Source organism: Crotalus tigris, unplaced genomic scaffold (assembly GCF_016545835.1).
Source record: "Crotalus tigris isolate CLP2741 ecotype Arizona unplaced genomic scaffold, ASM1654583v1 scf7180000018486.1709376, whole genome shotgun sequence".
NCBI lineage: Eukaryota > Metazoa > Chordata > Lepidosauria > Squamata > Viperidae > Crotalus > Crotalus tigris.
The window spans coordinates 1207107-1271629 of record NW_024097034.1 but is presented as its reverse complement, the minus strand read 5'-3'; the positions used below and the strand labels follow the sequence as shown (position 1 = coordinate 1271629).

The window sequence follows — 64523 nt, the reverse complement described above, 5'->3', positions numbered from 1 at the left end:
CTTTTTTTAGATGAGCTTTTCACCATATGGCTCATCTTTGAAATAATTATTTTACTTAAACCTGTTGCAAGTGTGCCTGCTTCTTCTCTCTTCTTTCTGAACAACTCACTCCTACCTCATTTATCAACCAGTTGACTCAAATCCAGAAAGTCCCCACTGGCACCTGCATAATATCTGCTCAACAACTTTAACATCAATTCCCAATGAAAAACTAAATGAGTGGCTGAATGTCCGGACACAGGAAGGCACATAAATGACACCATGAAAAATGTCAGGCTTTCAACTACCAGGCCAGCAATGGACAATCCTGAATAGGATTCGTACTTCACATGGTGTCTGCCGGGACTCATTGTATAAATGGGGCATGGAATCCTTCCCTCAGTGTGACTGCAGGGTCCCACATCAAACTGTAGATCACATTGTGACTGGTTGTAAGCTGAAGGCATATAAACGATGCTATACTTCAATGGTTAGATGGCCTAGACCAGGGGTAGGCAACCTTGGCTCTTTTATGACTCGTGCCCATATACAGGTCAAGCCTCCCAGAATTCTGGAAGTTGAAGTCCACAAGTTGTCTACCCTTGGCCTAGACATTGGTATTTGATCATAGATTTTTTTTAAGATTTATATTTTATTGTGTTTTATTAATCTAGATGAAAATCTAGATGAAATACATACTGCTGGTCCATGTATGATATGACATATGCTAAATAAATAAATCTGTACAGGCTTTAATTTTTCTCAATATTTGAATCCCACCTTCATCCTAGGTTCAAGTCTGCTTCTACAAAATAGAGATCTGTGGATATATGTTCACCACTGTATCTTCCCATCCAAGCTTCAGGTCTCCAGCATAACTGATGTCCAATCTATGGATTCCTGAAAATCTTACATACTGTTAGTGGAAATTTTAACACTTTATTAGTTCCTTTTTGAAAAGCTTCACTCCCTCAGCCAAGAAAAGGAAGGTCTTTGTAAATGAAAGATTAATAATAAAACAATTCTTGCCACCAGGCTTATCATCTAAAAGATCACCTACTGCATCATCCAATATTATACCATTCTGATTATAGTGAAATATAGAGGGGAAGCCAAGTTTCAACTGAACAGATATGATAATCTTTATTGTCATTTTTTTACTGTGGGCACAATGGCACACATCAAAAATGAAATTGAGTTGCCCGCTCTCAAAGTGAAACACATACATGACACACACCTAAACATGCTATGTACAACAAATGTATAGACCCACACTCCTACATATATATAACAAATAAATATTAAATACTGTCCATCTTGAATATATAACGGAAGGAGGAAGCTTGAGAGTTCACAAGGTTAATGCTGTATGGAATGAAACTATGGCTGAATCTGGATGTTCTGCTACAGATACCATGAAGCCTCCTCCCAGAAGGTAACAAGGAAAACAGGTTGCAAAGAGGATGGGTAGTGTCCCAGATAATCTTGCGGACCCTGCTCAAGCAGTGCTTCTGTGCTGTGTCCTGGATGGGAGGGAAGGAACTGCCAATGATCTTTTCGGCCATTCTTACCACTCTCTGCACCGCCTTCCTGTCTCAAGCAGTGATGCCTCCAAACCAGACTGTGATGCTGTATGACAGGATGCTCTCGATTGTCCCCCTGTAGAAAGTGGTCAGGACAGGGGAAGGAAGATGCGCTTTTCTCATGTGACGCAGAAAATGCAAGCGCTGCTGTGCTCACTTCACCAATGTCTCACTGTTGAATGACCAAGCCAGCCTACAGTTTTGTATAATAATCTCCCACAAATTCATTTAAAATATTTGTAATGTGAGCTCCTCTATTGTTCATGTTTTGCTTTTTACCATTCAGAAAAAGCTGGTGTGCTTTGCAATTTGTGAAGGTTCATTTTAGGAATTACTACTAGTTTCCTCTTTTATAAATCATTGAAAAAGGAAAGGGAGTCCGAGGGCTACTGTGGTGGCGTGCTTGTGCTAGCCTGCTTTCATATCTGTAGTAAGATGCCAAGTGGCCACTTTTCATTGCCAAAGCAACTAACCTTGGAGAAATTTTCCAAGGACGCTAAAAAGAAACATCTGTAAGACATTGTAATATGCATGCAAGATAATTCCTATTATAAAGATTAAAGTCTGCATGATTAGTACTTTAAGAACATTTTATAAACCACATTAGCTGAAAATGCTTCCAAATCTGTTCGCATTTTGCCAATTGTTAAAAAAAGTAGTCCCTACTAATCCAAAGGTGCTTTTTCAAAAGACAACTGCCCTGCCTTTGTTTTTCCCTGAAGATGTTTCATTTCTCATCCAAGAAGCTTCTTCAGATGAGACGGAAATATCTTCAAGGAAAAACAAAGAAAGCCTTTTGAATAACCACCTTTGTGACAACTATGACCTGCATGACTGAAAATCTCCATAGACAATCCCTACTAAAATGATAAGGGAATGAAAAGAATGTGGAGGACAGATAAAAAAAGGCACAAGTAGCAATCTAGAGGTTATTGTTCTTTTGACCCATATGAATTGCAATGGATAAGGGTGAATCAATGGGGGACTTGACACTGCACTCCTATGGCACCTGCTATATAATAATGAAGGACAAAAAAAGAGTCAAAAATACTAGCTGAACAATAGCCTAAAAACTAAAGCGAGTTGGTTTGCTTAACAGCTGATTGCTATTAAACCAGTAGTGAAGAATTTAATACAGATCTGTAATTATAACAGTTCTGTACTATATAAATATTTGGTCTATCTGAACATGGATGAGAGAATAGCTCCTGTAGGCAAATAAACAAATAAACAAACAAATAAAGTCCAGTTGTCATGATTCAACCTTTTGACATCTTTGCCTGGATGACTGAGAATCTTCATCCACATATTGCAACACATTTTGGAGAGGAAACCCCTGAGGTTAATGTGGCAATAATTGGTACATTCCAACAACTCCCTGCCTCACTGATTTGCCCTGACCGATGAAGCTGTTTGGATGAGCAGAACAAACATCTACAGCAGGGGTAGGCAACCTTGGCCCTTTTATGACTCATGGACTTCAACTCCCAGAATTCCTCAGCCAGGGGGTTAGGCTTAGGGTTAGGGGGTTAGGGTTAGGGTTGCTGGCTCAGGAATTCTGGGAGTTGAAGTCCATGAGTCATAAAAGAGCCAAGGTTGCCTACCCTGGTCTAGAGCTAACAAAAAATAGTCCAGTTGCCATGATTTAACCTTCTGACTACTATAGGGAAGTACAAATATCCAGACACGATACCATGAACATAATTCTATCTTGAGCAGAGAGCTAATTGATATTTAAACATAATTGTGGGGTTATTTATTCCTCCCTAAACACTGATTCGCAATGCTACCTGGTACCCTAATAATATTGGGTGAGACGAAGCTCCTTGGTAAGACCCAGCTGAAACAAGAAACTTCAAGATAATTGTCCTTAATGAACAATTGTAGCCGGCACTATTTACAGTTTTCTCCGCCAATGTGTTTCTCTGCATGAATTTGGCCTTCAAAGAATACAAACTGCCAAACAAGGGAGGTTACTAACATTTAAATGGCTACATAGACAGGAAGGACAGAGATTATTATTATATAGTTCCTTCCAGATCACAATCCTAGTAAATTAGCTCAGTAGCCAGAGTTTTCTCTACAATATTTCAAGATCATAATCCAACTGCATTTTCCTGGAAAAAGAGCATGCTAAGCACCCAGCCATTTCCTACTTACTTTGGAATAAGCACCTTCCCATGTACTCAATAGGGCTTCCTTCTGAACAGGTATCTGTTATGAATAGTTCTGCTGTTGCAGAACTGACACATCTGAGATTGCAATATCACACTGGATTGATAATGGAATCTTACTTTAGACTAGGACTGATATAACATTTTAAATTTAGATTGACTTAAGAGCTACAGAATCAGTTGTGCATTGTCCATGTATCCTGTTGGGTATTAATACCCAACATAAATAATCTAAAATGGGTACTCCACCCAAAGATTGTTACTGTCCTTACGATATACATTTATTTGGTTGCAGTCCTGTGCTCATTTTAAGACCCCATTGAGCCCAGAATGGGAAAAAACTGACTGTACATGATTGCAGAAAATAAATATACAGTACCTTGTTTGTTGTATTAGTGTAAAGGAAATACAATTTTTTTTACTATAGCTCACAATATGCACTGATTCATTCGATGCATTGTAAAAGTACAAGACTTTTTTTGTACAGTATTATGACCAGTTCTAGTCCAAGGAGTGGGGGACCATTGGCTTTAAAAAAAGGTTGCTAAAAGTCAATTTCAAGAATTTCAGCCAGCATGGTCAGTGGTGAAAATGCTGGGTACTGCAGTTCATCAGCATCTGGAGCACGGAGACCCCAAACTTTGAGAGCTAGTGGACACAGATAGGAATATATTCAAAATGCAGGTCAAGGATCCTGGCAAATGTCAGTGGGGAAACGGTACCTGTAAGTACCTGCTGGATATTCCAGATGCGGATCTAAACACTTTTCCATTTGCTACAACTTTTGCAGATATTTGGGGAGAATGTAATAAGAATTACAGAACTAATAATCATCGTTCAAAGAGTGCCTAGTGGCTGATAACAAACAAAACCCGGCATTGGGTCAAGGCTTAAAACATAGCTTGTTCCCACGGCTATCCCAAGCACACCCCGCCGTCTCATTCATCGCAGCCTGCCCTTCCCCGGTTCCATTTGATAAGAGCGCGCGCGGCTAAGAGCGCGCAACAAGTTGCAACAGCGTTGCCACCGCCCCTTCCGCCTTGCTGCGTCTCTGCTTCTGCCGACGACCCTTCCTTTCCCGAGGGCGCCCGGGAGTTTGCTGCTTGGCACCGGCGCCATCCGTGACAGGGCAACCCCCAGGACCACAGCCAGACACGCACCTGCACGACTTCACTCTTTGACCCGCACCCAGAGCCTGGCCTCGACGTCACGTGCTCTCGGCCGTCCAATCCAGGCCAGCCACTAGTTGTTCGGGAGCTGCTCTGGGCGGCAGAAAAGTTTGCTGAGAAGACCCGGGAGAAGCGCTCGATCGGCCGTGGCGGCGGAGGCGGTGGCGTTACCTTTAGCCGCTGAGGCCGTCTCGGATCGCCCGCGGTCTCCGTTTCCCCGCGAGCGCTTTACCTGTTTACCTGTTGCTTCTCCCATCGCCCGTCTCCTCGTTCCTTGCGTGGCTCCCTTCCCTCACCTGGGCCCCCTGGGACTGCATCCCTTTGCGATCGCCGCTTCTCTTGGGGTTTCCTCCTGCTTCTTCCCCGCTTCCCTCATTTCATTTTCCCATTCTATCTCCGCCTTAATTCTGCTTGCTTCTTTTCTTGTTCTCTCGGGCCCTCGGATTTTTTTTCCCTAGCTCTCTAAATCACTCCACACAAACTTTCTTTGCCTCGATCCCATTTATCCCGAACACACTTTTCACTTCCTGCTTTGCCACGGGTCCTTTCCCTGAACCCTTCTATGCATCTGGGTTGTGTTTTCTTTCTCTGACTCCTTCACTCTTTCCCTCATTGTCACCTTATGTTTATCCTGCCTCTCATCGCTTTCATAACTCAGTTTCTTGTCTTTGACCTTTCTGCACTCCAAATGTCTGATCCAAATACTGTGATTTCTACTCCTCACTCAACTCATGCGCCAATCCCCGGTGTCTCTTTTCTTTTTGCTTTGTTTCACTCCTTTCCTAGCACTTTTTATGCCTGCCTAAAATAGGGAAGAGGTGGCTTCAACAACGACTTCATTAATTGTTCTCAAATGCCAAGGCAGAAGCTGATGTGGTTAGTACCTGTATCTTGACCATGGCTTTGGTGAGCTCTGAGGGAACAGCTGAAGGGAGCTTGGGGACCAGTAGCAACTCTTGCCCACTGTGGACTGTGTTGTATGACTATGAAGCCACTGGAGAAGATGAGCTGAGTTTGCGTCGAGGGGAAATGGTGGAAGTTTTGTCTAAAGATGCAGCCGTGTCCGGAGATGATGGGTGGTGGGCAGGTAAAATCCATCATCGTCTTGGCATCTTCCCTGCAAACTATGTGACCTACCAACTAGGGTGTTACCAACACCCCCAGTTAGGATTGTTGGAGAAGACTGGGCATCAAACCCAAAACCTGGCCGTGGGTGATGGGCACCCTGCAGATAATGAAGACCATATGGGTTCTCTAGCAGAGATTGACTTCCAGCATCTGGAACTGCAAGAGATTATTGGAGTTGGAGGTTTTGGTAAAGTTTATAAAGCTATATGGAATGGCCAAGAAGTTGCAGTGAAAGCGGCCCGGCAGGATCCAGATGAGGACATCATGGCCACAGCAGAGAATGTGAGGCAGGAGGCAAAATTGTTTTCCATGTTGAAACATCCAAATATCATCGAACTTCATGGTGTAAGTTTGCAGGAGCCCAACCTCTGCCTAGTTATGGAATTTGCCAGGGGAGGACCCCTCAATAGAGCTTTGTCAGGTACTTTCCCCACCGCTAGTGGGAACCACTGGGGCCGTCGCATTCCTCCTCATATATTAGTCAACTGGGCAGTACAAATTGCTCGAGGGATGCTTTATTTACACGAAGAAGCCATCGTCCCCATCCTTCACAGAGATCTCAAGTCAAGTAACAGTAAGTACTTTGAATGTTTTTTAAAAGGACAATTTATGCATACTTTTCCATATTTCTATATTATAATAATGAACAGTACTGTGATAAGTTTTATTTATAAACTTTGCATTGCAAAAGTGCTATTTAAGATGCTTATCATTTTATACATTAGAATTGATTTTTCGGTTATCAAATATATGCAAGTTCATTCCACCAAATTGAATCAAGTCTTTTCTCTCCTTTGGTAACAACAATAGTTATACTCAAGCATTTCAATAGTTGTGTTTGGTTTCTTGGAAAAATGGAAGTCTTCTCATGACTCATACGCAACAGGAAGAAGTCTCTTCTATGAAATCTTAGCTTTTCATATAAGTTATTAAACCTGAAACCTTAAGGAGTCAGTCCCAAGAGCATGAAATTTTGAGTAGTCATAAATAGAACCAGACTGAAATGCTACCGTTATGTAATTTTTAACATGTTGCTTGAGTTGTAATTATTAGCTGGATAAAATAGTGATGCTGTCTGACTCAGTGAATTGATATTTTCATTTCTTTTTATAAGAAAGCAATAATGCTTTACTGTGCAATGTTTTCATTCTTTTTACCAATATTAACTTAAGGTATTTAACCCAATTTTTAACCATAGAAAATTTAAAACAAAGTAGATAATTAGAATTACTGATTTGATGCAATATGTTAGCAGCACCTAGGATGTTCTTTATGAAGAATGTCCCATTTCTTGGCATCAGAAAATAATACATAAATGGAAGCTTATTTTAGTATATTCTCCAACATATATTGTTTGGAATAATTTTTGTTTCAGTAATGAAACAATTTGACAATCTGCCTCCAAGGCAATGAAGGAGAGTAGCCTAGAGTACTTCATAGTTTGTGTTGCTATAGAAAACAACTTTTTTTAACATTGATTGTGTTTTAGTTTCTGTAATAGAACTCCTTGAACTTTACATGAATTATTTTCATTTTAAAGCCACCCCCTTGTCCACAAATCATAGATATAATAATTTTTATATCCATGATCACAAAATACCCCTAAAATTATATACAGTACTACCATTTTTAGCTTATGTATTATATGCATTTCTAGGTTTTGACAAAAGCTATTGTATATGTACCAATTCCATAGGTGAAGTTCAACGCATTAGATTTGACTCATGAGAGTCTTTTTTTCCTCAAGAGACAGAAGAAACCTTTATGGGAAGCTGTAGTGTAGCACCTACCTCATAGCTGGTTTCTTACATAAATGAATGCAAAGTGCAAAAATGAAGGCAGTAACAAAATATAGGAAAGAAACAAAACAAAGATGCACTTCTGCAATAAGTAATTGAAACTATGTTGTCTCTGCTGTTTTATTCCTAATCTGTAATTTGGATTAAAAAAAAATAAAAGATGCTCTTCAGTCAAGCTCAATTTCTAATGAATGTGTTCTTGTAGTTATTCTTGTTGGCATTTTGGAAGTCATGTGCCATTGGCTCCTTTGTTTTTCCAACTACCCTCCCTAGCCAGGAGCCATGGAATTCCTGGGTGACTATAAGCCCGAACCTGTTTAGTTTCTGTCATTAGAAAAGGTCATCCAAGTTCTACTACCTGCCCAGCCATAAAATGGACAAGGATCTTGCAATTGTCAGCATTAAAACAGTCCTAACTATGAGTGGATGGCATAGTCCATTTATTTATCAAATTTAGGAACAACCCATCTTACTAAGTGATTCTGGGCAGTTGATGGTTCATTAGTTCATCTCATGCCTGTTAAATCTTCTCTAGAAGCGACTGATTTTGACAGATATGAAGCAAAGAGAAAAGGACAATTTATTGATTAACAAAATCTATATTGCCGATCAGCCAATATGAAAAAATGGGATTCAAGAATTTTCTGCTTATACTGTACTGAGTTGAATTAAAATATAAAAGTCTTATATAAACTATAGTTGGTTGGCCTTATACTGTATAACATAGTAAATAAAAATTGGACAAACTACATTTTATCTTAGATCCAGATCACTGGATCCAATTCATAGCTATCAATACAGCTCTTGCAGCTATTATTGCATGTATAGTCCCAATTTTAGAAAAGTAGGAAGACACGGTAGCCTGGTCCTGTAGAAACTATAAAGCAGTTAAAATCTAAATTGTAGGGCATTTGTTGATTAGTAAGAATTAGTATTTAGCTCTGTTCGCATATTTACATAGACCTGCATGATGGTTCATATGTCATTCATTCATACACATTAGCAATATGCAGCTATTTAAAAGCCAAGTGGAGAATGTGCTTTAGAAGGGATGGGAATGCATTCAGTGCAACATACGGCACCCCCTTAAAGATGCCACACCTTTCCTAGGTTCACAGTGTTGCTCCACAATTCCAGGGAAATGACATTTGCATCAGGGATGCCATCTTATTGCAGCATCCCTAATTCCCTAATGTGCATTTTCCTATGAATGCACAGCTACTGGGTTTGCTCAGGAAAAACCCCCACAGATTTTTGAAGAAGACATGAACAGATTCACCCATATCTGCTCCAAAATACCTTTTCCTTCCTGTATGTATTTAACTTTTATACAGTGGCTAAACGTATTTCATTTAATTTGATTAGGTGCAAAATAGATGATCCTCCCAGAAATAGAAAGTTAGGAAATGCCTTTAAAGTAGGCTTTAGAAGAGAACCAGTGTGGCATAGTGGTTAAGGGCTTGGACTGAAGGTCACTCTTAGCCATGGAAGCTCACCTATGACTTAGGTCCCTCCAGCCCATAGGAACAGGAGAGGGGTGGCAGTTGACAAAACATGTGCAACTCTGTCACCCTGGGTATGACATGACTTACATACCTTTGTCAGACCTCTGAGTGTAACTTGAAACCTGGCATCTGACACAAATACGTAAGCTGCAGCATTTGCGTGATGATGTCATTTGTCAATTGGGCATAATTGTGGTTTACTAAGAATATTGCTCAATAAGGAGGAAATAGAGTGTATACCACCTCGAACTCCTGGAGTAAAGGCAAGATATAAATCAACATGCCTATCCTCCCCCCACCCCACCCCGCCATAGCCCATGAATGAAATAGATTTAAAAGTAATAGAATTATGGGAAACCTAAAAGAAAGCATCAGGAGAGCTGGAGCATAGTCAGTGAAACATGTTATAGTCCTCACAATCTGCTAAAAGATTAGTCAAAACCTACAGTATATTGTTTGTCTGATCAACCAAGTTGCATTGCTCCTGGACGCTGAAACTTTAATCTGAAAAGCTTTATAATGAAAGCAGTCTTGTAGCTTCAGTGGTGCTTAATTTCCTGAAAAGCATTACAAGAGTTGGTCTGTGGAATAATGGCACATGCTTGTCCATTGAACACTTCACCAATGCAAGGTTGTTGTCAAAGCTTTAAGGTTGTCCAGATCAGGAAATTGACCTTACAAGAAGACCAAAACTAGATCTTACTGATTTAGGCTACATTAACACAATCTTGTAATTTGGTTTGCAAAATACAGTTTACTGAGACAGTGAAGAGACAGCCAGGTCTCTTCCCAATATTGTCTCCTGTCCCAGGGCTGAAGGAGTGTGTTTGTGTTGTTTTTTAAAGGCTTCCTCAAGGCCAGACCTGGCCACTTTATGGCCTACAGGCCACATCTGGCTCTTTGGCTGTCCCTGTCCGGCCCATGGCAATGGCCGTGGGGAATGGGAAGTGGGAAGTAACAGTGGTGGAAGCAGGCAGCAGATCCCTCTCCTTGATTCTCCACAGTTGTTTGCAAGCTACCGGTATATATATTACCCTTCAACATTGCAGCAGCCTTGCATTAAAAAAAATCATTTATTTCAGTGGCATTCTTCCAAATAAGTCTCTGTATTTTACATTTTAGCTTTTTACGGATATTAAGATATGATTTTGCCCCATCCCCCCACTTCTATCACAGTATTTTTTCTCATTTTTTTCAACAGTGTTAAATATGACTAGCTACTTAGTGATTGGATGGTAGACTAGGGCAGTCTTGCTTGATCATTTAGTAATATGGATAAAAATATTGATGTAAACAAAATGTTTTAGTTACCCTTAAAGTAGAAAAACAAAAAGCTCAAAAGATAAAAATTATGCTAAATGAAAATGGTAAGACATTATTTTGGGAGGATTAAAAGTGGATTCTATATTCTTTCAAAACCGTAATCTAATTAGTATTTAGACACTTTCTCCTTTCGAGACTTCAGGTATTCATACTAACATTGACCCCACTTCCCCAACTATTCTCCATAGTTCTAGAAGTTCCTTGTGGTCTCCTTTCCAAATTCAAAATGACTACTTAAGAAGCTGGAAAAAAGGATTGTGGGTTTGTGGGTTGTATCCTCAGTTGCTCATAAATAGGGCAGAAATAGGACCTTAAAGCATTTTTGTTCCTACTATGCCTCCATGATGCTGCCCTTTGTTCTGACATTATTCAAAGTCAGGTTTAAGATATATAAAGGCTGTTAAATTTTGTGGTGCAAAGTCTGCCACCACAGTAAACTTGGGAGGTGGTAAAGGTTCAAATCCTATCCCCCTCCAGCCCTATAACCTATTGTTGCCTTTAGTTTGGCCACTCTTTGAGTCCAATCTACCTCACAGGATTTTTGTTGTGGGGGAAAATATTTGAATATTATGTAGACTAATGTTTCTTAACCTCAGCAACCTTAATGTGTGTTGTCTGGAGAATTCTGAAAGTTGAAATCCATAAAATTGCTGAGACTGCTAAACAGTGTTGAGTAGAGCGTCTTCAGCTCCTGAAGAAAAGACAGGATATAAATAGAATAAATATATGCTGCTTTAGTAATTACTTTTATTTTTTAATAATCTTTTGAAAGAAAATGTATGTGTTTCTATTGAGAGGAGTTATGGTTTGCATCGGGTTGAGTCATGAAGTGTTACAAGAGATTATCCTGCTCATAGTCATAAATTACAGAATTCTATTATTTGATGGGAACAAAGTGTTTCAGTTTAAGGACCTACGTGCATAAAATCCTTGTAATCAGCAAAAGTCTGCAACAGCCTAAAACAGAATATTCAGTATTTTGTTTTTATTTTCAAATGAAGTAGCTATGCTGAGACTTGATGCCTTTTTTATACTGTGGATTAATTAGAAATTATGACACAAATACAACATTTTTCTACTCTGCACACAAGAATCAGCAGGTTCTTAGAACACCACATTATTCTTGTTTTTCTTCTGCATAAAGATACTTACTGATGTAAAAGAGAGAAGATGTATGACAAAGAATCCTTTTGGAATTTTGCTACTGACAGGGTTTGCCAGATTCCTTTTGCCTATTACTGACAGAGATTTTAAAATATTAACAGCAGGAAACACCTGGGGGGAGAGGGTTGAAATAATTCTAGTGAATTACCAGAGAAACAAAGCAAAGAATATTGTGATGGAGGACTGTTATTATACTGGTTTCCCATATCTCAGGAGTTTGTTTATATATGTGATTATTTGTTCTCTCTCTTGCTTTGCAGAATATTCAGTCCATACCTCTTCTAGACTCTCTTAAGATCTATCAGATAAAGGGGGAAAAATTTATGCAATTGGAGAGAGATCAGAATATGCAAGAACTAAACTCAAAATTCACAGAATATATTAGGCAACATTAACGAAGCTAGTCTTTTATCTTGTCCATACCTGTTTCTCAGTTGGGTTTTCAAATTCTCTGTTGAACGCCAACATATACAAGAGTTTTTGTTGGCAAAATTTAACCCGATTTTTTCTGTGGTACCACTGGGAGAATGTTTTAATGCTATCCAGTACACACAAACACTATTCATATGTGTTATCAATTTATAATGTTACAAAGTAGAAAGACTGTCTCAATCTTTGCCAGAACTGGATAAAGATTATTGTAAGGATCATCTGCTTATTATGTCTTAGTTGATTTTAATTTAAAAATTAGAGAGAATTCTGTCAAATTCTTAAATGTTGTTATCAGTGTTTGGCCATTGGTGGTAAGTCTGAATTCTATTTGTATACTTAGTATAGTTGATTAATTAATAAGAGTTAACTCTTATTAGTTAACTATACAAAGTGTTCAAATGCAAGTGAATAAGTAAACAAGTACAAGTGAACAAAGCAGTCTTCTCAGTCTGATGCCTTCAGAGGGCACCAGATTAGGTGAAAGCTTAATAAAATACTTCTAGTTCAGTTTTACATTCTCAATTTCATACGAATTGAGATACCTTTCAAGAGAAATGCGCTATATTGATAATTTGCTAATTTCTCATTTCAAATCACTGTCAAGAAGTCTCAGATTTAATGATTTAAATTATTGCCAGAAAAATTCATTTCAATTATTCTTTTCATAAAAATAATGTTTTCTGTGCAATCTTACTACATAGTAATCACATCTCAGAGACATAGGTTTAGTTTTTAGACAATACATGCCAACATTATAATTCTCATTTCTTTTTTCACATCAGAGTTCATTAAATAATTGTGTGGCAAGTCATTTTATTTAGTAACAAAACAAATATGTAGTTGTTAAATCATTAGGAGGTGAACCAGCTCCAATTCAATTAATCATGGATGTCAGAAAACATTTTTGTCATGTTGTGCTAGGACAATCATCACCACAATCACCAAACAGGATTTTAAGAACTGTATGAATATAACTTGTCTGTTCTGGTTAGCCTTTGCTTAACAAACAACCCAAGCTAAACCAGCAACAGGAAGGACCATGTCTTCTGAATTGTCAAGTATAAGCCAGCTGGATTGATGCAAAGCAATAGAGGGTGGGATAGAAATATTATAAAAAGTTATCAGAGATAAAAATTAAATTGGCAATTTCAGTGATGTCAACCTTTGGAATTTTAAATACTGGATGGTTTATACAGAAGAACAAGGTGTTCTTCCATTTTGTCTGGACATAAAATACAAGTTCCCCTGCTTTTCCAAGTAATTGTTATTAAATTGGAATGCATGCCACTTATTGTTAGCTTTAAAGCAGCATATAAGCCAAACAAATACATACATTTTCAATTTAAAATGAATTACATATAGAAAGAAAAAAAAAGTCTCTGAATATTGTCAGAAGAGGTACTGTTGTAACAGAAAAGATGCTTATCCTTTAATGGTACCCCTTGACTTGCAATCATTTGTTTAGTGACCATCTGAAGCTACAAAGGCCCTGAAAAAGTGATGTACGACCGATTTTCACACTTATGGCCAGTGCAGCATCCCCACGATCACGTGATCAAAATCACTTGGCAACTGTCATGTGTTTATGACAGTTGCACTGTCCCTGGGTCATGTGATCACCGTTTGTAACCTTCCCAGCAAGCAAAGTCAATGGGGGAAGGCCACATTCGTTTAACAACCACACGATTCACTTAACAGTTGCAGTGATTTGCTTAACAGCTATGACAACAATGGTCACAAAATGGGTCAAAACTTGCTTAACAACTGCCTTGCTTAGCAATGGAAAATTTGGACTCCATTGTGATCGTAAGTCGAGGACTGCTTTTATTTCTGTATAAAAATAAGTAATATACATACATTTTACTGGTTTTGTACTTCTCATTGTCATATGCACTGACAAAAAGGGAAACTGTAAAGCCTATTGTTTTACTTTAACTACATTAAAATGAAAATTCAGTAATACATCCACCAAGCTTTTATTCAGAAGGTTAAGAGAAGTACAACGTTACGCATAAGGGAACGTGCATTTCTTTAAAACAGCACGGCTAGAATATTTAGTAATCCAGACAGGCTGCAAGTGCAGGCACGCCCTCTTCAGTATCTTCAAAGAAGGAGCAATTTTACAAGATGCTGTTTTATTCAAGCTACCAGGCATTGTATTTCTTTAGTGCTGTTTGCACTTTCTGCACAGGCTTGTCATATCCACAGTAACAGGAACTTTATTAAACTGTTCGTGGGTGAGATCCCTTTCACAGTTTGCAGCAACGATAGGTTTGTTTCTTCTACAACTCATGGTGGGCAACCTGAATACTGTACATTTCCTGAGAACTGAATGAATATATTCTGCTCACTTTTCATTTCACCTTCTGCACCTGGCCCTCTCCAAACCCTCACACCTCATGCACAAGTCCAAAATGTACATTTTTTTTGACTTTGCCTTTTTAAGGATAAGCATTAAGAGCCTGGTAAATGTATGCACTCTATGCCTGACGTGCAGAGTAGGACTGACTAGATCAGGGGTCTTCAAACTTGGCCCTTTTATATCTTGTGGACTTCAACTCCCAGAATTCCTCAGCCAGCATGCCTGGCTGAGGAATTCTGGGAGTTGAAGTCCACAAGACATAAAAGGGCCAAGTTTGAAGACCCCTGGACTAGATCTATTATTCCCTGATTTCCCTATGCTGCCTAAATAAAACTTAGACTGTTTTGTTTGAGTTTTTACTGACATTTTGCATATTTGAGTTTTCACCTACTTTAAGATACAAAAACGTAAAAGAAAGAAAATACGGTGATACCTGGATACTCGTCATTAATTGGTTCCAGGAGGCACGAAGAGTACCAAACAAATTTTTCCTATAAGGAATAATATAAATAAATTTAAAGTGTTCCCAAACCAAAGGCAACGTACATTGCTAAGGCAAAATGTAAAAAAAAGGATAGGACAGTATATCATGACTTTACATGAGAAATAAACATAAAAATTAATAAATACTTAGATTAAATAAAATAAAACTTCACTTTACCTGCACTGATGAGGAAAAAAAGCACAAAAATAAACAAAATGACCACAGAAACTAAGATAAGACCGCAAGGGGATGACCACAGGGCAAGAGTTACCAGGTGACTAACACATGACCCTTTGTTTTGACTGGAAAGAGTAGTGAATTACGAGGCAATCGACACCGACAATTTCTAGCTTGTGTGTCGAGGACCAAACAAATGACAAGTACCAGGACAAAATTTACCCATTAAAATGTGTCAAATACCAAATTCAACAAGTCTCAAAGCAGTCAAGTACCAAGGTATGACTGTATACAAGAAATTGAAACAAACAATAAGAGAAACAGAAAGCAAAGAAGAAAAATCAAAAATATGTTATCAGATGTATAGAAAACAACTCTGTTTTTAAACGCAACATTAAACATAGACCACATGAGGTAATAAGAGAACCAATTTGGTGTAAGTGTTAAGATAACAGGCTGGAAACTGAAAGACTATGAGTTCTAGTCCTGCTTTAGGCATAAAGCCAGCAGGGTAACATTGGGCCAGTCACTGTCTCTCAACCTTAAAATGAAGGCAAAGGCAAACCACTTCTAAAATGTTTCCAAAAACAAAAACTATGGGACAGAAACATCAAATTGACTAAAGCAGCTTCATATAAAGAAAATTTATATAAAATGTTTTACAGATGGCACATGACATCAGTAAGGTTAGTGAAAATGTTTAAAAATGTTTTGAATAACTGTTGGACGTGTAAACAAAAACCAGGCACTTATTATCACATCTGGTGGGTGTGCTCTAATGCCGTGGTGGCGAACCTATGGCACGCATGCCACAGGTGGCACGCAGAGCCTCTCTGTGGGCACACGTGCTGATGCTCCAGTCCTAGGCCTTCAGCTGGGTTTTATAAAACCTTTTCATTTTAGGCCTCTGCCGCCGTGTGCAAAAAAAAAAAAAAAAAAAGGTTCAATCAATCAATTTCAACTTCTTGCGGGGAAAAAAAAAGATCCCGCAAAGTTGGAATTGATTGATTGAACTTTTTAGTCCCACCCAGTCTGCCATTACCACTGCAGCTATGCTCACTCAATGGTCCATGCCCACCCAATGGGCCACACCCACCGGCACCCAATGATATATAAGTGGGTTTTGGGTTGAAGTTTGGGCACTCAGTCTCTAAAAGGTTTGCCATCACTACGGCCTAGTGCAAAGAAATTCTGGCGTAAGATTCATATATGGCTGGAAAAGATAACTAAAATCTTTTTAGTTATGAAGAGCCGAGGTGGCGCAGCAGTTAGAGTGCAGTACTGCAGGCCACTTTAGCTGACTGTGTTCAGCAGGTCAGCGGTTCAAATCTCACCGGCTCAAGGTTGACTCAGCCTTCCATCCTTCCGAGGTAGGTAAAATGAGGACCCAGATTGTTGGGGGCAATGTAAATATATATATACATTGCTTACTGGTGTACACCGCTTAGAGAGTGCTTTCACTTAAAGCGGTATATAAATCTCATAAATAAATAAATAAATACATAATAGAATTTAGGCCAGAATTGTTTCTGCTAGGAATATAAGGATCTCATTATGGGAAAGAGAACGAGTATTTAATATTACATATATCGACAGCTGCGAAAATAGCATTTGCCCAATACTTGAAAAATGAAGATATACCACCCGATGAGATTATAATTAGGAAAATTTTAGAATGTGCAGAAATTAGAGATTAAAGAGAAAGAGGACTCAGTTTATTATAAAACATGGGAAAACTTTTATCAATGGTTAGCAAAATGAGATAATGAAATGGAAAATTTATTAAGATGATTGATTTTTCCTTTTTCTTTTGATTAATCGATATGCTTTATAATTCTGTTATTTTTGTTGACTACAGTTACTGATCATTATATTAGCCCTGTGGAATACTTGTATCCGGATGTAGTTTGCTTGCTAAAGCATGAAATATTTTTCATTGTTGTACCCATTTCCACCCTAAATCCTCCCTTGAACTCCCCCCTGAACCCCACCTCTCATAATGACCCTCGCTTTTCCCTACCCTGAAAAAACTTAATAAAATATATAATAAAAATAAAATAAAATAAAATGTTGCCAAGAAAATTGTAGGGATTAGTCCAGACAATTTGTCGGTAGTTAGCATTGACTTAAATTGCAGAAAATAATAACAACAAAGCTTCCCAGAGTCAGTTTTCAGAGTGAAACCGGCAGCGTATAAATTTAATGAATAAATAAATAAGATGAGACATGGAGCCATGTTGATCAATCTTTCTATTACATTGATAAGCAGCCAATTCATAAGCAGTGATTTCAGTGCAAGACTGTAAGTCTGAGATGGTACTGTCTTTGCATTCATAATAGGTTGTTTTTGTTTTGCTGTATTCCTTGCTTGATGTAAAATCCAAGTTTTTCATACATTGATCCAGGAGGAGGGTCTTCTCTGCTGTTGCTCCTGCCCTCTGGAACACCTAGCCCACCCCCCAATGTGAGGTTGGCCCCAACCTTCCTATCCTCTCATAAGGGTCTAAAGACCTGGCTCTGCCAGTTGGCCTGGGGCCCCACAGAAACGGCACAGTGGGAGTTGGTTATCAGGTATCAACAGATCCCCCCTCCCTCCACTCCCCCCTCATCCTCCCCATGTGTTCTTAGATTTTAATGTTTGATTTTAATTATTTATGTTTTAATTGTATATGTATAGACATATTTTTATGACTGTAAGCCGCCTAGAGTTACCCTATAGTAAATAAAATAATGAGAGAGGGAGAGGGAGAGGGGGAGGGGGGAGGGAGAGAGGGAGAGGGAGAGAGAGAGTTCTGTAAGAATCTTAATCATTGATGACTTTGTCCAATAAGGTTTTTACAGGGGCACAACTTTGCTGGTCTTAAGTTCCAAACATAAATATTGCCCAAAATAAATGTTAATATAAATAATGCTTCAATTTTAGAACTAAGTTTTCTTTCTTTATAAGCAACTCGGGGTTTGCTGGGAAATCAAACACATACAGTATTCTGATAACAGAACTCCAAAGTGTATAGGTAAGAGGCTCTTCCCTTAGCTAATTTGGGAGCTTGCATTCAATCAGTGGCAGACATGCCAATATTGGCAGAACAGCTTTGCTTTGTTCTTTTTTTCACTGCTAATGAAATGTTTGTTTTTGCAGGTGTGCTTTTAACTCAAGCCTGATAAGCCAGCCTTTTTTTTTTTGCTTCCTCCAAAACATTGCAGCAGCCATGGCTTGAGTTCTGTAACTTGTTATTCAAGAAATGAAACAACTTGGAAACATTCTGTATAAGGCTATTGTTAATAACTTAACTTTTCAGGGAGTCAACTTGTAACACGGTCATCAAGACTTACTTTAATCAAAGGCACAAACAAGGAGTGCCACCCTTCAAGTATGTCAGTTGATCTTAACCAGTGGGACATGAGTTAATTGTAATTCATACTTTATTAACAAAGTATGTCAAATTACTAATTTTGGATGCTTTTTCTGTAAAGTCTGAACTGCAAAAAAGGGTAGCTCATATACCATCTATTCTGAGCAAGGGACTTCTGAAAATGACAAAACACATCTTTCTGTAGTCTAATTGAGAAAGTCTTTGATTTACCAAAATCTATGTCACAAATCCAATTAAATGAGGGTATTTTTTTTTAATTTTAACAACCTGTTGTATTTCTAACCCACACCTATTTGATGTTCCATAATAAACCTTACTAAAGATTAGGTAGATTTCTAAAAATATGACTAGACATGTTTTAGAAGACTTATTAGACTGTGATTTGAGAGGTGGTTGAACACACCCTATTTGTAAAGCACGTGCTTTTAAAATAGGATTAGTTTTCTTTGACAATTGTAGATTTTAAATGGTGGTAAACATGGCTTCAGTGAGGAATAGCCTTGAATGTAAGCCATAGCTAGAGTAAATATTTGGGTAGAAATTATTGACAAATTTTGTTAAGTCTAGATATGAAGCTGACCAGAGGTTTGCAGGAAGGACAACAAAACCAAACGTATTTTCTACATTATGCCTTCTGAAGATTTACGCTAGTCATGTACTTATTATTTTAAAAATATTTCTAATACCGGTATTTACAATTTTAAATGGTGTATAGTATTCAAGCACTCTACCTTACTTCCCTTTTGTGAATGGTGTATCTTTTATGCTTCCTCTTCAGTTATGTAGTTATCTTTATGATGTGGAAGGGATGAAATCCAACGTTATCCATCAGCAGAAGTAGGAAAATCCTACTTGGCAGAATCAGGAAAAGTTAAAACACTTTAATTAATTGTTAGTTTGTATATTGAAACTGTAAAATTTTTAAATGTAATGTAGGCTAGTTTGAAAGAAATAAACAATGTTTATAACAATTGTGCATAGTGTAATAATAGACATCTAGTTGTAGTAAGACAACTGAGATTAGTAGTTTGGCTCTTTTTGATAATGAATAGTAATCTTAAAACTGTGCTATTGTTGCCAATAGTCTTCAAGCCCAAGTGCTGCTGATTATGATTAAATCTCTTTATGGCAGTGGGATATGTCAGAAATGAATTTGCCTATCAGCACTGTCATGGAGGGGTGTTTTGGGGATCCCTCTCCCCAAAGATATATGGATTTTGATGGATTTATTAATGGGGCCAATCATGTCTACTGATTTGAAGTTTGAATTTTGTTGATTGTATAGATTTCTTTTTATTCACCCAAAATCCATTGGAATTTAGGACAGGTTATAATTACGGTTAATAAATAGAATAAGTGTGAGAGAAAGTTTGAAGAAAATTCTGCTAATAAATCTATTTCTTGATTTTCTGGTTTAGTGGGTGTGTACTTATACAGCGGAGAGGAACAGAAATGTCTGCACTTATCAATCGATAAGGAGCAGAATTAGCAGTTCTCTGACTAATCAAAGGTTGTATGCAAATGAGAGTCAGCATGATGGAGTGATTGTGAAATGGATTGGCTCTGGAGAGACCTGTGTTCAAGCCCTTAGACACAGTTCTGTGTGTGACTTTTGGCCAGTCACTCTCTCAGTCCAACCTATTTCACTGGATTGTTATGGTGTAAATAGTAGGAGGACGTGTTCTGTATGCCAACTTGTACACTTGAAGGAAAGGTGGGAGATAACTATAAATGAATACATTTATACATCGATAAATGGAATAGGCCAAATGATTTACTGAGTTGAAATACAAAAGCTTCCTAAATTCTGACAGCCAAAATATTCTTTAATTGTTCATGGGGAAGATCGAGGTTTCAGTTAATTTAGCTTTTCAAATTTTTTATTTGGCTTGGCAATGCCCATATGAAAGCATTACATTTCAAAAGTGCAATGGTGTGATAATTTACAACTGTTATAAATAAATGATACATAAATAAATAATAGTAAATACTATTATAAAAATAAAAAAAATAATATAAATTGGGAAAAAGTAAGGAAGTAGGAGCAAAAATATGTGAATATAGAAGAGATAAGAGGAGTGGGGAAGAAAAAGCTTGTATTTAGTTTTGCCAATTGGGGCCATAAATATCTCCATTATGACTTTAGTTCAATCACTTAGCACTTTATTGTAAGATGGGGAAAAGGTGATTAGGTTATCGGACTTACCCATGTCAAATGCAGCATTTCCTGGTAGCAGTAATGATGTGATATTGGTGACTTTTGCCACATTTTGGTCAAATATGCCAGAAGCACAACAAAACTCAATAGCATGCTCATGCAAACTAAGATGCCTGAACCAAAGACTATCTTGCAAGCCAACATACAGTTTCCTGTACCCCACCTAGGAAGCACATGCACCTGAAATAAATAAATAAACACTCATTTTTAAGTATTGAAAATTTCATTGTTCCTAAATTACTTGGACCAAATTATTTAATTCCTGCTTGAAATTTGCTTAAGACTCATCTTAAAGGAAAGTGTACTGTAGCCTTCCTGAGCGTTGTGCTTCTGATTTTGAAAAACAGCATTCCTAACTTTGCGGAGTCTGGCATGAGTTAGTTTTTATAGATGATTTTCTTCTATCCTGACCACTGTTCAGAATCGGATCCAAATTCTATTAGTATTATTTAGGAAAAAAACTATTTGCTTAAGTGAAATCAGGAAAAATACAGATTTTCACTTGAATTCACTTTTTATCTTGTCAAATCAGGTTTTTATCCAATAATATTTGTTATCATGTGGAACTCAGATGTGGCTTTTTTGGTTTATCTGGTGTACTAGTATGAATCAATTCTCAAAGATGGGTAGGAACTGAAGTCTATAAATTAAATTTAGTAGAAAGTCAAAGGAAAAGCAAGTCAGGTCAGACCTTGGAATACAGCAAAGGTCTCCAACCTTTTGGGCACCAGGGACCGGTTCCGTGGAGAATGGTTTTTCCACAGAGCAGAGTGAGTGTGGTTTTGTGTGCTGCCTGCATCCCATGGATGGGGCTTTGCTTGTTTGTGCGGACCGGTTGCTGGCATGCTGCGGTCCACTACTAGCCTATGGACTGGGGACCCCGGCAATACAGTATAACATGAAAATCTTTCCATATCAAGACTGTAGTGAAGTGTACTGCTAATGTGAAGCAGCAGTGATCTGCGGAACCCTAATAATCCAACATACTGATAGTAGTGTAAAATTGCCTTGCTTGTAGGGATGAACTGATGGGAAGCATGAATCATGGCGATATGTTTTAAGACCAAAACATGAGGAGAAACAGCTAATAAAAAGCATTACTATATTGTCACTTAATGCAGGTTTGGGGTTATTGAGTCTTTCAGTATTGGACATCTAAAGATTCCAGATTTCTCTGTATTATGTGTACATATCTAGTGAAAAAAACTAAAACTCAGCTTCCAAGGCCACGGAGGAGTGGAGTATAATGCATTTCTATTAACACATTTAATGTGTATCCCCTATAACAGTGGTGGCGAACCTTTTAGAGACCGAGTGCCCAAACTGCAACCCAAAACCCACTTATGTATCGTCAGGTGCTGGGTGGGTGTGGCCTGCTGGATGGGTGTGGCCCGCTGGGTGGATGTGGCTTCTGCCGCCTGGATCTATGCCTCCAGAGCGATTTCGTGCCCCCACACGGCCGAGAGCGAGCAAGAGCACAGGCGCATGTGGAGAGGCAGAGGGGAGCAGCCTGGCCCCACCTCCCTCTGGGGCGATGGCACGCGTGCTGACTGGGCTGGCTCCATGTGCCGCCTGTGGCACATATGCCATAGATTCGCCACCACAGCCCTATCATAAGGCATTTGAGAAATTTCCCACTGTATTTACATGGCTAGGAATAAAGATAGAGGATACAATATGAGATCATTTTCTACATGCATAGTGAACATGGCTTCTGCAAATCTTTAATAGCAGCTCTGCTTTGAGTCACTTGGCCAGGATGGAAGGAGAACTGGGCTTAAGTACCAGTATGGAAGAATCAGACATATTGCAAGCTACTGGCCAACTGCTTCTCCCATTTAGGATTTTTTTTTCCTGGCTGGATATAGCTCATTTCAGACTCAGACTTTCTTTTGCCAACTCCTAACCATGTGCCAAATTGGTCCCATTCTGTTCTTGATGGATGAGTAGGAACTGTTGCTCAGATCCAGTTTTAGTTTATTTTGTTCCATCCAGATAATTTCCAGGTATTGGGACAGGACAATAACAGCATCTTCTGTCTGTCCCAGAATGGTGATGTATAGTTGGATACCATCAGCATACTGTTGCTAAGAGATCAGTCTTGTAGCATTGGGAAGACTGATGTTTGACCCTATATATATAGTGGATTGGAGATCTGATGTTCCTTGTGAGTGAAGAACATTTTGCTTATAGACATAAGATTGTGCAAGGATGACTAAAGAAAAATGGGCCAATAAGGAATAAAGGGAAAAAAAACAACAACAATGCCATACCCTGGACCAGTGGATAACCTGGAGCAAGAACTTCACGTTGACATTAAAGAGCAGCAGGAAAAATACCAAACCCTGTTCCCACCTTCCCCAAAGGAGTAGCTGTGTCACCAACCTCTCTACTCCCTGTATCATGTAGAAATGTCAGTTAAAGAAAGAATGAAATAATTGTGATACAAGACCTCTTTTAGCTGGTCCAGAGGGATAACATGGTTGATGGTACTGAAAGCCACTGAGAATCCGCTTTTATTCATGAAGCAACAAACTTGAACTTTGACTGAAGCAGGCCCAGATAGCCTTCTATCTCTAGACTTCTCCATGGCTGTCAATGACCACAATCTTCATAACCTTTATCATGAAAAGAAAAGTTAGAGACAGAGTTATAGGTATTTATTAAGGACTATTGGGTTCAGGTAGGGCTTCTGAAAATAAAGATATTACCACAGCCTATTTTAAGGTTGCTGGCAACACCTTTTCATGACTCAAGGCATTGATAATTTTCTGGAGCAATTTTATCCCCTTTCATACTTCAAAGTAGACAGGAAGGGAATGACCCAAGTTCTAAGTGTAAAAAGCTTATTGTCTTTTTAAGAGGCCAAATTAAATTCCATTTTATTCATGTTTAGAAAGAACAATTATTCTTGCAGCACATAGAGATTTTTAGATTTGTTGTAGAGTTGTAGCAGATTTGGGTGGCCTACAAATAAATAATTAAACACATGGAATCTAATCCAAAACCATAGAAAATGTGATTTTTTTTAAAAAAAAAGTGCCAGAGGACATACTGTTAATTTTAATGTAATAGATTAACATGTCTGATCTTTGTGCCAAGAGCAGTGGAATTTAGTTGGCTTTATGATTCTGAATAGACAACAACAGAATAAAAGGAAAAAGAATTGAAATTCTTGACAATTGAGAAGGAAGCGTTCTAACCTTATCAGTGATACAGTATTATCTTGTGTCCTTTTTCTCCCAATAAGCTTCCTCCCCAAGGCCAGTTTCAATGCAGATAATCAGGTTAAAGATATCTACTTCCACAGTGAGCATATCATTTTGTATTTTGTACTTTGCATGCTGCATTTTTAGTACTGGGGGGTAGCGATTACCAACGGTTGTATTATTGGATAACAATTCATTTGCCTGAAATGGATCTCTAGGAACAATGTACATTGTCAGTCATCTGTAGTCTTCTCTTCTCTGGACAAACCAAGATGTAAAGCTGATAAAATTTAAAACTAGTAAGATTTAAAACTGGTAATATTTGGAAAGGTGCAATGTAACTTGTCACACACTCAGGCACTAAATAGATTTTAAACTCATTGAATTCAATGAAGCTTACACAGGTGCAGCCTGTTTTTACGTTGATTTTACAAATTTAAATACCTAAAAGGTTAATAAGCTTGATGTAAGGTTGAATTATGATAAAGCAAACTGCAGCCCTTTTTGAAGAGATGCCTTTCTCCTCCTTAGACCCTGCGAAATCAAATCTGTTCCATATTTTGGGACTCCTTAGAACAGATGTTAAAATGCCTGGATACTGCAGAGGAAATGGAAGCTTTCTTTTTTTCTTGGTACCATCCCCTGAACTGACCGATTGAAGTCAACCCTAATTTTAGTTCTGATAAAAAAGAACTTTTGTGTCTTCAAATTGGACTGAAAGTTTTGCAAACAGATCAGGTTCATCCAGTCACTTGTGGAATTGGTTGTCAAGTTGTATTTATTTTATGATTTGTGAGTAAAGCAACTTTCAGATTCTGTGTATGCTCGTATGTTTCTGTGTGTATATATACACTGAATTTCAGCTATGTATAGTTGAGTGCACAGAATCAGTCCAAGTTGTAAAGGTCACTGGTTTTGATATGAAGCTAATGGGAAGCAAATATCTGTAGGAGTGCAAGAGGGATGGCCTCCTACAGGTTGCTAAGCAACAGACCACAAGAATTTGTTCCATCATAAGGCCATGTCACCTCTTCAGTTTGTTTATGTCAAGCACTCCACCACCCGGGTATGATAAACGAAGGTAAGGTGGGGAAAATGTAGCATGTCTGTAGCAATTGTAATTCTCCATTCTGCTTGTGGTAGATAAGTGGCCTTGCATCTGTGCTCTTTTTGTCACTCCTCCCTCAGGGGAAAAAAAAGGAAAGAAAGTAGAAGACTGGCTGGCTGCCAATTATCACCTTTCCAAATCAGATTGTGTTTGGTTTCGGTTAGACTGCCTGGCTGACATGGAATTTGTGGAATTCCACTTTGCATCTGTGGAATTTAGAACAAAACCTCTTTCATTAAAGTACAAAGGCCATCATGTTCAAATCATTACCTTTATGGCATGCTCTTGGAACTAATTATTGCCAACTTGGGCACTGAGTTTCATTAAACTTTCTTTGGTATTTGATTTGTGCTTCAAAACAGGTTGATAATATGCACCACTTTTTCAGAAATAGTAAAATATTAAACATGCCTTACAGTTAGAAAGATGAGAGGGCATCAGCCTTTCGCTTGAATTCATTCCATGGCCAGAACTACTTTAACTAGTTACTGCTTAATAGCGTGTTGCAGTATAGATTACCCAGAAAAAAACACCTTAATCTCAATTTACTATCTGTAAACCAGACTTTGACCTGTGTCTATCTCAAGTGTTCTTGAACACAGTTGCTGCCATTAGCAACAATAGTATATAAACTAAATGTAAAATGTGTATGAATTAGTCAGGAATAATATGCCAGTTTGTGACGTTTGGTTCCTCATTCTATAAACCTGGTTTCCCATTTTGTGAACAAGTTTCAGTGATTTTCATTTCGAATCATCGGAGAAAGAACAATATAAGGCAACTCGTATATTTTTTCTCTAACTTCTGACTGAACAATGCCACTCTGTTTACATGGCTCTATAATTCAGGCTTACAGCATTAGAGATAGCATTGTAGCTGAAGGAAGAATCTGAAGATATAAGTCATTGTAGTGATAAATACATTTTAAATCAAAATTATATATTGAGGTTTCAAATAAGAGAGATAGATTATGCTTACATGGACTTTGTTAATACAACTGATAATGAAAACATGTCTTTTACAGTACTGTTGCTTGAGAGGATAGAAAATGATGACATCCACAACAAAACTCTGAAAATCACAGATTTTGGCTTGGCAAGAGAGTGGCACCGAACAACCAAAATGAGTACTGCAGGAACCTATGCATGGATGGCTCCTGAGGTCATTAAATCATCCATGTTTTCTAAAGGAAGTGACCTTTGGAGGTAAAGTGTTTAAATGACTTCTGTATAACTAAATAAAATTTGAACCAACCTTATGTTCAATGGTTTTCTTCTAATATGCATGCAAAATAACCTTAATGGTTCTATTTTTTTATTGATAGTTTTTTTTAAAACAAAATAAGAGATGCTTAATTTTTAGATTTAAACAATAATTACATAGTGCTTTTAAACCATAAAGGATTTCAAAGCAGTTCAGAGTTTGTGAACTCTAAAGCTTCTTCCTTCCGTTATGTATTTAAGATGGACAGTGATTAATATTTATATGTTACTTATATGTAAGGATGTAGATCTATACATATGTTGTATATAGTATGTTTAAATGTGTGTTGTGTATGTGTACACTTTGAGAGCCAGCAACTAAATTTCATTTTTAATGTGTGCCATTGTGCCCACAGTAAAAAATGACAATAAAGGTTATCTAATCTAATCTAACCTAATCTAATCTAATAAACAGGTTCTGAAACATACACAATTCTAAATGTGGAATTTTATCCATTACTCTGTGGATTCTTTGAGAGGAAAAGGGAATTTTGTGGGTCCAGTAATTCACAAAACCCAAGTGTTTAGTAACAGTTTTTTTTTTACTCTATAACTATTGCATGTGGAGAAAAGTACACGTGGTTCTTAGCCATAGGACTGATGGAGACAGTAGTGAGTTTGAACATCACACTAAGGTTTAATGTAAATTGATTCACTGTTTTCTACACAATATGCTTAAATAAACCATAGCTTAGCACATAGTGCAAAGGCCCCCTCCTCCTTCCCATTTTTTTGCTGGAAGATGAGAAGGCATATCTGGAAAGACAGATCTTCAGAGAGCTTTCTGCCAGGCCGATAGTATTCTAAAAGTTATCTAATATGCTGTTTAATTAAATGTATGCTGTAATAAATCTGATACTCATTTATTAATAAAGGTGAGTTGAAATAGCTCTAAAGACTTAATAACTAGTGACAAGACAATATGAATACCATTATTCAAGAGTAACATTTTATTCCAAATTTATACCAATTTTAATTATGAAGAGTAAGCCACTTTGTCAGGTTCTCTGGTTTGAGCAGTTATTCTGTCTTGGCTTCCTAGTTTGGATACATTACTCCCAATTTTCAAGTTTTATACGCTGGATCAGAGACAATGTCAAATCCATGTTAAAAAAAAGCAAAAGAAACATAGGGTTTATATATTCTTGTAGTACAATTGCAAAGAGCCCTTCTAAGGCTTTATCTTCTACTGCAGGCATCTTCAAACTTGGGCCTTTTATGACTTGTGGACTTCAACTCCCAGAATTCCTTAGCTAGGCACGCTGGCTGAGGAATTCTGGGAGTTGAAGTCCACAAGTCATAAAAGGCCCAAGTTTGAAGACCCCTGTTTTACTGCATATTACCATACTTGCCATGTTATGCAAACCAAGTGCTTAATGGAAATAAGCTAATGTCAAAAAAGGTTAAACTATTATTTGTTTAATTGTGATTTGTTAAATCACAATTGTCTTATTTGTCCAATTCCTAGTTTATATCTTCTCTAATGCTACACCTTTGTGAATTGGTTAGAAATATGAGTAGAGCACAAAAATCAGCAAGAGGTCAGCCAGGAATGCACAAACTCTGTGGCTCCAAGCAGTCCTCACTGACCTCTAGCTGCTCATCCAGCTAGTCCAAAAGAAAGCAAATCCTATTCTGTGGCCTTGCAAAGTATGTATTACACTTCACACACAAAACTAAGTTTTTTCCCTCTAAAGTTTGAAGCTTTTAAAATTCATAACACTCTGACTAATCTGAAATGAAAGCAAAACCTTCTGAATGCCACTCAGCTATGCTAGTAGCCAGCAAGGAGAAGCACCTAAGCCCAAAGTTTGCATGTACATGCTTGTAATTCTAAGCCATGATTTAGTATAACATCTAAAAGCAGCCACGAGAGACATCAAGTCTACCCAGAACACAGAGATTATTTTGTAGACAGAGTCTATATAGCTTCAAGCTCCTCTACAAAGCCTCATGGGTCAGTTTTTCTTTCCTTAAAACAGAAGAAAGTGAAAGCTGATAATTAAAAACTCCAGATTCCCTTTGTGTTTCTTTGCTCCTCTTATTTCTGCTCTGCACCCTTGATTATTATTTTCCCTGAAGCAAGAAAACGCAGAAGCCCTTTTCTTATTTTATCCTCAGCATTCTTTGATCTTTAAAAAGAGGAAAAAATATTGCATGCACATGTTTATTCTTATCTTGTCACTTACTAAACTTATATCTTTTTTCTTATGCATTCCACCATAGGAAATTTCTTAAACGTTTCTACGCATCCATTTGCTTAGGAACAATATCATTTAATTCTTTTTGAAGGTGCATCAAAATATTCTTAATACTGTAGCCTGAGTTGCGTATGGAAAGGAGTCGTTGCCATTGGCTCACTTTCCGTATAGTTACAATGCAGGAAGATAATCTGTCATTTTTCCTAAACAATTTAATTGCAGGCCCCAGTTACCTTCTGTTGTCATGCCATTTGAGAGTGAATTTCTTTTGAGGCTTTGCTAATACCTTGACATTACTTTTGATTCTTGAATATTTGCTATTCCTGCTTTTTTTTCACCTTGCATTTTCTTAAGTAATTATGCAAAGTAAATATAGAAAGATGGAACTTGATTTCTGCTTAGTAAGGCCTATAAGGGAGAATCTGGTTGTGCTGTCTGATATGCCCTTCCCCCACAGTGAATTGATAGTATACTGGCACTTAACTGGAGATGAAGCCTGTGTACATCTCCCATAATCCCTGAACCTTTTTGCTAAATCAACAAAGGAAATACTAAGCCTGATTTCTTGTTTAAGGAAGGGGAGTAATGGTTACATGGTGATATGTGCTGAAGCCTCCCATTTACATACAGATAAAGCAAGGCAGAATGGGTGCCATTTGCTACATGTTACATTCATTGTTAGTCTTTCTATACAATGCTTCAAATCACTCCTAATGCTAATGACATTTACTAAACTCTGTCACTTCAACTCTGAAAACATTTCATTTTCCATCCTTATGGGTTGATCAGCTGAAATACATTTTTGTGAAGAAAATTAACCAATTTCCCTCAAGCTCAAGAGCATTTTGGAAACCAGTTTTACAAAAAGGCCCCATCTAACACTATAAGATCATCAAGCCTGGTGTAAAAGACGTGATAATTTGTTTCCTTTTGCAACTGAAGAATAACTAAATTTCAATAAACTTCAGATCAAGTTTTAGAACAACAGTGAAATACAAATGTTGGTGTATATTATTCTGGCTGAAAATCTTGGGGGAGGAATAATTTAATTGTCTGCATAATAAAACTTTCTGGATTCAAATATCCTGGAGGTTTAGTGTGTTTCATTTTGCTGCAAAAGTGTATAGTATCAAATCTACTTTTGGGAGGATGCAGAACATTGCCATGGCGCAGTTATAGCGCATTCTTCCTCAGCTTGATGCTTGTAAGATATATTGGAGTTCAACTTTCTTTAAACAGAAGCATGGAAGTTAGGGATTACGGGAAGACCAACATATTCCAATGGCCCCAGATGGGGGAAGGCAGATGCTCTCTTTCTGGATTTTATTTTCTCCCCCCTACTAGAGTACTTTCTAGGCAGACTGCTGTCCTTCCCTACCTTTAGGAAATCATGTGTTAGCATTAAACAAGCACAATTAATTGTTTGCAAATTTATTTATAGTTATGGCGTATTGCTGTGGGAACTGCTTACAGGAGAGGTTCCTTACCGTGGCATTGATGGTCTTGCTGTGGCTTACGGCGTTGCTGTCAATAAGCTTACTTTGCCCATTCCATCCACCTGTCCTGAACCATTTGCTAAACTAATGAAAGGTACTTGTGCTGCTTATTAAGACAGCTGATGTAAGATTGCTTGCATGTTCTCTATAACATATGTGACTTTTAATGACAGTGTTTCATTTGGTACTAGGCTAGCTTCTATTCGGAGTCAGAAAACATTTTTCCATTCCACTGAAGTCCTGTACTAAATAATGCTTTAATATACTTGGTATATTAAATATGCGGTTCATTTTTTTTGAAAGTTACATTCATCTTTGGAAGTACTAGCTTGATTATCAGCCATACGAGGTGTAGCTTCAGTTAAAAGAGTGTGAACTATCTACCGTAAATGTTTCTTTGTGTTTCACCCAAGTTCCTTCAGTGAGGATTTGAATGGGTCCCCAGGACAATAGCCCGTATATTACGTTTGGTCTTATAGGAAATCAAAAGACCTTATCATTGGAGTGATAAAACTAGACAGTACATCAGTCACACCCTTTATCAGAATGTCACTCCTTTCGTCATTCCAACATATAAAAATAACTAAAAAGTGGCATTAAAATCATTCCTTAGAACAAGTCATGTGAGGGGAAAAAATGGAATTTTTGTTTTTTTTTTTAAAAAAAGCAGGTGCTTTGGCAGGACATGGGTACATGGGCTCAGTAGGTCTCATCATTCCCATTGCACACAGCACATGAGCTAATACTAATTACTGTTACTAATTTACTTTATATCCTGCCTTTCTGCTCAGAGACCTGTGTTGGATGTACCTATGTTCTGTTTGCCTTTCTGCTATCCCTTTTTGAAAGTGAAAGGATCACAGACATTTTGAAGATTGTGCTTATAACATTCCATGCATAATGCAAGTCATATGCTTCAGATGTAATACTCCAATCCTAGGTTTATACGTGACTACCTTTTGGAAACTGTTTTTCCATTGCAGTTTGTACGAGAACACATCAAGAAAGTTCTCTGTTGATTTTCATCAAATGTTCTGCATGAGAGAGAAAAGTATCTATTATTATTATTATTATTATTATTTTTTATTATTATTATTAATAATATTTCTGCAAGGTGGACTTAGAGTCAATTGGTCTTATTCTTCTGACAAATGTAATTGGTGAATTTCAGAGTGCTGGGCACAGGATCCCCATATTCGTCCATCATTTACTATGATTCTTGAGCAGCTGACTGCCATTGAGGGGGCTGTACAGACTGAGATGCCTCAAGAATCTTTCCATTCTATGCAAGATGACTGGAAACTAGAAATCCAGCAGATATTCGATGAAGTGAGAACCAAGGAAAAAGTGAGTGAATTCTAAAGTACATTGAGATTGTGGGACTATACTTGCTTAAATAAAGTTTGTATAATCATTGGGGAGAGGTGCAGTAGCTCAGCAGTTAAGAAGCTCAGTTTGTCAACCTCGGCTCAAGACCTGAGCACTGTGCAACAGGGTGAGCTCCTGTTACTTGCCCCAGCTCCTGCCAACCTAGCAGTTTGAAAGGATGCAGATGCATGTAATAATAATAATAATAATAATAATAATAATAATAACAACAACAACAACAACAACAACAACAACAACAACCACTTGAACACCATTGGCATTGACAAATTTGCTATTAGTCAATTGCAAAAGGCGGCCTTACTAGGAACTGCTTCCATCCTGTGACAATACCTGTAATACCATCAAACATCCACATCTGCCTATCCCAGGTCCTGGGTAAGGACTCGATAGGTAGACAAAATTCCAAATCCAGTCTGAACATCTGGCTGACTGTGCGATGATCCATAATAATAATAATAAAGTTGGAAGAGACTTTGGAGGTCATCTAGTCCAACCCCCTGCTCAGGCAGAAAACCCTATACCATTTCAGACAAATAGCTGTCCAGTCTCTTCTTAAAAACTTCCAATGTTGCAGCATTAACCGCTTCTGGAGGCAGGTTGTTCCACTGGTTAATTGTTCTAACTATCAAGAAGTTTCTCTTTAGTTCTAGGTTGCTTGTCTCCTTGATTAGTTTCCATCTATTGCTTCTTGCCGTGCCTTCAGGTGCTTTGGAGAATAGACTCCCTCTTTTTTGTGGCAGCCCCTGAGATATGGAACAGTGCTATCATGTCCCCCCTCATCCTTCTTTTCATTAAAGTAGACATACCCAATTCCAACAACCGTTCCTTATATGTTTTAGTCTCCAGTCCCCTAATCATCTTTGTTGCTCTTCTCTGTTCTCTTTCTAGATTCTCAACATCTTTTTCATATTATGGTGACCAAAATTGGATGCAATATTCCAAGTGTGGCCATTGTAAAGTGGTATTAATACTTCACGTGATCTTGAGTCTATCCCTCTGTTAATGCAGCCCAGCACTGTGTTGGTTTTTTTGGCAGCTGCACCACACTGCTGGCTCATATTTAAGTTATTGTCCACTAGGACTCTGAGATCCTTCTCACAGTTACTACTATTAAGCAAGGTATCACCTATACTATACCTGTACATTTGGTTTTTCTTGCCTAAATGTAGAACCTTACTTTTTTCACCATTGAATTTCATTTTGTTAGATAGTGCCCAGTGTTCTAGTCTGTCCAGATCCTCCTGTATCTTAAGCCTGTCTTCTGGAGTGTTGGCTATTCCTGCCAGCTTGGTGTCGTCTGCAAATTTGATGAGTTACCCATTTATCCCCTCATCCAAATCGTTGGTGAAGATGTTGAAGAGCATTGGGCCTAGAACAGAGCACTGGGGCACCCCACTATACACTTCCCTCCATGTAGATGCAGTTTCATTGAAGACCACATGCTGAGTACAGCCGGTCAGCCAGCTATGAATCTATCTGGTGGTGATGCTGTCTAAACCACATTTTTCTATCTTATCAAGTAATAGGTTGTGATCTACTTTATCAAATGCCTTACTGAAGTCCAAGTAAATTATATCCACAGCATTCCTCTGGTCCACTAATTTTGTCACTTGGTCAAAGAATGCAATAAGATTTGTCTGGCATGATCTGTTTTTGGCAAACCCAGGTTGGCTTTTAGTAATGACTTTGTTTGCCTCTAGGTGTTTGCTGATTCGTTGTTTGATTATCTTTTCCACAATCTTCCCAGATATTGAGGTCAGGCTGATAGGTCTGTAATTTCCTGGATCCATTTTTTCCCTTTTTTGAAGATGGGAACTACATCAGCTCTTTTCCAGTCCTCTGGTAGTTCCCCAGTGCTCCAGGATCTTTGAAAAATATAGTTCAGTTGTTCTGAGATCACATCTGCCAGTTCCTTGAGAACTTTGGGGTGTAATCCATCTGGTCCTGGTGATTTGAACTCATCTAGGCTGGACAGGTGCTCACTTATCATTTTCTTGCCTATCTTAACGTGTATTTCTATTTTGTTTTTTATGGCACTATTTTTGATAGGTTGGACTATTTTTTCCTTTGTATAAAGACAGATGCAAAAAAAACGAGTTAAATAGTTCTGCTTTCTCCCTTTGCTTGCACCTTCTTGCCACTTTCCTCCACTAATGGACCAATCATTTCTTTAACTTTTTTCTTGTTTTTTACATGTTGAAAGAAGCTTTTTTTGTTATTTTTTACTTTGGTCGCAAGCCTTAGTTCATTTTGAGCCTTAGCTTTCCTCACTTCATCTTTGCACTTCATCTCGGGCTATTTGCTGATATTCTGCCTTAGTTATATGCCCCTCTTTCCACTTTTTATACTTGTCCTTTTTATCTTTCATTTTATCAGAGAATTCTTTATGCAGCCATGCTGGTTTCTTTTGAGAGCTGTTATTTTTCTTCTTTGTTGGTATTGTGCTAGACTAGGCTTTTATTATCTCACTTTTCAAAATTTCCCAAGCTTCTTGAGTTGTTTTCCCCTTGAGGATTCTCATCCATGGAATCCTTCCCAAGCCCTCTCTAAGTTTACTGAAATTAAGTCTCTTAAAGTCCAAGACTCTAGTTTGACTGTGTTCTATTGCTTGTGCTTTCATAATGTTGAATTCCAATATTGCATGATCACTTCCCCCAAGGTTCCTGTGGCTTCAACACCTTCTATCATTTCATCTCTGTTAGTGAGAATTAGATTCAATATGGCTAATCCCCTAGTTCTCTTCTCTACTTTTTGGGAGACAAGGTTGTCTGCTAGGTTTGCCAGGAATCTGTTTGATCTTCCACTTGGTGCAGAGTTTGTCTCCCAGTTGATGTCAGGGTAATTAAAGTCCCCCATTACTATTATTTTTTTTAATAAGTTTTTATTGAGTACAAAGAAAAAAAAGGATTAAAAACATTAAACATGGTAAATCGTCTTTGACTGACATCTCTGTCCATATTGTACATTAATTACATACAATATATCTATATACAACTATACATTTCTGGTCTCTATCTTAACTTATCTCTTTACTGTGACCTCCATTTTTTCCCTCCATCTATAAAATTTATTCCATATTCGATAAAATTCTGTTTCTTCCTGATTTTTTAATCTTTTAGTTATCCTATCTAGTTCTGCACAATACATAATTTTCTTTATTAGTGCTTCCCCACTTGGTACTTCCATTGCTTTCCACTTTTGAGTAAATAGTATCCTTGCCGCCGTAACCACATGAATAATTAAATATGTGTCTTCTTTATTTACATTTTTCTCTAGTATTCCTAATAGTAATATCTGAGGTTTGTATTGAATGTTTTACCTAGTCATTTCTATTGCCCATTCCCAAACCATACGCCAGTACACCTGTGCTTCTCTACATGTCCACTATACATGAAAAAAGGTGCCCTTTTCTTTTTTACATTTCCAACACATACAGTAGATTAATATCCATTATTCATTTTGGCTAATCTGGCCGGAGGGAGATGCCATCTGTAAACCATCTTATACAGGTTTTCTTTATATGATGTCACCAATGTGATTTTGTTATTTTGCTCCCATAGATCCATATTTATATTATATCCTAGATCTATTGCCCATGTCACCATTGTTTCTTTAACCTGCTTCTCATATAGCTTATATTCCAATAGGTGTTTATAAATATTCTTTATTTGTTTTTTCTCCGGGCCTAGCAGTATTTTATCTAATCCCGTATTTTGTCTGTTAATATCCCATTCTTGCTTATCCTTCAGGTATCTTGCTTGTATCTGGAGATAAGACCACCACTCCATGTCTATTCCTTGTTTTAGTTCTTGTTTTTGTTTTAAATAACCTTCTTCTGTCTGGATGTCTTTATATATAATAGCTTTGTCTTTCCTATACAGATTGGGATATGTGACTGCCTCCAATGGCGATAGCCAAGCCGGAATCTTTGTGTAATATTGATGTTTAACTATATTCCAGCTTTTTATTAATTCTTGTCGGACCTTATGTCTTAAAAAATATTGGTGGTTTCTGCTTTGCCCCATCCATATGTGAGCATGCCAACCCTGCTGGAGGTCATAACCCCCATTACTATTGTGATGTGCTTCCTACATACTTTAGTTAGCTGACTAGCAAAAAGTTCATTTATTTCCTCTGTTTGGTTGGGTGGCCTATAGTATACACCTACGACAATGTCATTTCCCCCCCTTTCATATTAACCCAAATGCATTCAAGATAAATAGGTATCGCTTCAGTAGGAAGGTTACTGCATTCCATATTTTTATGTTGGCCACATGATGACAGAAATGTGTCTCAGACAACGCAGGTTCCTTCTGCTGGGAATTGGAGATGAGCACCATCCCTTTGAGTCAGTCACGACTGGACAAGAAAAACCATTAAACTTTTTTTTTTCTAAATCAGTGGTGCTCTTTACCCGATTGTTTGTTCTCATTTACCATTATGACATTTAGTTCTTAAGACTGGCTGCCATTTTTGTTGTTATTATTATCATTTTTTTAAAAAGTTCCTTTTCAGAACAAATAGTTTGAGTAGTTCTTTGAATATTTTGGAGTTTGCCTCATTTCCAAACAGTGAATTGAGAATTCCTAGAATTTTAAGAATTACCTAGGTCTTTGGGGCAGATGAGGGGCCCAGATTTATTGTTATAATTGAGACAGCTCTGGAGGTTGATGCTTAAAACTTACTTGGTTTATTGGTTTCCAACATCCCAGGAAACAACCAAAGTTAATTATTTATTTGTGTGTTTAATTTATTTGCCACCTATCTCACTGTGGGGCTATTCTAGGAGGTTTACAATAATAACAAGAAGAAAATGAAAGGAGTGTAAACAGGACTAAAATAATAGAACAGTAAAATAAACAATGAAAAAGGAACACAACAAGAATACCTCAATGTGATAACCAAATAGATGGATGAGTGGAGAGCAGCGAACAAGAAGGGGAGGGGGACTTTGCCATCAGTCCAGCATCCACCTCCAGTGTGGAACTCCCCATTTGGTTCCTAGGCCAACCAGCAGAGCCAGCTCTTCAAACTCTTGTTGAAAGGATGGTGGGGGAGCGCAGATCTTAGTTTAGAGGGTAAGATTTTCCAAAGACTGGGCACTGCAATAGAGAAGGCTCTTCTTCCTTATCCTCATAGTTGGAGTTCTTTGACAGATAGGATCCGAAGTAGGCCATCTCTGCTGGCATGATTAGGACATACTTGTCCTAGCGGGATGATGCAGTTCATCAGGTAGCTTGGACCCATGCCATTACGGGCTTTAAAGGTCATAACCAACACCAATATAGTCATCCTTAGGAAAATCAGTTGCAGCAAGAAGGATGAAGCCTATACAAAGGAATGATTAATAGTCTAGAACAGTGGTTCTCAACCTTTTTAATGCCGCGACCCCCAACCGATCGTAAGTCGAGGACTACTCAACTGGTTGTAAGTCGAGGACTACTCAACTAGTGCAGCACCGTTTGCAGAATGGGACTTTGGCGGGCTCAGCAGGGCAGAGACAGCCTGGACAATTCCTATTGGCTTTTGAAAGCCAATAGAATTAGACTCTATTCAAGAGAGTCTATTCTATTGGCTTTCAAAAGCCAATAGAATAAAAGGGAGTAGCACAGCTAAGGAAAAGGGGAGAAAAAATGGCGGACTGTGTTGTTTGGTGACCTCCGTGAAATGGTCATTCGACCCCAAATGGGGTCCCGACCCACAGGTTGAGAACCACTGGTCTAGAAATTGGTTTTGTATTCTGTATAGTGAAAAATAAAAATATCCTGCTTGTTATCCCTCTGATTTTATAACATATGCATAAAATGAAGCAGGTTACACGTTCTTCATTTACACATCTTAATGGAAAACTTTCCATGCTTGTCAGTTTAACTGAAACTTGTTATTTACATTTAAATTTCACAGGCAGGAATGCTACCCTTGGGGACTGCCATGTCTGTTACATTCTAATTAGCTGGTACCTTACTGAAAATGATTATTTCTTTCTTCTCTCCTCCAACAGCAGAATTATGCTAAAATAATAACATAGACACAGACTTTGTAATCTCTTGCAGAAGTTAGCAAGAAACCCAAGTGATAGGGGGAAACAATACTGATTAATAACAATAATATGGCAAATGGAAGCAAAGATAGCACCAAGAATAATAGGTGCCTTGAGTGCAATTCCAAAACATCTGGAGCATCACGCGATCCCCACTGACTTTCTCCCTGCTAGTTTCCCAGAGGTTTCTCTACAACTTTCAGCTGAAAAAAGCTTAGCCAAATTCTTTACAAATAGAAAATCGGCTGCCTCCAATTAGCCATGTTTTGTACATGCTATACAGTGGGGGTTCTCCTGTTTAGATAATTGCTAAATAACATCACTGTGAATGTACCCATTTATTTATTTAATTAATATATAGGACCCTCCTTCTCATATGCATGGTTCTGGGCAGCTAACAATTAAAAAAATAAATAAAAACAGACTAAAAACACAACCAATGATTAATACCAATAAATAACACCACACAATATGAAATAGCAGCCAAGAATAATTTAACAGGTCACAGTTAATATAACCTAAAATCAGTATCACCCCCAGTTGGGCTTTGGGATTGATGGCAAAGGCATGTTTTTAATGCCTTGTCAAAAGCCAGCAGGGTCAGGACAAATCTGAGCTGGGGGGGAGGGGGAATGATGTTTCAAAGGGTGGGTGCCATGGCAAAAAAGAGCCTTCTCCTGGGTCCCGTTATATAGTGTTCTCTCATGGACAGGACCCAGATCAAGCCTCTCCTGCCAGATCCATTGGGTTGGGTAGACAGCACTGGAGTGAGAAGGTCCACCTTGTTCATCAGGAGGCAGAAGATAATGTTCTAACCACTATTTCCATTATAATTGTTAGGAGCTGAGGTCAAGGGAAGAAGAATTAACAAGAGCTGCTCTTCATCAGAAATCCCAAGAAGAGTTGCTGAAACGACGAGAGCAGCAGCTAGCAGAACGGGAGATTGACGTACTGGAACGTGAATTGAATATATTGATATTCCAGTTAAATCAAGAGAAGCCTAACGTTAAGAAGAGAAAGGGGAAATTTAAAAAAAGTCGATTAAAACTTAAAGATGGGAACAGAATTAGTCTGCCTTCAGGTTTGTTCCTTTTTCCTGCCCTTACCTTGAGCAGCTTTATTTAAGACAAGTAGTGCATTTGAATTAAGACAAGCGTGTTGAATTCAGTTGCTGACAATTTCAGAATTGCCATATTAAAAGCCAGTAGCATCATCTCAGGTAGATGTTCAGAGGGGTGCTTTCTTGGACAAAGGTCCAAGTGATTGCCATTCACTTCTAGAAACAAACCCAACTGAAACAAAACCAACCAACTTTGCTTTGCTTTGCCCTGCTTTGCAGCTCCTTTTCAGAACCACTTCTCTGGGGGTACTTGTCAATTTCTGCTGGAGGACACCATGTTCAGCTTCTTTTGGCCTTACCTCCCAAAAACATTGGTGAATGGAACAGGAGACCATTTGCCTTTTTCTGTGCACTGTGGAGAAACCATGGGATTGACAAATGGCATGTGACTTTTCTTGCTTTGGCAAGGGATAGAAAAGGCAGGAAGAAGCTTCAGTGTTAGGTGAAGTGCCTGGTTGAAGCAATTGATGTGGTATCTTTGCTTAGACCAAAAGAATCACATCACCTCCGTGGCATAATGTCAGAGTGAATCTAAGTTGCCTTGTATAAACCTAGTGCCATAATCTCAAATCCCCAAACGGGGCACTATTAGATGCATGCAAGACATTAGTAAATTCTGAAGAGAGTTAGAAGTGTTGCTTGTTCTACATAGAGTTCTGATCCACTTTTTAGTTATAAAAACTTCATGAAAACAGAAAGCTTATATGTCACTATACTGAGGATAATTGTTTGAAGTAGGGCCCCATAACATGCATTTCTATGAATATCAATGCTTCGGGCCTCTTTGAGAACACTAAAGGGCAACAAAGATGGATAACACTCCTATTAGTTGGACAAATTATTTTCAAGTCTTTTGTCTCTTTTTTGCACTTAGTTGCAATTTAGAAGAACCCATGAAAGTACATAAACAACTCAAATTTCAATGTGTCTGATGAAATTAGAATTGCTTCTTTTTGATGGCATTAATATTACTTATTTATAATACTTTCTAATAAGGTGCTATTATATATTTAATTTGAAAAAGAGATGGATTAAAACACTTCCTGCTCTATACCCACAATGCTTTATATTATATTAGGTAACTAATTAGGAAAAGGAAAGTTTTATGCACACTCTCCTTTATTCATGTGTGTTTCTTAGCTTATATGATTTTTTTGAGCTTTTAAAAAAGAAGATAAGAACTAATTCAGACTAATATAAAGTAGGGAAGAAAAAAGAAAGAAATCAAAGAAAAGGTGCAAGAAAAGAAAAAAAAGTTGAGGAAAAATTGAAAAGGAAGGCAGGAAAAAAGGGGCTTCCAAAATTCTTCACAGCATTTATAAGTACATCCATGTGGTGTTTCTGTTCACGCTTCTGTGTCCTTAGTCTTTCTGTTAACAACATCATTTCAATAACCTGTGCTATTTATCAGTTATGTCTCATCTTTCTCAGAATTGTTGCTATATTAATTATCTATAATTTACCTTTTGCACACTATGCATTTTCATAACAGACTGATTTGAGAGCTGCTGCTACTGTGAGCTGTTTATGAGTGCTGTTTCTATTAGATGTTTGCTATTCTGCTTATAAGAATCTGTTTCCATTCACATCATAATGCTTCTCTGGCACAGCAGAGCTAACTACTGAAGAAAGTCAGTTCTCCACAATACATACTTTGAAAATCACATTCCAATCTCCAGTCAAATAGGAAACTTCTCGGATAATTAATCTGCCTCTTAAGGTAGTTATGCAGAAACACTGCAATACCAAACCATTTTTTAAAACTGCATTTGAGACAGTCTTGACTATTGCTGACTGCATGGACAAGTTTCTGCAGTTTTCTTGGCAAGATTTCAGAACTTGTCCTTGCCTCTTTCCTAAGGCTGAGAGAGAGTGACTGGGCCAAGGTCACCCAGAAGGCATTGTGCCTAAAGCAGGCCCAGAACTAGTTTCTGGTTTCTTAACCATTGCACCAAATTGGCTTTCCTTAAAGAATTTGTAAGTTAATATGGTCTTTAAGCTCTTATTAGTGAAGGATTTTTCTTAGGAATGTGCTAAAATTCAATATTGTATGTGTATCTATTTAATATAATGCAGCCAGATAGTCTCTTGTTGAAATTTTATTTTGAAACATTTCAACTTAACCTGTCTTTTTTATTTATAACAGATTTTCAGCATAAAATCACAGTGCAAGCTTCCCCAAATATAGATAAGCGCAGAAGTTTAAACAGTAATAGTTCTAGTCCACCAAGTAGTCCTCCAATAATTCCTCGCCTTCGAGCTATACAATGTAAGTTTAAAAAAAATGAGTATTTCTATCCTGTTGATCTTGATACATTTTACAATAATTTTTTATCACTCTGAAAAATATTTCGTACTGTTAAGTGTAATCTTAAACTTGTTTGACTAGAAAAAACTGAACTGACCACATTGTGACCTATTTCTGCAGAAAATTACATTGAGTAACATCACAGAATGAAAAAAAAATAATGATTATTGGTTAATTTCAGTAATTCTACGAATGTGTAGTAATATGGTAAATTCTGGTGCTGATATAACCATTAATTGTGATCTGAAGTGGAGTTAAACCAGTGGTTTTCAACCTGTGGGTCGGGACCCCATTTGGGGTCGAACGACCATTTCACGGGGGTCGCCAAACAATACAGTCTGCCATTTTTCCCCACTTTTCCTTAGCTGTGCTACTCCCTTTTATTCTATTGGCTTTTGAAAGCCAATAGAATAGACTCTCTTGAATAGAGTCTAATTCTATTGGCTTTCAAAAGCCAATAGGAATTGTCCAGGCTGTCTCTGCCCTGCTGAGCCCGCCAAAGTCCCATTCTGCAAACAGTGCTGCACCAGTTGAGTAGTTCTCGACTTACGACCAGTTGAGTAGTCCTCGACTTACGACCGGCTGGGGGTCGTGGCATTAAAAAGGTTGAGAACCACTGAGTTAAACCATCACAGTGATAGTTCAAATTAAATTAATTCTATTTTTCTTTCATCTAATCTCTGCTTGTGTCCCTAAATATGGTGCCCTCCACTCACACACACAAACCAAGAGACAACAATGGAACTGGCTATTTAATCAGGTGTAGCACTTTGGATAAATTGGGAAAAGACTGGATACTTTCATGCTCCCTTAATCATTCCTAAGGTTTACTTTTACATAAGTCTTGTAGAGTCAATTCATGTAAATTCTTTTGCCTTGTAGAAAATATATTGTCAGTATCTCTGATTAATATAAAAGGTTGGTTGGGTATATATGTACACTGTCACTCATCTCAGGAACACAAAGCAAATAAAAGCAATATATAAGAAGACTGCGTAACATGCTAAGCTATTAAAAGGGAAAATGAGGAAAAAATAGAATTCAGTTCTTTTTCTTTTTTTTCTTAAATTGGGCCTTTCCCCATTGCTGAATTAAAATGTTTCCACTTGAGTTGGCACAAAACTATTCAGGCAGTTATTTTGCTATTTTCCATGCCCATCCCATCCTACCACCTGTTTTGACTGCGCCAAATAGTGCTATCTTGATTTTGCTTGTTCACCAGTTGATAGGCAAAGTGATTAGGTAATTCCTGTGTCGTCCTGTTTCTGCATGCCAGCAGCAAGTGGAAAAACATCCATTAAATATAGCATGACCTGACCTGTCTTCTTAGGCTTCTTCTCATGCCCATTCTTCTACACCCTATTTTGTTGTAACCCAAGTGGAATAAAATGTTTTAAAATGGGGGTGGTGACAGAAGATGAATAACAGCAATTTTACTTAGAATGTATTTCTTCATTCCTTCTTGTCTTTCCTTTATATAGGCAATTGATGCTGACTTCCAGCTTCCTCTACATTTTGTTGAGGAGGCAGTAGGAAAGATGATTCATTCACCATTCTACTGCTTAATTAATACATGATTGGTCTAAACCAGTAATGGCTGTATAGTTAAATCACCTAGCATTACTGCCAACTGAGCATTATTGGCTTAAACTCTTTAGGGAATCAATGGAGAATGGTAGCAGATATGTAACCAGGGAGGCACATCAACCTGAAATGTTCAACAATCAGTGTTAATCAGTGTAATAGACAGCAAAACACAACAGATTTTACACACTTCACAACTGTGTTTGGATGCTATCAGCTTAATGGGGAAGCCAGATTCACTTAATATCTGGGTTATTAACTTATAAACTGCAGTGATTCACTTAACAACTGAGGCAAGAAAGGTTGTAAAATGGAGCAAAATTCACTTAACAAATGTCTCATTTAACAACAGAAATTTTGGGCTCAATTGTGCTCATATGTCAAGGACTACTTGTACTTGACATCCGTACAACTGGGTGTAAAATAAATCTCATTCGCAGGCTGGGCATTAAAAAAAAGATAGTGTTTAGGGAGAGGGCAGAAAAAAAAGATTTTGCCAGTCATGTTTTTGCTGGAGTTGAATGTAAATGGGGAAAGCACTAAAGAGTCCACCTCTGGTCCTGGTGACCAACCCAGATTGGATCCTGCAACATTATCCTGGGACATGTGTTCATTTGTGCAAAGGACTGAAAATATCAATATATCTTTGTACTGGTGAGGTTGTGGATATATGTAATTTCATCCTTCACCAGAGACTTTGGACCCAAACAGAAGTGAGGTTCCAGGAAGGAATTTATGAATGTTACACAAGACTCTTTGGCCAAGAGGACATTGTCAAAGGCAGGGACTACTGCAGTTACTCATTTTATCTACCAGCTCTGCTGATACCAGTATATTTGCACATTTGTAACTGGGCACACAGTTATAGCTGTTAATTGTTGAGGTGGAAAATTTAAAATTGCTTACTTATACAGTTTTGTACGTTGCACTTCTGTAGTATAAACAAGTGTCTTGTTGGATCAAGACATGGTCCATCAGTCAAGCATTTTGTTTCCAAAATTGGCAAGCCAGAAGCTTCCTCAAATTCACAGTGAGGGGTAAATAAAGTCATGTGTTTCCCTCAGCAGAATTGATTTCTGCTGATAGAATTGGAGAGAATGATTGCTGTTTCCCTGCAGCTTTTCACGTTTGCCCAAACTCTCCTCCAGAAGATTGTTTAACCCCCAGAATAGATGTTGAGGCAGAGCAAGAAGAGGAAGAAATACTGTTGTGTGAATAGATTTTCGCCCATGTCACATTCAACCACTCCAAAAGATATATATCTGACAAAAGTCTTCTCTGTTGATTATTCTTAGCATCTTGAACTTTGAACTTATTGATTCCAATTATGGAATTTCTGTGTTATTTTAATTACAAAGAAGTAATTGACTGGATTTGACAATTCACAAAAGAGAAACACACAATTTTCAGTTTCTATAAGTAACAGGATGCCAGATGTGCACTGGCCAAGTGAGATCATTACACATAAGCATAATTGAGTTGTGTCTGGAGAATTTGAAATGCTGCTTTCATGTTAATGTTTAAATTTTTAAAAAATCTACATTTGCCTTTAGAAAGGCTGAAAAAAAATATGTGAACAGTGCATGTTGGCATGGAACTTGTCCTTTCCAGCAAAGGAAAAGAAGGGAGTGTTACATTCAGCTTAAATCTCAGTATTTTCCCATTGCATTCAGTCATTAATGCTGGTTAATTATTCAGTGTGTTCTGTTTGAGGATAATAAATTATCACTCCTGTTTCCCAGCACTGAAAGAGGGTATTGTCTGTCAGTTTTTCAACCTGGATGTCTTGCAAACAAAAGATTATTTTCTTCACTTTGAACACCATTTTCTTAATCCTTTGTTCCCATTATCTTCTATTCCCTCAGAGTTAATAGATAAAGTTGAAGGAGAGCTCTTCCCAACATTAAAATTTGTGTATTTATTTGGGTAAAGTTGAAGCCATTTTCTTACTCATGCAGCATATTTTCTCCCCTGCTTTGGGTTGTACTGCAATCACACAATTTAAATGGTTGATATACCACTACAGATATCCTTTTTTTTTTATCTTTACCAAGACACTTTTTGTGTAGAAGGAAATTTCAAGAGGGATCACATCCACTTTTAACAAAATATTTTTTTACAAATTGGGAAATTAATAGTTCTATAATTTTTATTAAGGATTATATAAAACAGATTTAAAAACCTAATTCAAAAGTACATTTTAAAAAAGGAAAAACATTTAAAAAGTGCAGGAGGGCCCCCAAAAGAAGAAAAAAGAAATAAATTCTAATAAGAAATTTATATACAGCAAGTACGGTATATTCAACGTTAATTGCATCTTTGTTCTATACCTCACCTCATTTTCTATAAACTCATCTTTAAATCTCTAAACAGAGAATCTCCTTAATAATCAGCAAAGATCCAGATTTTTTTTTTTACAAAAAAATATGTAGTCTCTCTCCATTTAGTCTCCATTTAGTCTAAGTGACTCAGTGTTTCTCAACCTTGACAATTTTAAGGCATGTGGACTTCAACTCCCAGAATTCCACAGCCAGCAATGCTGGCTGTGGAATTCTGGGAGTTGAAGTCCACATGCCTTAAAATTGTCAAGGTTGAGAAACACTACATCTACTGTCTCTTAACAATTAAACATTTAAAAAAGAATGAAAAACTATTAAACTTTACCAGAAATAATAAACTCTTAAATATTAAAAACAATATAAATATTACAAACTAGTCCATTACATTATTAAACATTTCCAAAAAAACCACAATCCAAATAACCATTAAGCCTTACCAGAAATAGCAACTCATTATTTAAATATAATTAAATAAACTGGTTTTATATAGTTTTTCCCCTTTTTCCTCCTGGGCTTCTTAATTCCCATAGATATAATTCTGACTCCTGCTTTCTTCTACAGTCTTTGTCTCTTCTCTGAAAATTCTTATTTTCATCCAAGTCCACTTGTAATTTCTATGAATTAGCGCCAGTAAATTTCCTATATTTCAGTTTAAAAGGATAATTGTCATGATGAGTCTGAGGCTCCAACAAATAGAAAGTTTACTAAGATTATATTAAATATTTTTTTTTTGAAAATTAGATTGGGCTCTTGGTTTCTTTCAGAGATCATCAAATGGGCAAAATAAATTACTGAGTTTATAATTCTTGCGTGAAGCAGATAAGAGTGTAGGTTTCACCCTGATCCCAATCAGATTCAGTTCAAAATAGAAACTACTTATCAGAATTGCTTGAAATTTTAAAAAATGCACATGCCCTTAGGTAAATTGCATGCATAGCCATCTTCTGCATTTAGATTGTTCCTGGGACTCCTAGAACTTGCAAATTGAAAAAGATCTTAGGATACACTATCATATGGTTTTCTCCCTTCTTCATTTGTTTCCTGTGGAAGGAGTCTGTGTCTTAGTCATTGGGACCCAACATTGATAATCTTAAATTAATAGCAAGTACTATTAGATGCCCCCCTGGACAATGATGGCAGCAATTTTTCTAGAAATTTCTCACCCAACAATTGGGAATCATCAGAACCAGGGGCATGAATTACAGAGGTTTCTTAGAGAAAGAGGAACTTTATATTAAGCAAAGTACTTCCACTGATTTTTTTTTTTTGGCAATATCCCCATTTACCATAGTCCATCTAGCCCATTCTAGAGTGTCCTAAAAACTTTACTGTTTTCAAGAGTGTGCAGGAAGTATAAATTAATTTTTGTATCCTCTGTGTACTTACAGATATTAGAAAAAATGCAGTAATATGTAAAACTGTCATTCTCACAATCATGCCCAGGTTGTCATTGTTATCTTCTCACTGCCTTCAGAACTGTTTCCATTGCTGTGCAGTATAAGAGAGTTGTGTAGCAATGTCGAAGTCAATATTTTTTTATATAGATGGATAAACTGACTCAAATCAAATAAATGCCCAAGGTATGCTGCCGAGATTGGATAAGTGCTACAAAATCATCAATGGAGATTTCACACTATTAAATAGCAATTAAACTATTGAGGGAAGTATTTCAAATTGTAGGACTGACTTACTTAAAGATGGTTCGCCAAGTACTTATATATATTTTTTGTTTATTGTAGCTATATCTGGCTTTTCCCCCAGGAGCTCAGGCCAACATAAATTGTATTCCATCTTTTCTTACTACAGCCTTGTAGAATAGGATTCTCTTAGACGGGGTGATTGGTCATAATCATCCAGTGAATGTTCTGGTCTTAGAAAAGACTAGATCCTCAATCTCCTCAGCCCTCGTCCTGCATGAAAAAACTGTATACGGATAGTCTTTGATTTACAATCATTTGCTTAGTGACCATTCAAAGTTAGGATGGCACTGAAAAAAGTATCATGATGGTTTTTCACACTTATGACTGTTGCATCCTCATGGTGACTTGATCAAAATTCGGGCACTTGGCATGTATTTATGATAGTTGCACTGCCCCAGGATCACATGATCACCATTGGTAACCTTCCCAGCTGGCTTCTGACAAACTAAGCCAATGGGGAAAGCCAGATTTGCTTATTGAACGCCTGATTCACTTAACAAATGAAATGATTCACTTTAGAACTGTGGCAAAAAAGGTCATAAAATGGGACAAAACTCACTTAACAACTGTCCTGCTTAGCAATGGAACTTTGGGGCTCAACTTTGGGTTGTAAGTCGAAGGCTACATGGAATTGTTCTCATGCTGTTCTCTGCCACACTTTGTTAAGCCATTCCTAGCATGCAATCGTTGGGCACTGAGAGCTCCATTTGAGAAAATTTTTGAAACTAGTGTTGATTTACTATCTAGGCCAGGGGTAGGCAACCTCGGCTCTTTTATGACTCATGGACTTCAACTCCCAGAATTCCTGAGCCAGCATAGCTGGCTCAGGAATTCTGGGAGTTGAAGTCCATGAGTCATAAAAGAGCCCAGGGTGCCTACCCCTGATCTAGGCAAAGTGCCACTGGGTGGATTCATGTATATTCTCTTAATTGTTTCTTCAGTGATTTCCAAAACTGACTCAGGTACAGCTAACGGGCAAAGAAACAGTATATATGTGTACCAACAAGATGTAGATATCACAAGTGAATATGAACTTCCCTCTGGGGTTAAGACAAAAGGCAAGCTGATATTCACTAATACAAGGTGTTGGTTGGCTTTCTTAGCTAAATTTGTGTAAAGCGATACGCTGAATACTTACTTGGATATCCAGCGATTTCGGATTAATGGAAATATTATATTTGCGCATTAAGTCTTGACTTTCTCATCGAAGACATTATTTCAGTTATATCTAATGAAAGTATTCAGAAATAGTAGCTGATCTGAATTTATCTAAAAATAAAGAAAAATTAAAAGCATGAAAAACCACTATCTGTTGATTGACTTTCTTTTCTTACCCTCTTACCTTGGTAGATTTATTCTTTGCCTGCTTAATTTGATCACCTTCTTACCTGTACTTTGGAAGGGAAAAATGTCTCTATGGTGGTACTGTTATGCAAATCTTACGGTAGGTGCCGAATTCTTGCTGAGATCTTTTATCTTTTTCCAGTAACCTCAGATGAGAGCAACCGAACATGGGGGAAAAGCACAGCTTACCACCAGGAAGAATTTGAAGATGTGAAAAGAAACTTTAAAAAGAAAGGTTGCACTTGGGGACCAAACTCAGTTCAAACAAAAGAGCGTGCAGACTGCAAAGAGAGGTATAGTTGATGGGCACCATAAGAATGGACGATACAGGGTGTCTATGAAAAATTCCTAGATATTGTACTTCTTAGGAAGTTTAATCATGTGTAGATTGGATGGGAGACAATGAAAATCACACAACTGTGAAGACACTCAAATAACCATAGCTGCATGAATGGACAAGTCAAAAGTACAATTGCACATGTTGGACTGAATATTCAAGAGTTCTCTGTGTCAAAATATGCAGATTCAATAAGGGAAAGCATTTAGTTGAAAATTTGAGGACTGATACTTAAACCAAATCTCTTTCTCAGCTCTGCATCCCAAATACTTAAGAACATCCCCTACAAAATGGAGCAAAACAGATGCCGTACAGATTTAGGATGAGAGTATATCAAAGTCCTCTACTTTCTCTTTAGTTTGGGAAAGAGAATCTTGGCTAGAGAAAATATGGCAACTTAGGTCTTACTTTTTCAATATATATTTAGGAAAAAAAAATTTTTTTTCAATGCAAAGTTTATTTAGAAACTCATATCAGTTGTAGTACTGGAGTACTACATATTTTTTCTGAACTTGTAAAAAATATAAGGACCAGCTTATTTTTTTTTTTCAGAATCATAGTTAGTAGCTAAGCTGCAGGTCTTTAATGTAATTGATAGTTCTCAACTTCTTCTAACAATAACTTTATCCAGAAAAAGCAAACTACCGTGGGACAGCCTTAGATAATTAACTCTTCTCATCCTGTAATTTTGTGCTGGTAATTCATGTTTGCATTTAGTAAGTAGTAGGGGTGTTTTTTGTTTGTTTTGTTTTTTTAAAAAGGGTTTCTATCCCCATTTCCAATTTACTGATATAAATTGCAATACACAATCGTTGCTTTTTATGCCTAATATTCCCAATGAAGGAAGTACAGAGGTGCCCACTAGCTTGCTTTATTACTGAATATGGTGTGCAAAATAGCTCTCAGAACACTTCTAGGACAGATATTGTGGACTTAGTCAGCCTATATAATCAGTCCAATATTGTAGCAAAGTCTCAATATATTCTGCTGTGCAGGAAAAACAGAGATGCATTCTTCATTTTATTTACTATGTCTTTAGAATCATATTTGTCTAAAAAAGAGTAATGCTTGTTATAATTATTCTGATTCCAGAATAAGACCTCTCTCCGATGGTGGTAGTCCTTGGTCAGCACTTTTGATGAAGAACCATAAAGATGTCCCATTAGCTTCTTTGTTCATGGACCAAGGTAGGTGTTGAAATAGAGTTACTTTCAGGCCCTAGAAGAGAAGAGCACTCAGATGCTCAGGGGGCCGTAAGCCATAAATCGTAACTTCTAAACAGCATTGGCATGATTTTTTAGTGAGCTACCAAAATTCCTGTCCACTACTAAAATTTGGCAGCAAATATTTGTAAAGGTTTTGTTTAAATATTTTGTTTGTTTCTTTATATGTACCTTCAATGTATTAAAGATGTACATCCTTTTTAAAATTCGATCCTACTCATTTTTCCATTTGATCCTGCCTACTTTTTATGGACTTGGTGTCTTTTTGGGTACAGAGTTCACTCTGGTACATAAGACTGAAATACAGTTTTCAGTCCAGGGAAGCCCTATTCCTATGTTAGACTTTATTGTTTTGAAACTGGACATCAAGATTTCATATATACTGAAAGCATTTAGCAGGGCAGGGAATGTATGGACTGGAATTCCCAGTATTAACTACATTGCTATCCTGACCAATTCTACATTTTGCAAGGGAAGGAAATCTAAGTCTTCTTATGCTGATACATGGGGATTATATTCAGTGGTATCCTTCTGTTACTGGAACTGATGGATCAAATTCCCACCCACTTCCATGGTGCCCCAGTTCTGTGCTGGAGGATAGGGAGATTTCTTTAGAGCAGATATAGAAGGCATAAGAGGAACATTGGGAAGTTCTTGTTCTATCAAGAGAATTCTGCTAGCTCGATGTAGAATTTACCTCTATTCCATATTTATCAAATATGCCTTGCCTTCCCTAAAATATAGTTGGTGTTTATAGGAGTGATTGCAGACAATATTTTATCTTGTCATGTGCTCTCAGCAGTAAATTCAAATCCAGGCAGTCATCCTGAATCTGAGGTCCTTAATGGAACAGTTGAGATTAAGCCTATACACACTAAATTCTTTTGGACACAGAGATAATTGTTTAGATATTTCATTCAATTGACATTCATAAAAATGGAAGGGGATTGCACATAGAAGATACAGTGTTGTTTCACAGCAAAGGAAAAAAATTCTGAAAAACATGGAATCTAAAAAAAAAATCTAGCAGTGAGGTTTTTAAGTTATTATCTCGCTTTCTTTTCACTAGTCAGGAATTTTGTATTACTGTGTGATACAATAAACCAGTGTTTCCCAAACTTGACAATTTTAAGGCATGAGGACTTCAACTCCCAGAAATCCACAGCCAGCGTTGCTGGCTGTGGAATTCTGGGAGTTGAAGTCCACATGCCTTAACATTGTCAGGTTTGGGAAACACTGCAATAAACTCTTCTTTTTATTCAAGAACTACATCCTGACTGTACCATCATCATGCTATCTATAATTTCATATTAGTCATTTCAAAATATTTTAACTTTTGAATATAATACATATTCAATATACGTCAATCAATTTTGCATTTGTACAGAGCAGAAGCTTTCCCCCGAAGGCCTTGAACCTAAGCGACCAAAGCAGTTAAAATTGCCAAATCAGGCTTATATTGATCTACCTCTTTGGAAGGATGACCAAGAACTACCTTCTGCAGAACAAGACAGCTTTGAAGGAAATTCTGCAAATTCTGCAAATAGCACTCCACAAGTGACCCCAACAAACAGTACCAGCAGAATGTTACAGAAAAAGAAAACTGACACTGTGTTCTATGGTTGTGCTGTCCTTCTAGCCTCTATAGCTCTTGGCTTAGATATTAGGGAGCCAAACAGATTGCAAAGTGGGGATGAAATGTTGCCTAAGGAGGAAAAGAAGAAACGTGACAGCCTATTTCAGCGAGCATTGAAGTTTCGCAGAAGCGCAAGCCCTGTGAGATTGCAGCCTAAGAGAGAGGAGGCGTGTATCCCTTCATCGTCTCCACATGCAAGCACTGTGAACCTCCTGTCCATATCTTCCATTTCTACTAAATGCCTCCTTCAGTCTGACAACGAGGATGCCACTATGAGCACAGCGCCTGGCAATGGAGATGATGCTCCCATTGAATGTTTCTTGCCTGGAAGTCAGGCAGGCAAACAAGAACAACTAGCCAAAGTTGATTGCACTGTCAATCCTGATTTGCCATCTCCCAGTCTTCCTTTGAAAGAAGAACCTCAATCTGCGTCCAGTGCCATGTCTTCAAAAATCAAAGTGTGGGGTCATAGGCGGACCATGTCAGATGGAAATGCGCGTGATTCCATAAGTGAGTAAAATGGTATTTGTGGGGCGCAGGGATGGGTGGGTGGGAGAGATGGTTAAAAGTATGATGAATAATTCAAACAATATTGCACTTAATAAGCATCAGACAGAAAAGAAGCAGTGGGAATTATTGGGACTGAAAAATAGCTCCCCCGTGTTTGGACTTCAATATTTCAAGGTAAAAACTTAATATAGTAGTTGATTAGAAAGACTTTAGTCCAGTGATGGTGAACCTTTCAGAGACCGAGTGCCCAAAAACCGGCCTGTCCCCCCGGCCCAACCCCCACCCCGGCCCTGCTCCGCCCCCGCTCCACCCCCCCCCCCGCAGGGTCACTCACCACAGATCGCCAGACGGCCTTGCAGCGCCATGGCGGCCACACCCTCCGCCCACACCTCGCAGCATCATCTGCACATGATGGAGCGCGAGGGCGGAGACTTTTGCCCCTGCTGCCCGGCTGCCATGTGCTTGGCTGCGCTGCTCCGCATGGGACGCACCTGGGGAGACTCTCCTCTGGACAGGCTGCTGGTGAGGAGGGGGTTGCGGAGGTGAGGCGGGGCTGGGGAAACAGCACGTGTGCCCACTGAGAGGGCTCCAAGTGCCACCTCTAGCAGGCGTGCCATAGGTTCGCCACCACTGCTTTAGTCTCTTAAATTTCTATAGCTGTTGTCTCTCAGAGAAGACAAGCTAGAGGAAAAAGCAGGGTGTGAGGCAAAGAGATGGAGTTCTTAGAATGATTCAGTATCATGCTACTTCTTGTTGTGTAGTTAAATGTTAGTGATGGCTAATATATATGTTATTTTTATACTGTAGCAGCACTATATAACCTTGTTTTATATTTCTCTTCAATGTCTTTCTCTTCCACTCAGCTAATGGAATTTCAAATGAAACTCTTGAAAATCTGCATGCATCTGCTGTGCCACAAACAAACTTTCAAAATGACCTTTCACCAGGGAAGCAAGAAATTGTCAATATTGTTCCAAGACCTCGACCTTCTTCTTTAAGAAGCAGATTGGATCCCTGGCTGGCTATTTCTCAAAGTACAAAGCCAAACCCTTTTGAAATGGGTAATTTAGCAGTGGACAAAAATTCAAAGGCTAAGTCACTGACAGATACCAAGGAGAGAACTAAATTCCACATGCCCTCTTTATTGGATATGGATGTTGAAGGTCAGAATAGTGACTGTACTGTACCTTTGTGTAGGATGAAGAGTAAATCAGGCCGGCCATCAATATATGAACTGGAGAGAGAATTCTTGTCTTAAGTGCGTTGGAATTTTTAGCCTGTTTTAAGAATAAACTTTATGCTGCTCTTTTCTAAATGTTGTGATCAGTAGAGTTTGATATTATGCTAGATAGATGAAATATTACAGGCAATGATCAATCTGTAAGCCCATATGTAGTTTAATTGATTCTACCATCACTATCCTGAATGAATAGACATATGTGGATGTCAATAAAGTTTTTCACAATTTTGATTTTTCATTCTTCTTTGCCAAATGTCCAGCTGCTTTATTTAATTATTTTTCCCATTAACCATTTGAACTGCAATACATTCAAATCTCATTGCACTGAAAAGAGGTTTTCCTACAGAGAGAATTCCATTCTGAACTGTGGTTTTCATGAGACATACTTATAAAATTGTATTATCTTACCTTTAATATTACAATATTTGCTAATTACATTTGGCCAATATTCAATGGAAATGGCACAGTGACAATCATTTTAGGATGGTTTGTCAAAATCAAAATGAATGTTATATTAATTTTGACAAAGCAGTGTCGTATTAAAGCAATAACTTTTATAACTGAACTATATTTTGGCTAGGCAGCTTTCCGAGACAATAGTTTGATTAAAAATAATTTACGATTTTTCATGTAAATTGCTATTATCGGTGACTGGAGAATGCTTCAGTTTGCTTGTGTCAGTTGGCCTGGTTTTCCTATTTTTATAGTGAAGAGCATATAAATTGAATCATAGACTATGAAGTTCTTCTGACAGTAGTTATGGGGTAAATGGAAAAGATGGCGAGGAAAAATTTTATGCCAGTTTCCCTAAACTGAGTTCTTCAGACATGTCCAGTTTCAACTGTCACAATTTCCAAGTAGTGTGACCAAACTCACTTGGAGGACACTAAGCTGGGGAGGCTGATTTAGTATAACAAAAAGCTGTTAAGAGGATTTCAGGTATTTAAAAGGCCACTAGGAAAATATGTTTACTATGGCTGGCTTTTCCTATTCTGTCCATGGGCTTTAAAAAGTCTTATAAAGCTGGCATTTTGTCTTGTGTCAAAAATAGAGCTATTAATTATAATAAATTTTTAATTTATCTATTGATAGAGATTCACGTGGAAGTGATTACATGGACATTTTGATTTAAATTTTAGTTTGATCAATTATGATGCTACTGTATGCATTTTAGATGAGTTCTGGAATGCATTTTAAGATAGGAAGCATTATTCAAATATAAAACTTTTGAATGACACGTCGCTCTTCTAATGCCATTCTGATGGATTTGCCTATGTTGCAGAAATCATTTAACATGAAATTTTAATGTCCACTGGTGACATAAAGTGAAGGTCTAACCTAGAATAAAAAGTAAAAACAACAAGTAACAACAATAATAAATGCACATACGGGGCAGCTGCAAACCACAACAATCACAAATAACATCCTGTGTAGTAGGCATCAATCTCTTTCTTCCTGTTTGAGGCCTTTTCTCCCCTGGAGAGTCCTTTGATTTTCAGAAGTATCTGAGAGTTGCACAAGGGCGGGAGGTGGGAGGGGAACAAGGAGAGCTCGGGAGTTGAAATGTGAGATGAGATGAAGCAGCTGTCTCCGATGCCAGATTGGGGTGACAGTCCAAGAGTTTAGAAAATCATCGTCTGCTGCTGGTATATATGTGTTCTTTGCTCTAGATGGCCAGAGCTGGTGTGGGGCTGTGCTGAAGGAAATGCATAAGAGAGATAACAGGGCGACAAGAGTGGAGCTAATAAGGGAATAAGAACGGAATAGAATAGAATAGAATAGAATAGAATAGAATAGAATAGAATAGAATAGAATAGTTGGAAGGGACCTTGGAGATCTTCTACTCCAGCCCCCTATACCATTTCAGACAAGTGACTGTCTAGTCTCTTCTTAAAAACCTCCAGAGTAGAAGTTGTAGTAAGTGAGAGGTGAGACTGTATTCCACCTCCTGTTTCTGATGCTTCTACAAAGCCATTTGAAGACAAGAGAGCCAGCTGCTCAGAAACAGTGGAGCTGCTAGTCAGAACCAGTTCAAATCTTTAGATGCTGGTATCTTCCCTTACACAGTCCATTTTACCACCTCACCTGTTTGTTCTTTTCAGCAAAGTATTGCAACAAGGGCCACTATCCTGGCACAGAGCAATAGTCAAGAACGAAATAAGAAAATGTCCCTTTGGAGAGAGCAGGAAAGGCCTTTCTTGGGTTAGATAGACACTGCCTTTTACAATGAGCCTCTTAGTTGCAGTGAGGCTGTGAAATGATGTCTGATCTTCCAGTCAGTCAGAGTGGCAAGGTAACTATTGCAGCAACCAGAAAACCACCTGAAATGGATGTAACCATTCAAAAAAAAAAAAAAAAAGTGGCAGAAGAGCAAGAAACAGCTATTGTTGACTTTAGTTCCTTAAGCTTAGATGATCCTGGATTGTGGAACTGTTAAGAGTGATAACTTGAAATATTCCCTTATACTAGAGTTACAGCAAACAAAAACAAAAAAACCCACTTCATGTCCCCCAAACATGATGAGGCAAATAACAATATGTAACATATAACAATAATTTTAAAATTGTGTGTACAGTGGCAACAGTCTGGTACAGCCTCTTTGGAAAAAAAAAAGAAGAAATAGCGTACTTTTTTGTACACAAAATGCCACGTTGATAGAAAATTTAAAGCAAGCTGTAATTTTATGTTAGTTTTCTTTTAAAATAAAAAAAAACATTTTATTTCTGTGACTCTTTAGAGATGTGTATTGCTTTATCATTTCCTGCTAAGCATTAACTTTGAAAACTTCACATGTTGAACAGTTCTTTCATATATCACTCTTTTAAACAGTACAATTTTATCCTAAAAATCAAGTTATCCTAAAAATCAATGTTCATAGCATACAAGTGTTTTGGAAAGTCTGGATAAGTTTTGAAGGCAGCTGCTTAAGATGAGAATGATGGGTGCTGTTGTTTTTCTTGGGGAAAACAATTGGTTTCAATTCTCCATATGCCAAGGTTATCTGTTTCTTTCCCTTGTGAGTATCCCATTGGATTCAGGGGTTGGATTCAGGCACCGATCATGTGAAAAGGGGGCAGTTAACATTGATTAGGTGCTGCCACCTACCGAGATTGTTCTGGATGGGATATAGTTTTTGCTAAAATTGAGAATACTTCTTGATCTGCTGATTGCAGACATTATTATGTGATTTTTTCATTATTAACTTCTTAAAAGAGTTTTTTTTAATGAGTTTAAGGCCTTCTAAATATGTTGGGATCAAAAGTCCCAGGTTGGAGATGTAGCCTTATATATGGAGAACGGGATATTTACACAACAATATTAATTAGTAATTTGGAAGAAAAGCAAACAAAGAAAGATCAAAATATGGGCATTATACGAGTTTCAGATTTATTGTATGCATGCGAGAAGTTAAACAAAAATCTTACCAAACAAAACATTCGTTGTCTGGCAGGTAACATAGTGCCAACAATTATACTTTTCCCTCCCATGCTAAGCCTGTACAAAAATAGTGTGGTATTAAATTTTCCACATATGATTGCGGGAAAATGTCTATAGCCTATTTTGCATATGTCTAGTCATTTTTGGGAAGAAAACTAGAGTTATCCATTGCCAGAAGAAAAAAAAAAAACACTGGGAGAAAAAAACTGGTCAAGCCAGTTTAAAATTGAGTAGTTGACAGTCAAGCAGAGAGAGGCAGCTTGCCTCAGGGACAGCTCTGGCAGAAATCCATCTCAACTTAGAAATTTGCAGCTAGAAACTCACCTATTATACTACAGGTAGTCCTTGACTTACAACTGAGTCCAAAATTTCCATTGCTAAGCAAGATGGCTGTTAAGCGACTTTCACCCCATTTTATGACTTTCTTTCCTTCAGCTGTTAAGCAAATCACTGCAGTTGTTAAGTGAATCATGCAGTTGTTAAATGAATCTGGGTTCCCCCATTATCAGAAGTTAGCTAGGAAAGTCGCAAATGGCAATCACACGACCCTGAGACGTTGCAACTGTTGTAAATACAGTTCATGCTGGTTGCCTAGCACCTGAATTTTGATCACGTGACCATGGTGATATGGTGATGGTCATAAATGAGAGGACTACTCGTAAGTTGTTTTTGTCAGTGCTATTATAATTTTGAATGGTTGCCAAACAAATGGTTGTATATTAAGGATCATCTATTGACCTACAGTTCAGCTCAGAACTCAAAAGTTTCAAAATCATGTTGTACAAAGCTCAATCTGACAAGGTTTCAGATGAATTGGAGTGGCTGAATTAAAGCAAATTTATGAAATGAAGTGAGGATCAACTTAACAGCAGATAATTGAATCAGGGCTGCTGGATGTTAAGTGTTTCAAAGAGCTATGCAAATTCTATAGGTTTTGGATGGAGTTGCTGCTTTGGGGGTTTTTATAGATAAAAGACAATGTTTCAATCAACACCTCAATTAACTATGGTCACTTCCCCATATTTGATATATGGATTACATTAAACACAAGGACAACATGAAGTGCAAGGAATATATGTTTTGAATATATGACACCAGTATATTTCTGATGTTAACCCAGGTTCACTCTCTCTCTCTCTCTCTCTCCCTGTGTGATGGGTAACTCAATTCAGTGATGCTTTTGTCAACTCTCACTCTCAAAGGAGATTCATACACTGAAGCGGAGTCCTGCATCAAAGTGATGAATAGCATTGGGTGACTCTAAAAGAGAAGTCTTTTCTGCTGATCTTGGGATTCTTATAGAGAATATATAATGGAATATATTTCAGTTCCCTATATGAAAGAGTCGAATAGTGTGATGGGTTTTCTGTCATTCATATGAGCAGCTGTCCACTGATTTTTCAAACTTATCATAGCTCCTTTGAGATAGTACGATTAAGATTTCTTTGGCCTTCATTCATTTTATTAGGTTCTTGAATGTGACCAGTTACAAGGCTTAACTTTGCTCTCATATGTTATACTTCTAGCCTGTTACTACCAGCAGAATTAGGAGTTGAGCTCAGCAATCATCCTTCTAACCAGTCAGGAATATACCCATAGTTCAAACCAAGTATTCACTATTGGGACTGATCTTGCATGATTATGGAAGACTTAAATCTCAAAGTGAGTGAATGAGTACCAGGCTAACACTTGCATATGCTATTTTAAAAAAAGGGAGGGGGAATGTGCAAGGCTACAAAATCCAGATAATTGACAGAGTTTACTTAATCTCAAAAAGCAAAGTAGAACTGGACTGGATTAGTACGTTGATGAGAGATCACTAGAAAATTCCAGATCTATAGGCTAGGTTGAGAAGTTTTTATTTTATCCTAGAATAAAGCAATAGCAGGTCATTTGGGTATTGTTGTAAGAAAAAATGGCCCAGAAACATCCATGAAGTCACTAAGATTTAGATGCAACTAAAAGGAGATGGTCTTTATCTTACTGCTACTTGGAACTCATTGGGGCAGTGTGCTTACTGGCTGATTTTTATTATGTCCTTCCAGTTAAGGCAATGAGCAATACCCTTCTGACACTTACAGAAGTCACTGACCAGATGCTGCCTACCTACATCATTTTCTAAGTCAATTCTTCCAACTCCTACAAAGAAGAGATTAGGCTTTGTAACTATTCCCATGCAATCCAGTGATGCAAAAGTCCATCTCAAGAGAAATCAACCAAGAGGGTAAAGGTTCGTTCTCCAAACTTGTGGGTTGGTTTCCAAACATTTCGCTACTGGGCTAGGTAACATCTTCAGCGACTTTTAGGGGATGTCTGCTTCAGGGGTCTTCTGTTTATAAGGGCTTCAGGTGTGGGTGTGTTAAGTGAGGGTCTTGTGATGAGTCATCAGAGAGAGGCTTATGATGGGTCTTGTGATGGGGAGGTTATTCCAGGTCAGGGTCATTGGAGGGTGTAAATTATCAGTGGGTCAGGGGTGAGTTATCAGTGAGAGACTGGTGATGGGTCTTGTGATGGGGAGATTATCTCAGATGAGGGTCATTGGGAGGTGAATTGCTGGTGGGAGGGGGGGTCTTGCGTGGGTTGGTTGATGTTTGGTGCTGTCTCCAATTAGCTGTATGATTGATTTGGATTCTCAGGGGTTCGTAGGCTGGTTGCAGATCAATGTATCTGTTGATGGAATTGCTTGTGGAATGCCAGGCTTCAACGAACTCATGAGCGTGTTGGGTGGTAATGTGGCCAATGGTTTTAGTGTTGCTCCAATCAAATTGGTGTTGTTTGGTGTCAATGTGGGTAGCGATTAAGGATTTGGGATTGTGGTGTTTGACTGCAACCAGTGTTCGTGAATCCTGGTTTTTAATTGGTGTGATGTTTGCCCCACATAGAAGTGGTTGTGATCATTACAGTTTATTTTCTAGGTTACACTGTTTCTTTCATCTTTGTGTGTTTTGTTTTTGGTTCTGGATAATTCCTGGCAGAGTGTGGCTGTGGGTTTGTGGGCTATTGTTATTCCTAGGGGTTGGAGAATTCTGGCTGTCATCTCTGACACCCCTTTTGTGTATGGTAGGATTAGTTTTTGCATGGGTTCAACCTTGCCAGTTTGGTATCCAAAAACCCAATGATCAGAGACAGCAAAGCCTTCCATCCCACAAGGGCAAATCCAGTAGAGCTGGGGTGTCAAACTGCCGGCCCGCAGGGCAGATGCCTCATGCAGAAACCGCACCCATCCCATTGCCAGCAATATGTCATAACACGTCACATGATGTTGCGAGTTTGACATCCCTAATGTAGAGAATAGAAGACAGGAACATCAGTACACCAAAATGCAGAAGCAAAATTAGATAATGCTCAAAAGACCAATTACAGAGATTTCTTAATGGCTATTACTGGATTTGAGGATATTAACAATCGCATAGGCTTAGTAGAATTTTATACCACCATGGTGCCATGAAGGTAACATGGGGAAGCCAAGAATTACAGGATCAATGATAATCTGGCATGGTATAAAATAGATTATAGGAAGGTCTTTGTTTTTTGTGGGGAATGTTGATAGTTTGAAGAAAGGTGGTTTTTTGAGCGAAATAAACTACCAGGGAGAAGGATTTGATTGTTAAAACTCTGATGTTCCAAACTATATAATTAAAATATCTAAGTGCTTAGCTTGAAGCACAGTTGAAAATATCAGTAATACATTTGATAAACTGTAAACTTCAACATATGACTCTCCCCAAACAGGTGAAATTAGATTTTTTTTTCTTTCCTTAAATTTATCTTCTATAACTCCTCTAAATGATGCATTCATTATTTCTGAGGGGAAAAGGAATTAAAAGTCCCTTTTGTATTAGTAGCAGTTTAAATAGCTTTCACCTCAAAACAATTTTTGGCTGAGAGAGGTGAAAGCTAGGGAGATTTGATCAGGAACCTTCTAACATTGCACCAAGTTTGATCTTTAGGAACATATATTCATTTATTGTTTCTTTGCAGACATATTATTAATGCAGTCATTTCAATTTACTATAACTTGCTTTGTGGTGAATAATCCTGGGAATTTGTTAAGATTTTGTAACCCATGCCTTTTTAATTTAATGTTTTAATTTAATTTAATTTAAAATTTTAATATAATATAGTTCTCTTGGAAAAGTTGAAAAACCTTTTTTCCTTTTTTGGGGGGGGGAAGGGATATTCACATTTTCCAAGGCTCATAAAAATCAGAGCATATGTAAATAATTACTTTTGGCCGCCAGAGGGCAATGCTGGATCATCTTAATTTTCATTGTGCTTGTTTCTGGTCTGATGAATTTTGAAGAAATTATTAAAGTTAAAGATTTGCCCTGTCCAGTCTCTGTTTCTTAGCTGAGGGAACTAACATTGTCCAAAAACATTTCTGTGGTCATGTGGCCAGCATGACTGTATACCGAGGCACACTGAATGCGGTTACCTTCCCACCAAAGTGGTACCTATTTATCTACTTACACGGAGAAATTATTATTACAGGTTACCAATCTAAATTTCAGCTATCCCACTTGAACATTTAAAAATATCTCAATATAAAAAAATTACTCAGGAAGTTAGGAGGTATTTTTTATTGGCTGAATCACAAGATATTTGGATTTAGACTTTGCCTCCCTTTTACGGCTTACTATGTTGTTGTCATGCCTAATAACTCTATTTGGTTGCAGAACATTGTCCTTATCTCATTTCCAGCTTTCAAATGAAACAGTCTTAGCTGGTTGTCATCGAGTCAGATTTGAGGCCTGGTTCCTGTTTGATCAAAATGTTCTCCTTTCAGTTTGACCCCAGCCACAATTCAGAGACTTTCCAGGACATTGAATGATAGCCCTGATTCCACCCCTCTACCTTATCTGTTGTCTTTCCCTCCACCTTGACAGTTATTTTTTCCAATCCATCATTTACTCACATTACATGTCCCAAAATAGAAGTTCCTGCTTACAAATCATCACCTGAGGGGAACAGTCAATCTTTATTTCTTCCAGGACCGATTGATTGGTTGGTCTTGCAATCTGTGATACTTTCAATTACCAGATCCATCATTTGAAGGCAACAATCTACTTTCTCTCACTCTTCCTCAGTGTCTAGCTTTCATAGCAATGCATTATCAATGGAAAAAATCCCCACGCTTTAACGAGTTTGATTGTTGTTGCCATGGAAATAGCCTTCAGGATCTTATCAAAGTTTGGCGTTGCATTAATTCTCCCTTGCATTAATCTGTTTACTTCTGAAGCACACAGTTTATCTTTACTCTTTGACCTCCAGGCCAATACTATCTACCACCTTTACTTCTTTACAGTCAATATGAATTTACAAAACATCCTGGTTGACATAATATTTGTCTTCTTAATAGTTAATACTATTTTTTACACTTTCTTAATGAAGTCATCTAAGTCTTCTTCACTTTTATCTCACAAAATAATGTCTGCATGTGTTAAGTTAAATATGCTAGTGTTTCAACTTCAATTTCCTTCACTGTTTTGCTTCTCCAAACTCAGTTTTTTATATTAGCACCTTGTAGTTTCCTCAGAAGAAAAATCAGGTATTCTGGCATTTGCTTTAGCCTGGATGTGTGTTCTACACACAGGCATGATCTGTGCAATCAAAGGTTTCCTGTAGATCATGGGTGTCAAACTCGCCATGTCACATGACGTGTCGCAACGTATTGAGACTTTTTTTGGCATTGCTGGAGCTAGGATGGGTGCGACCTCCGCATGATGCAACCAGCCTGCGGACCGGCAGTTTGACACCCCTGCTGTAGATGATAAAGCAAAGATAATTCTCTAGTTCTCTCACTTTTTGTTGTATTAACTATGTCATCTCATGTCCTTCTTAAATTCTCTAGTTCTCCTCACTTTTTGTTATATGTCATCTCATGTCTCTCTGGCTTTTCTGATATCAGAACTGGAGCAAAACTTTGCCTGACAAGGAATTATAGGCAAGCTTCAATTTATGATCACAACTAGGACCAGAAAACTTGTTAAGTGGTGGGGTCATTAAATGAGGCATCTTGTGAAGACCTGTTGTAAATCATTTTTTTCAGCACCATCATAACTTTGAATGATCACTAAACAAATCATTGTAAATTAAGGAACATTTATAATGCAATGGTTTAGTAATTTGCCTGTTCTCCTACATCTTCCTTCTTCACTGCAGCATCAGCACTTTAACTGCCCTATCTAATGGTTCAATGGATATTTCATATATACTTGTCTTTTCTGTTTGATAGCTGATTCATTGCTTCCCATGTGTAAGTGTTTAGTAAAATATATTCCTGAAAACACTTTCTGTTTGCAAATATTCCTGCATTCCACAATGCCATGTGTAAAGGTCTTCCTTAACCTCATTTGCTTCTAGTATATTTCTTCCATGATTATCCTTTGGTAGTCCTACTTAAACTCTAATTTTTCCCATGATCTTTTTGATTTTCTTATAAATATTTTCCCTTTCTTGTCATTTTCCTTTTCTTGATGTTCTTGACTAAAATAAATTTCCTTTTCTTTCTTGCTTGACCCTGAAAGTCTGCAGTCAGTCTTCTTTGTTGCCTGAGGCTTCCAACATCTCTCTTTCCTTGGCTATGTCATGTTAGCTTGTTCCCAAAACTTGTGATCTTTTCTCTATTACCCATAAAGTCCTTTGCAACATGGATCTGACCTATATTAAGAATGGCTTTTCCCCAAATAATGCTGTCCAACCCTATCAAGTTATCTAGAGACAGTCAACTTAAGATGTCCCCTCCTTAAGTTGTCATAATGATAAATGAGAGGTCTGTGCTTCTCGATCATAGCTCCAACACTTTGGAACTTATACTGTCATGAGATGAATCTGGTCTCTATTATAGGACAGTGAACACAATTTTATTCCTGTAGGATTTATTGGTGACTGATGCTATTTTTTTATATTTCTTTAATAAATAAAATAATAAATATATTCCTTGTTCCATGATAAAAGATGAACTGCACTTTACAGTAAATGTCATTGTCTCACAGCATTTGCCCTCTACAACTATTTTCCTGAGAATCTTTTATATCAAAAAGTTCCCCCAGGAGCATCTGCAGTGACTACCATTGGCTTCATAACGGTGGGCAGGACTGGGTGAACAAATGCCCTTTTTTAATGTGTGTTCATGCAGTGCACGAGGCTTTAATCACCAAAATGTCCAGCATTCTTGAAACCAGTTACGATCACTACGAATACCCATCTCTTCCTCCTCAGTTTTTGAAATGAACTTCTCCAGATATCCAACCGGATAATGTGTAATGTCACTATTTTGTTCAAAAAAGAAAATGACATAGTTGTGCAACTTCAAAAGGGTATTAGGATAGATGTAGTACCCTCAATTTTCCTCACTGCAAGGTTCTGAATATAATAAGGGTATCCAAACTTGCTTTATTGCTTAATTGCCAGTTTCCCAGTATTATTCCATTTCAGTCATTTTTCAGTTTAAGGTGTCCAGCTCCATAGGGTCCAGCTGGCTGAACAATCTGGGCAGGGTCTGTCCTCCTGCTCTCTAGGGTCTGCTATCTTCCTATATGTATTTGGTTGACATTACTAATTTGGAGGTGGGATGGGTGAGGAGAAGAGAGGAGAGAAGGGGAAGGGAGGGAGAAGGAGAAAAACAAACTAACCAGTCCTGAAAAGAGAGGCAGAGCCCTGAGGTCAGACCCACCCTATTCATTCTCCCCACTAGTAATTCATGTGCTGAAGGAGAATTGCTCAAAGACAGGGACCCTCTCCTCTCCAACTCCAGTCACCTTGCAGAGAACAAGGAGCACACTCGGGAATCCAGCAATGCCTGTGAACTGATGTAATACAGTCAGGTGAGAGATTGGCAAGGACAGCCAATTTTGTGTAATAACTCAAGGATAGATTGATAGAACTTTAACTCAATAGTGGAGAAATGTCCTTAGGGAAAACGAATCCCCATTTCCTTTACTTTGTGAAATTTACTAAGCTTACTGAATGTTCTGAATACATTACAAACAAAGCTACCTTCAGTTCAGGAGGGACATTCTTCCAGGTACGGTTTTAGCTCTGTTTACTTGCTATTAGTGCTGAGTCACAGAGTCATCCTATCCAGCTCTATTCAACCAAAATGCATATAATACACATTGCCCTTTTGTCTAACCTTCAAAGAGCCAAGAAGCATTAAAGGAGAACAT

General features: G+C 37.8%; 1 protein-coding gene across 1 annotated transcript; it reads left to right on the top strand.

Moving 5' to 3' along the window:
* The first annotated feature begins 4255 nt into the window (after positions 1 to 4255).
* On the top strand, positions 4256 to 53148 carry MAP3K21 (mitogen-activated protein kinase kinase kinase 21). The gene is made up of 10 exons (XM_039353027.1): positions 4256 to 6607; positions 26213 to 26393; positions 30093 to 30241; positions 31319 to 31494; positions 38417 to 38657; positions 40843 to 40965; positions 48114 to 48264; positions 49401 to 49495; positions 50919 to 51677; positions 52541 to 53148. Exons 1-10 carry the CDS (start codon positions 5803 to 5805, stop codon positions 52933 to 52935), a joined length of 3075 nt encoding a protein of 1024 aa, XP_039208961.1. The 5' UTR covers positions 4256 to 5802; the 3' UTR covers positions 52936 to 53148.
* The last annotated feature ends 11375 nt before the right edge of the window (positions 53149 to 64523 follow it).

Bases quoted from the DNA above. Each gene is read 5' to 3' on its own strand.
- MAP3K21 (XM_039353027.1), top strand. From the start codon at position 5,803: ATGGCTTTGGTGAGCTCTGAGGGAACAGCTGAAGGGAGCTTGGGGACC. The intron at 38,658-40,842 runs GTTTGTTCCTTT...TATTTATAACAG, and splicing joins CAGAATTAGTCTGCCTTCAG to ATTTTCAGCATAAAATCACA. The intron at 48,265-49,400 runs GTATAGTTGATG...TTCTGATTCCAG, and splicing joins CGTGCAGACTGCAAAGAGAG to AATAAGACCTCTCTCCGATG.